Source organism: Myiozetetes cayanensis, unplaced genomic scaffold (genome assembly GCF_022539395.1).
Source record: "Myiozetetes cayanensis isolate MyiCay16 unplaced genomic scaffold, myiCay2020 scf2-11, whole genome shotgun sequence".
NCBI classification, from domain to species: Eukaryota; Metazoa; Chordata; class Aves; order Passeriformes; family Tyrannidae; genus Myiozetetes; species Myiozetetes cayanensis.
In genome coordinates, this window is record NW_026087411.1 from 16,392,796 (window position 1) to 16,460,801 (window position 68,006).

The window sequence follows — 68,006 nt, forward strand, 5'->3', positions numbered from 1 at the left end:
TCTGACAGGATACACAACTCCTTCATCATCTTTGTTTCATGATTCTAGCTCACAGCCTGTGTCTCAGAATCAAATGCTCTCACTTCCCACTAAAAAAGTGACTGATGTCCCAATAGCTTCTCTCTAGAAAAACGATGCTTTATTTGTATTTCATTATAAATCTTATGAACTATTTAGGCTAAATACTTAAATTCGAGAAAGACCACTGAAATTGTGTTGCATATTACATTTTCAATGATTTTAACAGAGTATATAGAAGAATAAATGCTGCTTGAAATATTAGTTGCTATTGTATAGTATGGAAAAAGAATGTATATGATATATGAAATGGAAAGATCTTGCTTTGTTTCACATTCAATTTGCAAGTGGCTTAGTCATTGGCTATAGTGAGTTTTTTTCTGGGATTTGAAGTTCAGTATACTAAATCCATGAGCCAGGTTTGTTCATTCCTGTGGGAGTTAAGGAAACTCAACAGCCAAACATAATTTTATAAAGCTGCAAAGTTAGCTGATCCCTGGAGCTCAGTATTCTTATCAGATATCTCTAGGATCCACATTTAGCCCTGTGCATAAGGGATGAGGCCACTTGAAATTAGGAAATGTAAGGAAACAGAATTTGTCTTATCCCAGGGACTGGGATCTCTTCTGAAACTATACAGTCTTCTTTAGGTCATAGAATCATAGAATCAAATGGGTTGGAAAGGACCACTGAGATCATCAAGTCAAACCTTTGATCCAACACCACCACAGTTAAGTGGCACTTAAGACTATGGCACTAAGTGCCACATCCAGTCTCTTCTTAAAGACCTCCAGGGATAGAGAATCTACCACCTCCCTGGGCAGCCCATTCCAGTGCCTGATTACCCTCTCTGTAAAGAATTTCTTCCTAATATCCAAACTAAATCCCCTATATATCTATGTATACAGTGTATATATCTAGCTATATACACAGTGGCAGCAGGTCCCAGTGCTCATTGGATTAAAGACGGGATTAAAGTGCAAGATGATAAAGCATGATCATACTTTAAATTTCACCATGTGCTGAAAAGGTTTGCTGAATCCTGGTCTAGTACTAATGTGGAAGTTTACTCTATTACTGAACATTTGGTAACACTACTTTTTTTGACAACATGAGAGCATTCTGTTTTGAGAAGTGGCACATTTCCTTCCTATAGTATTACTTTATGTTTTTAACAGTCTGAAACAGTTTCAGCAGGCAGGTGCTGTGAGAATTAGCTGTTGAGGTAGCTGCAAGCAATGCAGGCATTAACCCCTTCAAACCACTCCTACTAGATCCAGGACATCCATTCATATCCCAGGAGGACAGTGTGCTGATCTTTCCTCACCACTTTTTACCACTCAAATAGGAGCTAATATTCCCACAATCAACACACTTTCTGACATCACCTCAGTGCCCGGCAAGGTTATGGAGCAGACCATCCTGAGTGGAGTCACATGGCACCTATAGGATGGACAGGGAATCAGACTCAGCCAACACAGGTTTAGGAAGGGCAGGTCCTGTCTGACCAACTTAATCTTCTTTTACAATCAGGTGACCTGCCTGGTGGATGAGGGGAAGGCTGTGGATGTGTCTATCTGGACTTCAGCAAAGCCTTTGACACCATCTCCCACAGCATTTTCCCTGAAAAGCTGGCAGCCCACGGCTTGGACAGGGGCACTCTGTGCTGGGTTAGGAACTGGCTGGAGGACCAGGCCCAGAGAGTGCTGGTGAACGGGGCTGCATCCAGCTGGTGGCCGGTCACCAGTGGTGTCCCCCAGGGATCAGTGCTGGGCCCAGTCCTGTTTAACATCTTTATCAGTGATCTGGATGAGGGGATAGATTTCATCACTAGTAAATTTGCAGATGACACCAAGCTGGGGGGGAGTGTCGATCAGCTGGAAGGCAGGAGGGCTCTGCAGAGGGACCTGGATAGGCTGGAGAGTTGGGCTGATTCCAATGGGATGAAGTTCAACAAGGCCAAATACCAGGTCCTGCACTTTGGCCACAACAACCCCTGCAGCGCTACAGGCTGGGGACAGAGTGGCTGGAGAGCAGCCAGGTGGAAAGGGACCTGGAAGTTTGGATTGACAGGAAGCTGAACATGAGCCAGCAGTGTGCACAGGTGGCCAAGAAGGCCAATGGATCCTGGCCTGTATCAGGAACAGTGTGTCCAGCAGGTCCAGGGAAGTGATCCTTCCCTGTACTCAGCGCTGGTGAGGCCACACCTGGAGTGCTGTGTCCAGTTCTGGGCCCCTCAGTCCAGGAAAGACATTGAGGTGCTGGAGCGGGTCCAGAGAAGAGCAACGAGGCTGGTGAAGGGACTCGACCACAAGTCCTGTGAGGGAGCTGGGGTTGTTTAGTCTGGAGAAGAGGAGGCTCAGGGGTGACCTCATCACTCTACAACTACCTGAGAGGAGGTTGTAGCCAGGTGGGGGTCGGTCTCTTCTCCCAGGCAACCAGCAGCAGGACAAGAGGGCACGATCCCAAGCTCTGCCAGGGGAGGTTTAGGTTGGATATTAAGATGAAATTTTTTACAGAGAGAGTGATCAGGCATTGGAATGGGCTGCCCAGGGAGGTGATGGATTCATCATCCCTGGAGGTTTCTAAGATGAGACTGGATGTGGCACTTAGTGCCATAGACTAGTAACCACGGCAGTGTTGGATCAAGATTTGGACTTGATGATCTTGAAGGTATTTTCCAACACAGTTGATTCTATGACTCCATGATTCCACACTCTATTTAGAACAGAGCAGGTGGGTCAAAACAACACATCAACTGACTGTGCACCAGAATTGATCAGGGCAGTTCACAGGCAGAGTCAGCACAACTGTGGAAGTGGCAAGCTCTAATGGAGTAGTAATACAGACCTTACCATAACAGCTAGATCCAAAAAGACTTGAGTCATGCCTCAAGGGGGCATATACACCAAGAATGCTAGACAGATACTTTATTTATTTATTAATTTTTAATACAGAACCAGCTATACTACCAATAGACACGCAGAAGTAATTAGTACCTCTAACAGCAATATCTCACATGTCTTCTAAGAATAAACTATTACAGGTCTGAACAGATCTCCCTCCAGCTACACTTCAGGCACCTCTTGTTAATGTCTAAGGTATGGCATTGTTGGGGAGAACAGAGAGGATAACTATGATCCACTCATTTCATTAAATTTAGAGCATAGAAACATGGGAGAGCCAAAAAGAAAGGAAAACTGAAGAATGATCAACCATATCAATTTTCTTGAAGAGAAACAACATTAAAACCTACCTTTTGTTTTGGCACAAGGATTAAAATTGATTAGTCAGAGTCTAAAAGACTATCACTAATTTACTAAGGACTCAACTGACCAAATAATATAAGGAAATAAAGAAATCCAGCTGATGGTCAATCAAAATACTTGATCTTGTCAATTGCTATCAAAAAAATGTGGAGAAAATGCAAAACTGCTTGAAAAACGCATGATTTGTTGGAATCTCCATCTGTATTGTAGATAACCTGGTATATACATGTTAAGATTTAAGCATAAGCATAAATGAAGACATGCACCTGTGACACTGTAATGAAGTGGGACAGGACAATCAAGACATATTAGTGTTATCTCCTGGGTTCATGAGATACCAAATCCTGACCAGAGGGTGGTCACTGCAGCATTGGAACCCCAAAGCTGAGACTTGCAGATTAATTTTTGGTGAAAACTGTTCCATAGTAGTGCTAAGTAAAGCCAACAGTAAATGAGTTCATTGACTTCTTTCAAGAGTGTCTGTAGTATGGCTCTGCATCATGGAGAGACGCTTCAAGCCACAGGAAGTTCAAGATGACATTAGTAAAGTGAAAACTTACTTGAAATAATCAGATATTACTACCCCCTCACCAAAGAGATGGATGATCCATCGAAGTGGATATTTTAAAGGTAAAATTACTTGGTACTTCAGTAGCTTTAAATCAGTTTTCTTGAGTCCCCAATGTACACGGTTTATAGCTTTCAACCTGTTACTCATTAATCATTACTTTTTTCGTCACTAAAAGAACAAAAGATGCTTTAAGAAATGTAGGGTTATTTTATCCGAACTGCCAGACTGTCAGAAACCTGAAAAGGAAAATAAAAGTCTACTCAGGACTAACTCATCCACACTAGATTTGACCATACATGGCTTTCCCTAAAGATGTAAATGGTGACTAAGCCTTTATTTTTTAGTCTGAAATGCTTATAATACTTGAATAAAATATGATTTCTTCAAACACATTAATATGAATAAGTCTGGCTTGGTGAATCAGCTGCAAGTGTCGTATTAAGAAAATGGAATCTCAAGACACATAACAGATAATTAAGTCCTTGCAGGAAACTCATCTGTTTTCCCACTTACACACAGGAGATTTACATGCAAAGCTTCTGCTGAAGCTACTTGTACTTAACATGGAGCACTTTCAAGAATACAGAAAACTGGAATGCTGGGGAAAAAAAGTAGTATTTTCCAGCCATTGAGATATATGTCCTAATTTATATCTGCAGATTTTTATGTTTATAAAAGCTCTGGGTTTATGAAACATGTACAAAGGATGGCTCCTGAGAACTAAGACTTTGAGTACTATCCTATGTTATTCTAGGACAGGTTCAGTGGAAAAATATTCTTCTTTAATGTGAGAATAAAAAATTCCAAGTGCTTCTATGAATCTGGTTGCAATTAATTTGAGAAGCAGTTCCAATTATGTTTGCTGGTTTAAATAGTTGCACGAATCTGATTAATAGATGCAACCAGGAACAGTCTATGTGGCTTTAAAATGAACTTCCAACCTTTCACCTCTTTTTGTTGCATATGGCTGTATTGACACTATGTTCTGTAGATTTATGTAGGGTAATTTCTCTCTGTGTGGGAAATTTGTGTCAAGATAAATAACATTACTGTAAAATTGATTGAAGGATAATATGCTCCTAACCAAATAAAGCAAATAAAATCAAAATGAACATATGCTGACAAATGTACAGTGTCCTAAAGCAAGTAATGTATCTGATTAGGGGATATGAAGTGATGTTTTTAAAAGAATTTTGACTCTAAAACATTGCAAATGTAATCTGAGGGCACTCTGGAATGGTTGGAGAATGTCAAGATGAACCATGGTTCTCCAGTATGACTTATAAGTTCAAATATATTTAAGTTAAAGTCTTTAAATAATGCATTGTGTGTATACAACCAAAATATAACTGGAACACACTTAGAAGCAAAGCTGAGATCCACCTGGATCCTCCATATTTTCACTGGGTTTTTTTGTATTGTAGCCATGTGCATGCATATTTGTAACACATGAAGGTCTCACTGTGTTGGCAATCGCAAAAATGACATTCCTAAATACCTTTGGGCTCATAAGGGTTATGAGCCAGCTACTACAGGGACTAACAGAGCAAAATTTTTACTCACTGTAATAAAATGAAGAAGCCCAAATCCTATGTATTTTTGCAGCAAAACCAGTAACTCCTCTGAAGAAAAAACAGTATTTTACCTTTTTTAGAGTGGTGATGAAGTACCAAAGTGTGGCCCTTAACAGCAAGTGTATGCCTGGCTTCTGAGGCCAAAGCATTTTGACACTCGTGCTCCAGCAACACTCTTCTCTGGTGGAGGAGAGATTTATTGAAGAGGCCTTTGTGAGTGGTGTTTGCAGAGGTATGGGCAATAACAAGAGTATGCTTATTTTCAGGGAAAAAATGAAAGAAGCCAGTGTTTCCCTGTGGCCTCTGAGGCTCTCCTAGCCCAGCCAGCTGAAATGCCCCTTGGGTTTGCTGCATGGCTGTGCCTGTATACCTTGTAAACATGCTGAATCTTCACATGCAACACATGTCAGCTGGGTGTCATGTTCCCTGGCTGGGCCTTTTTCCAACTGGTTCTCTACCTGTCATGAGTGCAGCCTGGTACTGCACACCGAGGTGCTTTCACAGTAATTACAGTGATGCTGATCAGACTGCACTAACCTGGCTGCTTTCATGGATGTGACATACAGATTGCTCCCCAACAGATCCTCTGTCACACAGCAAAATGAAATCCTTCTGCAGAAAAGATTTAAGGCACACAGGTCATGGTCTGCTTGGACCTCTCAAATTTGCAGCACGAGATGCTCTGTAAATTAAACTTTATCTCATCAGCTCCCTGGGAAAGAAAACAGACACAACCAACAAAGACTCCATCCCTTTTGCACGTGAATTCACCACTTAATTCACCGCTTTCTAACTGACAAGTTCTTCAGTTCCTAACTCTCAGCTCAGAATTTGTCACTCACGCACCATTGAGCAAAACAGTTACCTCTCCATAATGGTGAGAGTGCTCATCCTTTCTTCCCCCTCCATCAGGGTGTGGGCATCCCCTGAATTCCAGTGGGATGCACAAAACCTGAGCAGTCTGGCTGCTGCTGGAGCTGTTTCAAAAGCTTTTTGGGTGAGCTGTCACATTTCTACTACCCAGCATAGAAGTCAGTCTCTCCCATTGCCATGAGGTTAGGCAGCTCTGAATAAACTGCCCAAAATCAATGTGCAAGGAGGATGGATGGATGGATGGATGGGTGGATGGATGGATAAATGGAGGGAGGGAGGGAAGGAGGGAGGGAAGGCTGCACGTAGCAGTAGCTGCATAAGGACATTCAGCCTTTCATGGTGTGGTAAATGGTCAGAGTTGTCCTGTCTTGCTCTAAGTCGGAGACGAATTGATGTGGCTGGTTAGGGAAAACTTGATCTGAGCCCCTCACTTGCCTTGCACAGCACTCAAACAAAAGCTAAGGACTGAAGGATGTCTGGAATGAAGCAGAAGTCTCAAAGTCTGATGTTTCAGTTAGGCTCAGAAGAGCACCTGTGCCTCTGTACCAGCCGCTGGCCTCACTCCCCCTTCACTGTATGTAAAAAGCCTCGTTGTAAATCTGGTCCAAAAAGGAGATAAAGATGTGCACAAAGGCTCTTTGGTGAAGGTCAGACAGCCTTTACTGCCACCTCAGTATGTGGAGGAGGATCAAAGTGTTTATTCTACTGTTTGTGTCATCTACAAATTCTGAGAGAAAGTAATTGAGACCCTCAATTACTCACTCATTTACATATTAACTTCCAAACCCTAAGAATGCAAATGAAAAGATGGCATGTAACACACGTATCACCAAAATAAGATGTGATTGTTCCATCCTGTTCGGAAGAGTCAAAATTTACAGTATATTAAGGGGGCCTTTGGGGCAAAAAAGGACAGAGAGGGAAAACACGTCAGCCTGCTCAGGATCAGTTTACAGACTGAGTCTCTCCTCCTCTCCTGAAGAGATGCCTTCAAGTGAACTTTGCACCTCCAACTGCATTGAGGAAGACATGGGAATATTCATTTTTATACATACTACTAATAGATCTCTGTTACTATCTGCCACAACACACATTAACACTCTGTAGCTGGCGTATTTATCACCTTCAATTCTGAACACGCTTTTTTATTGCTTCAATTAACTACACTATTCGTGAATCTGGATTGTGCAAATCCTTATTGAGCACAGTCAGACCTATAGTACTGAATTGCTGCTATTTGCAAATCCGTGCTTGTCAAAGTTTTTCTGGTTAAACTCGACCAAACTTACAGTGCTGAGTTGGCTGTGATCAGAAATTAAGCTGAGGCGCATCCAGCCCACTGATCACTGAGGACCAGCCGGACCATGGTGGGATTGTCTGACAAATTTCTGTACCCTGAACACAACAGGCTCTAAAATGTCCTCTCCATGACATTGGTACTGGTGATTTTATGTCCAGTCTGTAAGATCATGTCATTCATTTAGCCAAAAAATGAACTAAAATACTTTATATACTTACCTCCTTGCCTGGTTAACTTTCAGTCAAATTAGAGAGCTAAGACATCTCACTAGAAACAGAGTACTGATATTCCTAAAAGAATCACTAAAAATACCTTTTAAGAGTATGAGCATCACACTGTGTGATGTTTCATCAGTTCTTAAGTGGCTTTGAAGACAACTCAACTTCGAAACCCACTCAACTTTGAAGCCTTTTTTGTCTTTATCATCATTTTAGAACTAGTATGACACTAAACTTGCATGGATTAAGTGATAATTGCATAATTTACATAACTGTATTGTTGCTGGATGCTAAACTTCTTGTTGTATGTATGAGATACTTGATTTGAATGTTAGAAAATCACAGACATAGCTTAGAAACTGATGCAATTACTGTTGTTAAAATGGGGAAAATATATTTTCTACCAGAAGATGTATTAAGCTTTTATAAAACTCAATCTCAAGAAAAGAGTAAATGTTGGGAACCTGACTGGGGAAAAAGAGGCTACAACCTCGTTCCTTTGCCTTCAGAATGCTTACTGTAGTACAAAAATTGTAAGTACAGCCTTGATTTAAATACAAAGTTATTTGTTCCTAAATGTTTGTAATAAAATATCTACTATTTATTTTGGCTAAACCACAGAATAATTCATTCAAAACAATTAATTAGTGCTTAGTAGCCAGTCTTCTCTCATACTACTATGAAGGATATGAAAGATTTCTACAAAAGTATATCTACCCATTGCCAATTCACGAGATTCTTGCCAGTCAGACTCCAGTCCATAATTTGAAAACTTTCTACTTTACAGTTTTTAATTTTAATCTCTTTTCACACAGGTGTGAACATTCTCTTTGGAGAATTAAACTCTGTTTGCTTACCCTATTGTTGACTTGGTTCTAAGATGCTGTTTTCCTAAAAGATATGGCAGAGGTTCAAGAGGAGGTTTTTTTGGAGTTTGCTGTCAGGTGTTATGGTGACCACCCTCTGGGTATAGCAATTGTAAGCTTGTTCAAAATTAAACAGAAACTGCACTGGTTGACAAAATAAAACATGGTGATTTTTTGCCACCACGGAGGCCATTAGTATTCATACTTTTTGTCTTTGATAATGAAGACTAGGAAATGTTTGCCAAATTCTTTTTGAAAATTATTTCTGTATTTTTTCCTGATTCTTTCAGTAGTTTTCTGCAGGTTATAATTTAGGAGAAATGGAAATAACAGCGGTGCCAAAATGGCTGCATGAAAGACAACTGTATTATAAGCTTATAAAAGAAATTTTAATTTCTTTTCCAATTTTATGCAAGGAAATAAAAAATAAATTGAAATTTAGCCATTGTAGTAATAATTTTTCAATATCTTTATATGATAAAGTACCATCTTATTATTGTGTTAAATCACACAGGCATTTGGGGATTTTAAGAATTACAATATCCAAAGACTACTCAAAATCTTACATCTAAATTATTAAGGACTTAAATATCCTCTTTTCTCTTTTAGTGTTTTTTCTTCCTTCTTCCTTATATAACCTTAGAAAAAGTAAGAATATCTGCAGTGATATCTTCCTATGCATTAAATTTTAGGGGGCAAGTTAATTTTGCCATTTTTTCTCTTTCATGTTACATAGACTGTATGAAATAGTTCACGTTATCTAGAGAGCATTCAAGGAAATTACATAGTGTAAAATCAGAACAAAATATTTAGTGGCAAAATTATCACATTCTTCTGCCTGTCTGTTTTGGAAACATCAGTAAAAACTTGATATCTAAATTTTGACCTCTTCTTTGGAGAAATATACAACATTAATCTCCTACACATTTGTTTCAATATTTTTGCATTAATTTTTAGTGAGAAATGCTTGTTTCTGGTTGAATCTGGTTTGAATCACAGATTTCACACATATTTGAAACTGTGCTTTATGTTTGCCAGTTACACATTCCACATATAAAAATTAACCAAAGAAATTATGGTCTTGTTTCATTATATTGTTCCACAAAGTTCTGGTAACATTTGTGGTCACTGAGTATGTGTGTATAAGTGTCAGTTAGAGAATTAAGGATTGCTGTGATAGGAATGTTTAGAAGACAGATAAGCCAATTTTAAACTTTCAAGCAAAATTTTATTAGACTTTCTTTAACTCTGCACTTGATGCTAATGCTTAGTTCATATCCATCATCAGTCATTGTCACTCCATAGTCAGTTAATCCTTCCCAATCCCTGCCTGAGGTTATGCAGTACCACAGAGCTGACCTGGGGTATAACACAGCTCTTCCCTGCCCTGGTCACTGAGATTCAGCAAGTAAAACTTAAAACCTGTGTATCAAGGGAAGCTGAAGCAATAATGAGCATGTTACGTCACTTCTCTCAGCCCAACCACATTGAGGATCCTGCCTATTTATAAATGCATTGTGTTTGTAATGTTTTTAGGCAGTTGGCCTCTGTCTCTGGGCTACTGTTGCAAAAAACTTGGTGAGTACTTTCCTAAACTGCTGCAGTGCATTGTCCTGGAGTTGGGCTGGGTTTTTATTTGTTTGTTTGTTTCTTTTTTGATTTCCCTTAGTTAGCTGCTGTTTCTTTTCTTAAAGCAGAAGTAATATTTGCCCAGCTTTGGGGGTTGTGTTTTATCACTGCCCAGTAACCGTGAGTTAGGGGTTCTGGGATCATTTGCTTTCATCCTATGGCCATATTTTCAAGGCCTCTACCGTTATCCCATCCTGAACCGACACCTCGACAAGAAACATCTGGTACCAAGGTCCAGTTTACAAAGAAGTTCTTAGATCAAGTTGGTAACAAGCCTAACCAGCCAAATAAGGGGCTTGGTGCAGTTAACATGAGGCAGAGTTAACTTAAAGCACGACTTTGTACTTGGCTTTTTTGAACCTCACAGTGTTCCCATGGGTCCACTTCTTGAGCTTGTCCAGGTCCCTCTGGATGGCCTCCCGTCCTTCAGGTATGTCAACTGCACCAGCCAGCTTGGTGTCATCTGTAAACTTGCTGAGGGTGCAGCACTCAATCTATTTGTCTGCACCATTGATGAGGACATTAAAATATCACCAAATTCAGTAGAGACCCCTGAGGGACACCACTTGTCACTGACATCCATCAGGACACTGAGCTGTTGACCATTACTCTCTGGATGTGACTGTCCAACTAGTCCCTCATCCACCCATCAAACCCACGTCTCTCTGGTTTAAAGTGAAGGATGTTGGGGGCGACCATGTCAGAGGCCTTGCAGAAGCCCAGAGAGATGACATCTGTAGCCTTTTCTTTGTCTGCTGATGTGAGCAGAACTATGACGTGTGTGAGTACAACAGTCCTCTGCCCAAGCTCTACTTCTCATGAACGAGTCAAGATGGATGAAGAGTCGTGGAGGCAATGTTTGGGAGCAGGTTTGGAAAGTGGAAATTGGCTAAACAGATCTTCATCCGTCTCCCAGCAGCCCAAGTGCTGTTAATGAGCAGCTGTGACAGCAGGTGTGACAGTTTGTAAAATTTACATGCATAAATAATTATTTCTGTTACTCCTGGAATGAAAAAATACTTTCTAGTCTGGAAAAGTCGATGTTAGAAGAACCAAGATGAACATGACCAGGTCATTTTAAATGTAGATTTTTTCATGGAAAAGGAGTTAAAGATAACTTGATCTTCTGCTGTACAGTACCAATTTTTTTCTTATTTTCCTTTATAAATCAACAAAGACCATTATACAAATGCCACAGTGCCTGTTGATAACAGCATGGAAGACTTACTCTGATAAAATTTTTATGGTCATGTCATCTTGCTGTGTAGGAGCCTGGAATTTTAATCTGGGCAAACTCAAGCTTTGTTTTGATATTTGTCTAGTGCCAAGCACAGTAGGATTCTGCTTCATGACTTGAGATTTTTTCTATAAATGGGATGAAAATAGTAATTAATACAGCGTTACATTGTAAAATGAGAGTGATTGCACAAAATCCAGGCTGAATATGGGCTGAATGAGAAGATGAAATTCAGTCTACATGTTGAGATGAGTATCAGAATCTCATCAGCTTCATCTATTCATTCTCCTTAGGACCAGCCTTTACTGGCATGTAAATACTATTTGTACTGTGTAGGTTTGATGATGTCAAAGACATTGTTAACTCTTCACAAGAGATTGCTTTCCCCTTTAATGGAAATGTATCCTATAGTTAATAGAGTTCTTATAGTTTCTTAATTAGCCCTAGTGTTAAGAAGAGACTTCTTTCTAGGGGTTTGCCTTGTGCTAAAAGTATATGGGTTAGATCTTTCACTTGTACCTAGGGGCAAAGAACTGGGAAAGGTTGATGGCCTTCTTCTTCCACTTGAATAATACAGTGGAAAAGTCATAAACTATCAGGCAATCCTTTGTCTAATTTTAAAATTTCTGAAATAGGAGAAGTATTTGAGTAAACAGAGTTTTTAATTTCATGAAGTCTGAAAATTGACATTTACAGAATGTATCATTAAAAATAATATATGATGAGTCAGCTTCAGAGTAAAAAAATAATCTTTTCTCTTTGCTTGGCATTAGTCAGAGACATTTTTATTAATTCATACATTAATGCTTAACAGATACATAGCGCTTCCTCTAAAAACAGATTTTTTGTAGGTGGCAGGTTCATCAAAATTCAGTTGGGGCACTTTAAATGACCTGACTGTAGAATATTTTTAGCATGTTCTATCAAAATCAGATCTGTCTTTGGAAATGTTTTAATGTCCTGATATCATATGACCTTTGGTTGTAACCCTTCTGTAAACTAAAAGAAGTCCTGACGCTCTCCACACTTTGGCATTCAAAGAAATTTGTAGGTAAGGTGTTCCTGTAAACAAAGATGGTGAAAGAGCATAGTCACTATAGAGCCCACAAATTTGTTTTGTTGAGTTTTTTGGGTTTGGTTTTATTCCTCAATATGTTGATGCTCACAAAAAATTATAGGACCTTCATATAGGTAAATTAGGGCAGGATATGTTTTCAAAAGGAAATCACAGGACTTCTAACGCTATTTTGACTACACAGCCAGTTCGAGCAACTGACTTTTCCTGAAATTGTTTAGATCTCCATGCATTAAGAAAAGCAAATTTATTTTGTTGGACTTGTTCAAATTTTTTACATTTCCCAAATGTCATGTTGAGGCAAGCTCTTTGAAGTTAATTCATGCAATAAATACATTTTGCTATGCTATTCCTTATTTTAAAGTCATTAACAAGAATACTTCAAACACAGATAATGAAAGACAAACACATTTGAATTGCATGTTGGCTGTTTGCTCTCTTTTCTGTCTTCTATCCAAAGGTGCACACGTGGCTCCACACATGTCACAAACCCAAAAGAAACCTCAGAGTGCCTATGTTTTGGAGCCCAAATAATGGCTTTGTCATTAAAAGCAAGAAGTTGTGGTCTTAGCCCACTTATATGTTTATTCTACCCATTTCAGCACTCCTTTATGGTGTGTATTCCCTCACAGAACTTGAGCTGAATCTTTTGTTAGAAGGAGTATCTGCTGAAGAGACCCCCTCCCTTTGGATACCCCAGTGCTACTGGAGAAAGGTAGGAAGTTCAGTGCTGCTTCTCATCACCTTACCAGTCCTTCCTGCTACTTAGTGTGACATATTTTAATGGTGTTGATATAAAGGAATTCTCTGTAAAGCAGAAGAATTTCTGGTATCATTCCAGCCGTCCTAAATTCTTTCTTTTGGATTACTCATGGTTTCAGGCATTTATGTCATTAAACAATTGGTTATATTAATCCAGACAAAATTGTCTAAGATTTACATAATTTATTTTCGAAGAGTAAAGGGCATTAAGAGGAATCTTACGTAAAGTGAAAAAACCCACAAATATTCTAGGAAAGACCAAACACTTAGCAGCTTTCTGGACTTGCTAGGTTAGAACATAAGACTATGCCTCTTGGAAAAAGTGCTATATTTGATTGTGTAAGGATTTCCACAAGCGTTAGAAACCTGCCCTTCACTTTCTTTTTTTTTTTTTTTAATAAATCCTTAGACAACAAAGGAAATCCAGAATGTCAAAAGCAAAGCAGATGGGTCTTTTAGACATCTCCCTTGATTCCTTTTATATTCAAGGTCCATAAGTCTTCTATAGCCTGACTGATCTGAAGGGTGGCTCATCAAGGACTCATGAGCAGCTGATGGTAAAAGCCACCAGAACATCATTTGGTACCTCAGAGCTCACTTGGCCACTGGCTGCTGCTCTTGAAAATGTGGTGGGAGGAGTTTAAGCCTTGATAATTCCACTGCTGATTAGCTAGAATGCTGCTAGTTTATATACTTGATTTGTCATATACAGTCCATAATTTGTCATGTACAGCCCATAATTTATCACTGTTCCCCTGTAGTACTGCAATCAACCACGATCTGCTCAATCTCAGGACTTACTAGCGAACATCAGTATTTTTTCTTTTTTGATATCAGTACTAAGCTCTATTTTGCTGACCGTGTTTTCCTTCCTTTAGCAAGAGAGAATGGTCTAGAAGGAATGTAATTCAGATGAATAAACATAAGAAAGTTGTTTTCTTTCTGTCAAGCAGTGTCTGATAGCAGTCTGCATACTTGCAAGGCTGCTATAAGAACATCTGCTCTGGAGGTATGGGTTGTGGATAAAATCTTTAACCAATGGATATCCCTCTTACTTCTGGTTAAGGTTGACCAGGTCATCTGTTGATGGGAACTTAACCAGATCACATTACTTTGACAAATCCCCTTCTTCAGATAGAGAAGAAAGCTGCTTTCAGGTTTCAGAAAGAGCTGAAATAGGACAAAGTCCTACAGGTTAAAATAAAAACTCAAATAGTACAAGGAGTTCTTTAGTAAGAAAAACTGCTAATAAGAAAATAATCAGTACAAATGGAAATATCAAATTATTTACTTCCAAACAAGATACAAATGAATCAATTGGGATTCTCCTAACTTCTCACCATAAAAATTTGCATAATATTTGAAGGTGAAATTAAGATTTGTTCCCACAGAGAAAGTTATCTTCTGTCAAAAGTAGTACTGGAAGAAACACTGCATGCAAAACCCAAAACTTTCTGACATTTCTGTTGTTCAGATCTTTCTGACACTATTTTTCTGGAAAGTCAGCAAGGGTGAAAGTAAGCCAAAACTCCTCCATTTTGAAATCATAGGAATATTGCACGCTTTTAAATAGAGTCTAAGACCTCTAACTATTTCTACATAGTCTGAAATAAAAATAACACCAGCTGCAGCCTTAGTAGAAGCAAATCTTTTACCCCTCTAACAAGAACCAGATCAAGGACTTAATACAAGTTTTTTGCAGGTTTTCTCCTTCTCTGTTTACTGCTCCATTATATCACCATATATAACTTCTAACAACTTCAGGGCAGTTAATTCTGTCATTCCAGTTGGCAAATGATATGGATTTTCCTGTGTCACTTCTTTTTTGGGTATAACATTTCAGGAACAGTCATTCAGCTACACTGCCTCCTCCACTTTCATCGTCATTCTTTGTTCTTATTTAGAACTTCCTCTGTCTCAAGTGTAATGGTCTTGGCTATTTTGAATTTCAAAATTAGGATTTTTCTTCCTGGAGTGTTTTTTTTTAAGATGTGTGAATTAGGTATGTGAAATCCCTGCTTACTATGCCATTCTGGAGCAGTTTTCTTTTAACCCCAGTTCCACCCTTACAGTGAAGTATTTAAATTATTTCGAATCCTTTATGTGAACACCCTGATCTTGTGATGCAGCTTTGGCAACAGACCTATGTGCAACCCATGTCAACCACCCTTGTTTTACGGTGACCATTGAAAGGAAGAAAACATGCCTTTTTACATTTTTTGCTGAAGGTTCAGGAGGTACTCACAGTATAGGCACTACCCTAAAGGATGCTCCTGCTCCTGACCAAAACATTAATTTTAGATGGAGAAGATGCACAAAAGTAGAATAGGAAAGCATGTAAGAGAAAAGATCCTTACTGTACAGTAACTGTAATTCCTCAAGAAAATTTTTCAAGAGGCAAGGCTGAAGTTTTTGCTGTGTGAACTTTCTCCATCTGCTTTGAGTAACTCAACAGGAAGCTGTGTCACGATTCTTCACTATGAGGGGTGTAATGAAAAAGGGTGAAAAGTATCTAAAACCATGACCAGATTGAGAACTACTTGTAGGAACAGACTTATTCTACCAAAACAGTGCATGTGTCACAAGATCAAGAAATGTGACTTAGGTGGCGATGGTACTTGAAATATAGAAGGTAATTTCAGGAAGTGCATATTCAAGTCCCATTGTTATATAAAATGAAGGAGCATCTTGTCCTGGAAAGTTAACATTATGATAACAAAACTTTGAGGTAGATTCCAAGAGGTAAGTAATAATGAAAATCTTGAATTTATAGGCAGGCTTTGAAACAGTTTAAAATGACTGCACAGAATAACAAGTATGAAAAAACGTAAGAGAATACATCTGTGTGCTCCTTTTAGCATTTTACTTCTCTGACAACTCTGTTTCTCAGAGCTGCAGTAATTTAGAGCGTGTTTAAGTTATTACTTGAAATTGAGTTGCTTATTCTCTCTCATCTCACATATGACTGTGCACACTTCAAGAACATTGCAATTGCAAGTAGAATATGTTAAGGTAGTCCTTACCCTATAAAAATCCTAACAATTCCCAGTAGACAATTGGCTGCAGTTAAGAGTTAGACATTTTTAATGTACAGAATAAAACCTACAGGATTTTTTTCTTGCAATGTTAAATCTGCAGATGACAACTCTCCTGTCTCTTAGTACTTAAGTGGCACAAGTGGAATCCTTCAACAAACAGTTTCTATTATTATCTTAGCATGGTGCATAATTGCAAACATCAAAATCAACACTACAAAGAGAAATATCTTCAGAAGTTTTCAAGAACCTTCTAGGTAAGTATACAAATGCTCTGCAGTAAGTTGTAGAAATGGCTACTGAAAAGCATATCTGCATGATCAAAGTCAAAATCTTTAACAATCAGAAGACTGCCTTCTGTATTTTGACAACCTTCAATTTGTCTGTGAATAACAAAGTTGAAGAAACTGTTTCACCTCTCTTTAAGTTCAGTGGATTTATAGCTGGATTTATAGACATAAACACTGATGGAGATAAATGAGAATATGTTATGTGATTGTATTTCGTATTTAAAATTCAATGATACTCTGAAATCAAAGGCTGCTTCTTGACAGAATGTCATTCAGCATTTATAATGTCTGCTTGGCACTCTGAACTGCATGCTGTGTAAGGTTCTGTCTCAAAGAGGTGTGTAAGATAGCCTGCATCAAATTCGTCCGGTGAATATGCAAGTGTCTGCTCTGGCAAGGCTTTTTATTGGGATGGCCTGTGACAGGCACACAGATGCTTCACCTTCTTTTTAATAAGACAGAGTCATTCCAGTTTCTTTCAGCTACAGAGTCATGACCTATCATTTCATGTCTATGCTTTTCAAATAATTTACCCACCTGTGACTAAATGCCTTCCTGAAATAGTAGAACATTTCTGAGCCAGCCAGCACAGGTACAGAACTCAACAGAGTGGTCCCACAATTATTTCTGTGAAGGATTCCAGAACCACCTGCCTAGCACAATTGTCTAGAGGCTTACTTTTGGAATCATCCATCATGCAAATGCACGTCACTCGAGGAAATTATGCCCAGTAACTTGTCAACTTTTGAAGTTGATAAGTCTACATTTCCTGCTCTTCTTGTCCTCATGTAACCTCAGAATAACTCTGATATATTTGTGGTTCTGCGTGTGCTAAGACTGAAATGACACTGCATGTTCTCGTGAATTCTGCAAGAGAGGATGGTGTATGGATCCCTGTTCTGCGATGCTTCAGGAGAAATCTCAGGAAGAGTCAGCAATTGCAAGTGATAAAAACACTGCATTCCATTTTTCACTTTCATTATCATCACAAATTCCACGGTATTCCATAAATTTATCTTTCACAGTGCCTCACATTGCCTGTCTTTTCCCGAGATTTCTGTTTGCTTACTTTTTCAGCAGGAAAAATCTTTGGTATGTTTGCATACTAGAGATTTTTAAAAGAAATTAGATGCTGAGCTTGCTTTGCACGTAAGGTTTAGGGATGTTTGCTGCTTATAGTTTAGTTTTAATAGGATGACTTTGCAGAAAACAAAACCAAATTCCTAGTTTATGCAGAATTATTTGAATTTTACACTAAAAAAACAATGCTATAAATACCACAGTGGCATTTCTTTTATGGATAGGTTTCCCATGAATGCATTGGCACATATCAATATAAATCAATTCCATGCCCAATGATGGTTGTGATTGGGAAAGTAGGTTAGATACAAGAGTGAATGGAAAAAGAATGAGCAGTGTGTGACATCTTGAGGAGATCCTGGAAGTGACCTGGTGGACAATCTGCAAGCACTTTCTGGAAGTGAATCAGAAGGGGATTTTGTGTGTGTGTGTGTGTGTGTATATTTATATGTGTATCAATTACAATTTGTTGCAATGTAGAGATTGTGCGTGAAATACTCCTGTAGTGGAATGAGCACAATTTCCCAAGTGAAGTGTTCAGTGTTTGAGTCCTGCATAACCTAATGTTGACTTGTTAACTGGATTAGCTATAGAAATTTTACAGCTTGATCAATTTAAATCTATTTTCAACTTTCATGAGACACATACAAAGTTAATCTAATAAATTAACCTATTGTGTCACCAAAGACCTATTGCATTTCTATTATTTATTAGAATGGAATCAATATTACATCTTCAGAAAGCTGCAGATACTTGTTGTGTTCTAGATTTCTAGGCATGGATGCAGATATTGCAAATATCTAAACATTTGAACAGCTTCTTTCTTACACAAAATGAATTTGGAAATGTTTCTACATTCTTAGGAGGAGTGCTAAGATTGGTTGTAAGATTTTATTTTGTTTTCTTGCTGGATCTCAGTGTTACCTGGTCAGACTTATGAGCTTATTTTAATTGTGGCTCCTGCTAATTTAATTACCAGCCTCTCCAAAGTCGGCTGTGTTTTTGTGACCTTAAAATTCCAGGATCTGTAGTCGTACTCCAGATAACCCTGTTTTGCCTCAGCAGGTGAACTATGACAAAACTTGCAAAAAAAAAAAAAATCCAATAAAAGATTACTGGCTGTACTACTTCTGTCTCAGGGAATTTTCCCAGCCTCAGCTGAGGTCAGGAATGTGAACCCTTGGTTTACCACAGCCATTTTGTCTGGTGTAGAGGACTGGAATGAGAATAATATGAGAACACATAATCATTTGGAAACTTCAGCACTAGGCAGTACTTTCCAGCCTCTTGCTGTGTTCCAGGACACCTCTAGAAAGGATGCAAGACTCGTAGCTAATATCTTATGCGGTGGAAAGAAAGCCTTGAAATGCCTGACCATGAGAAATATGCACATCTGCCATATCTTTTCCTGATGATGACCTGTTGTTATGAGGCCAGTAAGTAATGGGAACCCAAGCAGGGATGTTAGAGCTGTGTTTTACAATCCCCAATTCCTATGCTGATTTTTTGAAAATCAAATTGTTAAAGTAATGCACATGGAGGAAAAAAATGATCAAACTAATATTAAAGAATGCAAACAAACATCTTTTTCCATCTTGCTCATTTGCAAAATGATTCTTTGGCCATGCAGTTTTGAGTGTATGTTGACTTGATATAAATATGCTAGAGCTCACTCAAGCTGTATGGGAAGAGGAAACATTGTCTAGCTATAATTAACAACTCAATTGCAAAGACTAATAGACTCTACTTTGTTATAGTTTTGTTTGTTTTGGGTATTTTTCTATTAAAAGATTTATGTACAGGTCAAAATTAGCAGCCCTAGTCATGTGATATAACCTTTTCCTCCTCCAACAGTTATTTTTCTTTGCCATTTGACAGCCGTAGCCCACAAGGTGATGGAAAATACTTCTGGCAAAACATGTGAAAATTAGATATTCGAAAAAGTTAGACTTTGCAACCAGTTATTCTAAATAACATTTGCATGTTCTGAAGTGGACATAGGGTGCTTAATAGCAAGATGGTTTAGTGGGACCAAGGGGTTTTCGAGTAAAACCTTTCTCAAGTCTCTGCACTATATGGCTGCTGAGCTCCAGCAGCTCTGTCAGTACCTGAGAATACGTTGGAGAGAAGGCTTGCTCCAAACTTGGACTGCCCAGCAGCAAACTGGATAACAGAGCTCTGATATCAAGCCATCCATGCATTGGTCCTTCCTTCACCACTCACAACCATCTGTCGGGAGTTTGCCTGCTGATACGCTCTGGCTTTGAAAATAGTATCCCTCCTCCAGAAGAGGATGATTTTAGCACTTCTTGGGAGCAGAAATCTAGCTGTCATGTAAGCTGTGCACCAAATTTGACAGGTTACCTACTGTAGCTTTGTGCCAAATGACTGGATGGCAGGTATTGGGTCTATGTGAAAATCACTGATTTTCCTTTCCTGTACTTTCCCCTCACTTTTAATTAAGAACTGCAGTGAAGAAAAGGTCACAGTCACCTGAGAACAGCTCAGGCAACCAAATACATTGGGTTTATTTTTCTGATTTCTTAAGTTCAGACTCTCACATTATCGAAAGCTTTTTGTCAGATCTGAATTTAATGTCATGACATTTTGAGGTTATATCATTGAGCTCCAGAGACAGGTCTCCCAGCTTTCTCTTCAGCCTCCCTTTCAGACTGTGATAGATGGTGATTACAGCCTCTTGTGTGCTGGAATTTCATTCCTTCCTAAGTGTATCCAGAGAAACCATCTGGATTTCTGCTCGCCTCAAGTAATCAATATGTCATCCAGGGTCGATGCTGTTATGGGCAAAAGGGTGTCATGGTCTGTGTTTGTATAAAGAGTTCCAAGGCCTTCCTATACTTCACTGTGCCTTTATGGCATTTGGCATCACACATAGAATAAATATATGAAATATAAGAAATAATATTACGCATACTAATACTCAGAGGAGAGAAAGTTATTAGCAACAGCTGGAGTTCTCCAAGATACAGAGTCTTACACTACATCCCTCCTTTCCCATCTCTTTTGCAGGTCAGTGCTACTCTTAAACTTCATGCTCAGAAAACCTTACTCTCTAGAAGTGTGCACCAACCAGCATTCAAATGCCTCAAGATATGGGAAAGAGGCTGGATGGACCCTTTTGTTAATTCCAGGACCAAAAGCCTTTTGGGCCCAAATTCCTGTGTTCTACCATACTCCAAAATTAGAGCACCTCTAAGGAACATGCATGGTAAACTCAGGTTACTGACAAAAACAGGGTTTATGTTTCAAACATCCTGTATTTTATACCTCACTGAATGACTACTGCCATTTGCTCTGGCTGAAAACCCTCGGTCAGGCTGACACCATTGTGACCACAAGAAGCAAGCAAGTACCAGAGCCTGCTCAGGGTCACCACTGCTCATGTGTCATTACTGCAAAATGTCAACCATTTTATCGAATGAACTGACTTGGCTTGTAGCTCATTGCTGCTTCTCCTCCTCTCTCCACAATGATGTAGCCAGAATCTCTAAGCCTACATGCTTAAAATTTACTGAGGTACGGTTGGAAACACCAAGCATCTCACAAACATCTCAAGACCAGCTTCTTTGACTTTTAAATATTAGAAACTTACTCCACAGATAGATGCATACTATTAAATTCTGGAAAATTCTGATTTTCTTCAACTTGGGAGAAATTTAACAAAAGTTGATGGCTGGTTATGAAAATAATAACCTGTTACGAGGAACATGTAACTATATGCTTGGGCCCTACTTTTGAACTACTACTACTACTGTAATCTACAACCCTTGTCCTCAGGTATTTTAGAAACCTTACTTATACAGAAAGCTTACTCATATTTTCTTTAGAAAATAATATCTGTTTGAAATTATAGGTTGATGTGCTTCTACCTGAAGAACAGATCATACAATCTTCCAAGGCCCCTTCCACCTACTACAGTTTTTGAGAATGATTGTGTCCTTCCTGTCAGTGATTATGATGTTAAAATTACTCATTTCCAAGTCTAGGATAGACTTCATTCAGTGATTTAATAGCTTCCTTTTTGTCTTTTTTTTTTTTTCTTAATTCAGATACTGTGTACAAAATTAAGAAACTTTATTTTTAGAACTGCTACAAAACTAACTACTAGTAAAAATAATAAAGTTAGAAGGAAACAAGTGTTTCAGCATATGTGTTAATAGACTTTGCCTGGCTTCTATAGACAATACTGAAGCAAAGCTGAAAAAGTCTGTGACTGAAATATCACATATACTAAACTTAAAGCTTGAATTCTCTTGTCAAGCAAGAAAGTAGCAGAAGGGTTTCATTTGCTTTTTAAAAGCTTTTCCTGACAAGTGTATGTTTAAATTAAAATCCTTAAACTGTTGAAATGCATGTTTTTTCTTTTGACAGAGACAAATATGACATCTTTATTTTACAATGTGTCACATCTCCCTTAGGACATGACATTCAATTAAAAGAAGAATTTCCTGTAAAAGAAGCATTCTAAAGGCATGCTTTTCTCTGAAAACAGAATTATGAAAGCATGTTTTTCAGTACATTCTTTCAGCTATCCAATAGGTGATTGGTAGAAGAATAATTTTTTAGTAACACAGAATGATTTGTATCTGACTTGCAACACCCGTAAGACTCTTACCTTACAGACAGATTCTGCTGCTTGTGACCTCCCTGTGTCTATCCCATGTATTTGTTGTATGTTTTTACATTTTAAACAATAGTTTGTTATTTTAAAGGTAAAGGCAGACAAAACCCTAAGATAGTAAGAGATGCCAAAATTTTAGTTCCAGGTAAACTCATGACTTAATGGGATTTTCAGTGTTTTGTGCTTCCTCTTCAATATTGATGCAGACTATTTTGCTCTGACACATACATGTACCTGTTTTTTTAAATTTAATAATCTCTTTTTCTACTACAATTTTACACTTGAAGATTTCTGTGATCACATTGCTGGGCTGAGCAAAAACTATAACCAAAGTCACAAAGAAGGAAGATAAAAGCTGTCATCCCAGAAGTAGCAGCAGACAACATGAACACCCAAGGACATACATCTGTGTTGCAGTTCTTGTCCTGCTTTTTCTTTACTGTGTAATGATGCAGCAATTTTATTGTTTACTTTATACAAAATACAACCTACAATGCCCTAAGGGACAGTTGAATGTTGTGGCAAAGGGGTAGCATGATTAAAACTAGTCCCCTTCTAGATTTTTCCTCCAATTACTAGTTGAAACTAAGGAGTAAATGTTAATGCAGTGACTTTGAATAACTGGTGTCAAACTGCTTACTTGTGTTTGTTCATGGTCTTCTTGGAATCTTTGACAACATTTTTGGAATCTTTGACAAGCATTTGCTTCAAAGCTTAGCTGTAGGTATTATGTATTTATGCAGACTATAGATATTTTTATATTTATTTGAATTATATTTATATAGAATATAAATATAGTCAAAGTTACAATTAAAAAAACAGTCTTTTTCACTAATAGTATCAAAATAATGAAGGATGGGAACCCTTCATTATTAAAAGTCTATTAAAAGTTCCAAGAATAGTTACACAGACTTAACAGTTTGTTTCAAAGAAGTCTGGAAAAGGACAAAACCTTTTATATAAACACAAAAAAAATATTGCAGACATGTCTTTGCCTTAGAAGGGTAAAAATCTCTGAGGATGGTGTTGGACAGGCTAAGTAAACAGTAAACATGTAAATTCCTTCTAACAGTATTGATCTGGAGTTGCCTTGACATGATCCTTTAGGGAAGTTCCCTGCTGCTGTAGTAAACTTATCACTGAAGGATAGGAGTAATTCATTAATCTTATATCAATGCCATTAAAATAGGTGAAGTGTAATTTCTGTACTGAATTTCTTAACGGTGTGTTCCATGGCAGGCATGGTCCCAGCACTCATCAGAGGAACACCAGACTGGCATTTTGGATACCAGCGTACGAACTCCCTGTTCTGGCTTTTGAGAGAAGCCTCTGATTTTCTACTTTCTAGTTCCAAATTTCCCAAGATACCAAGTTTTATCTCCTTATCTCCCCCGTACTGTGTCCTGAGCTTTCTCAAAGATTACAGGGGTTGCTGCAATGTGCTGAGTATGCAAACTGAAATATTAAATGAAGCAGCTAATTGGCTGTAACTGCTTCCAATTTAAGACTGTAAAGACCTAAATTTTGTCCTATATTAAAGAAGAAATCGGACTTTGATGGATTTCTGTTCCATTCTAGTTTTGCTGACAGCATGCAATGATTTTCTGTGGACACAGACATATTTCTGCTGCTTGGAATTAATTAGCCTTCCAGTTCTTCCACATAGATGGAGGTGTGTGTAACATTTAATATTAGGCAAGAAGCAGTTTTTGCTTCAACACTGTCTGCTCCCCAGTTTGCACTGAAATCATACGAGAAAATATATGCTTCTAATTACAAGATTAATTACCCTTCCCTCAAGAATCCTTACTGCCACTGTCCTGACCTTGGCAACGTGAAGATACACCTTGAGCAGCAGGTTCTGTCCAGAAAACCACAGCAAACAGCTAAAGATGTAACTATTTTCCAGGAAATTCTCAATCAGAAGGCAGCTATACTTTGTGTTTTCACAGAAAGCCATTTTTCCTGTGAGCAAAATAAATGAGCTCTGCAATGTAATTAACAGATGTGTAAAAAAATGTGCTTTTAATTGGTAGTTTTAACCATGACATCTGGTAATTTCAGTTGAGTTAGTCTAGTTTTCATTCAAGATTCACCTTCCAGATAGTTTTGCTATTTAAAGACTACAATAGTCTTGCTATTTAAAGTGTGCTTGGAGATAACAAAGGTGAAGCCCAAATGTAGCTGAAGGACATTCTGTAAGACCCTAAGCCACACATGTAGGCTCAAGAATATCTCTGGAGCTCCTGGATCTCTGCTTATGTTTCCCCATGTATTACAACCTTAAAGATGTTTCAAAATTGGATTCTGTATCTGGAAAAGTGGTCCTGTTTGACCTGAAGACCAATTAATATTGTAACCAGTGGGTTGCTTGTGTCATACGTACGGGACAAATGCCTGACAGAGAAAACAAAGTTATTGACCAGAGAGTTATTTTAGTTGGTGATATCTTTGCACATTCTGCAGTCTGTTCCATCCTGTCTGGTTTTCCATGACAGTGGACACAACCTGGGATGCACCAACTGGAGACAGAAACCAAACTAAAACCACGCAGAAACCCAACAAACAGTATGTGTGATCTTCTGTGGTCACACATGCACATACCCTGGTGGGACCAAACCCGAAAGTCAACCAACAAGAAAAATCTCCACCGCAAACATGTTAAGACCATGTGCTACCTTGTGCATGTGCAGTGCACGTGCAATGTTACTGGGGTAGTTTAGGTTTTTTTTCCCATCTGAAAATGTGGAATAGTTATGCGGGAAGCAGTTTAAATCTAGAACCATGTTTTTCATATTTCATGGATTTTGAATTTCAGTAGCAGGACTGAAAAATTATTTACCCTTTTACTCTTAAGAGAAATTCAATGCTTCACACTCCATCTGGCTTCCAGTAAACAAGGACTATCAAAAAATACCAATGGCTGTATGTTTTTATAAAACTATATGACATTTATTGAAAAATTGTAATGTATGCTAGTTTGTTGCAGTGAAATATTTGAAGATTATAACAATTGCTTTAAATGTTGGCTTAGTTTTTCTTGTTTCATTCATTCAAGGGGGAAAAAAATAAAAAGAAATAATTTCTGGAAAAGTGTCCTGATAAGTTGCAGTCATTATCAGGAAAACTCCATGCATTTACTTTGGCAACTGAGATATTTTGGCATGAGAGGATGAGTATGAAGATGATTCTCTGATTAGCATAAACACCCTGTATGAAGCTCTTGCAAAAAAAAAAAAAAGGAATAACATTTAGTTTCAAAAGATCTCATGCATGACATAATTGAAGGAGAACTACACCTTCATATTTTTCTGTATATGAAACATCCTATGTGTCATCCATCAGTATGGTTGTATTTCTGCTATGTTGTTAAATTTTTTCAAGACCAAAGCCTTCAATTAATATGCATGGTTAGTTCTAAAAGCCTTCTATTTGAATATGATTCTGTACAGTTAAGAAGAAAATCCAATAAGTTATTCTCTCTCTATTTTCAGTGTCAGATCATCTCCCACAAATCATGTCTATCATTATAAAGATTAGACACAGTCATATTCGAATTAATAGTATGATTGAGAAAAGGTAGAGAATTAGGTTATATCAAGCCATGGTTTCTACTTTGATTGATATTTTTTATGACTTGATGAACACCCTTCACAAAGCAGTAGATTATCAAAGCCTAATAACTTCTGCTTCAAGTTGTGCATAACAGCTCCTGCAGTCCAGTGCATCTAAATAAGAAAATACTGGTGCCAGAAGCTGTGAAAAACACTTGGATTTTAAATCTGATTTTCAATGAGAATTGCAGCTACTGCTTTACATTAGCAACTAAACTTTTGTATAAAATCACGGGTTTATCAATTACTTCACTTCTTATAAGTATTTGATTCTTAAATCCGAAAATGATCATATGAGATTATGTTACTAGGTAAGACCAGGTCTTATCTTTATTACAAAATATAAGAGTTTGAACCATCACTAACAGACTGAGCAGCTTCTGCAGAGGTTTAGCATGAAATGCTTTTGTGGCACAGCACCTCAGAAATTTAATTCTGTACCAGGTGTGGCTGTCAAAGGGTTACTGCAATGGCACCATATTTTGAAGTTATTTTAAAGTATGAAGCAGACATCATCTGTATTCTGCTTGTTCCTCATCAGAAGAGGCTGTTCATATTTATTCATATGAGCCCTCAGAGCATCCTGGACACCTGTGTGTTAGAGAAACCCAGGGTTAGCTGGGAGGTTAAGTCGTGTCCTTGTCCTGTCTATCTCTGAGAGATGAAAGAGAGCAAAGGCATGAAGACTATTTCTTTGACCTGACCATGAGACGCAGACAAATCAATGAAGTGTTATGACCTTAAATTCCAAAGGCCACCGAAAGACTCTGCTTGGTCTTCTGCTTTTGTCTGAAGCTAGAGGGAAAATAATCAGCTGAAACAATGGCTTTTTGGGGTTTGTGAATTCTCTATCTCTAATTTTCAGCACAGTTTAAATAAATGGGAGAAATGGGGATGACAGGTTGCCATGAAGCAATTCTTACCAACACACCGAAAAACACAACTGTTGTTCATAGTGGGGGTTGGTATCACAAGAATTTCTCTCTTTCTGGCAGACAGATGATTTTACAGTATCTTTTTCGGTTTTTTTAATTAACAGTAAATCTTAAAAAATGTTGTTTTACAGTCTGTTAAGTTAACATAGGTGACAATGCAAATGGTAGTGTGAGTGATTATTTAAAGTTTCCCTTTTCCTACTTTACTGCAATTTTGATGAGGAACACACTGAAAATGTTTACTGTTAAAAGTAGTAGTAAAAGATCTTGTTGTCAGGGAAACCATAAACAAACTTTGACATCCAGAATTTTTTGCCAGTTCAGTAAATAATAATAGTGGATCTCTGTGGATATAATAAAGTAACAAAGAATGTAAGACCTATGACTTATCAGCTCTATTTTAACTTTCAACTTTGCATGTGGCACAAATGTCAGAATGAAGCTGCCTAAATGGATGTTCTGACAAATGAAATTAGTTACCTTTGGACCTCATAGATCCTTTTTTTTTTTTAATACTAGCTTTTAAGCAAAACATGAATATTTTTGTTAATGGGTTTGAGCATTCAGAATTAGGTTAGAAGTATTCAATTATTTGGAAAAATAGTTTTAAATAAGATTATTTAGTTATTACTGAAAAGTTTTATTATGTCCAAAGGCTTTTCTTTCTTCCCCCACTTAATTTAGAGTTCAGATAATTTTAGATAATATTTTAAAGTTGTTGTCTGATCTTGTCTCAGAAATAAACTTTCTTTTATTCCAGGTGGAGCAAGAAGATTGAAAAGTAGAAAAGTAGAATCTGTAATTGTATTTTGTATTCTAAAATTTGATTTCATTTTGAAATGTTAGCTCAGGTGTTTAATTTTTTTTTGTTGTTTCTTTATCCATAGAAAGCTTATGATGTTTCCTTGTGTGCAGATTGTGTTCCTCTAAGTGATGGAAGAAATAAAATCAGTTACAATTTTCTGTCATATTTTTGCACATTAATTCTCCCTCCTCCTTTTTTACCATCCTTGTAGCAAGTTTTTCCAATAATAGGACAGATATTTTTGAGGAGTCAGCACATCAGATGGATACTTTAAAAAGACTGAATACTCTCTAACTTTTTGAAGGAAAGTTTTTTTCTTTTCATATTGGATTCTGCAGTTGCATGAATTCCTTATACAATAAGGAGGTGGGTCTTATAGATATTAAAAAATCAACTTCAGAGGAGAAAATGCAGGAAGACATTCAAGTATCCACCCAAAACAGACGGAGAGTTTCTCAGTTGTGAGAATGTTTACTGATACAAGGCAGTGATCAAATTGCCCCTCAGCCCTGAGAAAGATTTTAAAGTCTGAAGATAACTTCAATTTTAAAAACTACAAGTTCTTTCATTTCTCTATGAGTGAAACTCAAAAGGTACCTAAAGTTTGAGAATCTGTTGCTCTAAAAAGAGACTGCTTTTATTGGTATTTCTGAACTTGTAACTCCCTAAGTCAAGATGTTGATGGAAAAGGTAGAAATGGCATATACTGAGTGTTATTTAGTTGCTGCAGCTATGCCTGGTCACATACATTTCACTGTGCTCCCAATATTTCTGATAAACTGTATCTTATCTTGAGCCAAAATGTCATCAACCACTACAAGTTACAAAGCCAAAGGCACTACACCACTTAGACTGTCTCCTAGAAGAAATTTAGATGGATCCATTTGATGCCAGATTGGATTTGTGTCCTGACGTTCACAAAATGACCAGTTGCACCAGTGCAGAAAAGTTACAGAGCCCCTCCTGGGCCTGTTAAACACAAAATCATGAGGAACTCAACTGAGAGAACAGGGGCACAAATGAAAAGGGTGAAGAAATGTGCCGAAATCTTGGGTGGTATTTAACTGTGACAAACTGCAGTCACTTTAACCAAGAGTATCTTAATGACCAGCTTTTAGTTACACAACATTCACAAACCATTAGGAAGTTAAAAAAAAACCAAAATCAATTTAATCAAATTGAGATCTGAGAGTCCCAACATTTTAGGCCAACAATTTGCTACACAATGAATAGAAATTTGTGATGATCTTTCAACAACTATTATTTACAACTAGAGGACTTTCAGGACCAAGCTTTTTAATTCAGATGCCACCAGGGGACAGATAAAACTATTTTCCAGAGTCATTGCCTTCTCTAGATCTCTTCCTGCTTCCATGGGAGGAAAGTTTTTTTCAAATTTCTTTGTTTCTCACTAGAAGAAAAAAGAAAAACAAAGCAAACTGGTGACCCTGATCGCTGCTGGGGACAGGATGGTTTTACTCCAGGACTCAGAGACTGATGAGTTCAAGCACCCCTGAGACATTTTGCCAGGTCTTTCTTTGTACATTTAGAACAACTTAAACATCAGAATCTATTTTGTCCTCCTTCTGGAACAAGTGTTGGACACCAGCAGGGTTTAGGAAATTGTTTTTTGTTAGATTGGCTGCTTTATGTTTTGTGTTTACAACCACATCACGTTCTTCTTTATTATTGTTCATGTCTTCCACTGGACTCTCTTAGAACCTGAAAGTATCTTCTACACCTAAAAATACCTTGTCTCTCTTAGATTACAGCTTTTTCACCCTTTTATCTCCTTGTTTGAGGTTGGGACTAGGTGATCTTTTAAGGTCCCTTCCAACCCAAACCATTCTCTGATTCTATGATCAGATTGAAGACGAATCCTTTGTTCTCATGATACATTTCTGAGGAGTTTCACTTGAGTTTTTTTCTAGTCCAGTCCACCAACAAACAAAACTTCAGTCTTCTGGGAAATCCTGTTTACTTAACAGGAAAGTCCTTATACACCTGGCAAAATTTTCCCATCTTCATTATTCTTTCTGAGAGCAATTAAATTTGCTAGAGAAGGAAAACAACAAATCTCTGATAGCTGATTTTCTTTACACTGTTTTTTGTTGGTTTTTTTTTTTTTTCAGGATGAAATAATTCTCAGGACTCTTCCAGGTACCTTGCATGTGTCTGTATTCCAAGTAAGTCACAAAATTAGTTTGTCTCTGATATCTACCAAACCCACAAGAATCCACTGCAGGAGCTTGCTGTCATACACTGAGTATTAGTTGTGCTTTATCTTTTTATACAACAGGACAAAATCCTTTAAAAGCATTCCTTATCTTTGAGATGCTGGGAAGTTCTAAGATTTACATATTTCATTAAAAAAAGAATTTCTCCCTGGCACAATTGTCTTGTGCAAATGTGTTATGAGATCACTAAAAGGGAGCCCTGTGCACCAGTCAGGGCTCATTCAGTAAGATCTCAGGCAAAACCAGGATTTATTCTTTTTTTTTTTTCATGGAGTAAGACTTCATTTGGAACTGCAAAGCAGCCATTTGAAACTCCACCTAATTCTCAAGTGGCATTATGCTCCCACTGAGCTTTAACGAGCCAAACCTGAACTCACAGAAATTCAGGGCTACAGTTTTGCCCATTGCTGGTGGTGCCTGTCTGGATGCTGGCTTATTCTCAGCATTAAACCACTCTGTCTCTCTTTTGTGGTTTAAAATGCTGTATAACACTAGGAAAGAAGCCCAGAAATTAAATGACCACGCAGGGTTTTTTCACAGTGGTCGGGAAGGTTCTTTCCCTTCTTGAGACCTCTTTCAGCAACTTAAAATTGAACATCTCACAGCCACGTCTGCTCAGAACCCGCCTGAAGATGGAACGTGACACTTCTGATCTGACTGCAGTGAGATGCTCTGGGTCTTGCCCAGCCAAGGTAGACTGGTTAAGGATCTGTTCCCAGGAAATTTAAATTCACTTCTTCTAACCAGCATCGGGAAGCCCTTCATTCTTACTTCACTTGCCGGTGTCCTTTCTTGATGCCACCTTTTTCAAAGCAGCAAGAAAAAAACCCAGGCTCGTGTTGCTCATCTGCTCTTTTTACATAAGGTTAGTCCCAGGATGCATCCTCACTGTCACCCTACAGTGGACTGTGAATTTTATCTTAGTCAGGAATTAATTTGCTGGTGCTCTTTTCTGGGTCTTATACCACGGCAGTTCCAGCTTAATTTACTTTCCTCAGTGCCATAAGCACCTAATAACTTTCAGCAGGAACCGTTGCTGCGCTGTTTCCACAAGACATATTTGGATGGACAAGTCTATGTGAACAACACATCTTCATCACCCAGGTACCCACAGCAAATTTCTAGTCTTTTTGTTCATTTTCTGTGAAAAATGGATGAAAATTTTTGTCTTCCACTGTTTATTTTAGATTACAACATCTTGTAGACTTTGCTGTTTCTATTAAATGTATATGCTCCCAGCATGATAAGACCCCGAATTATTACAGTTATGCAAATCCAGTGACAAATAAAGCTAGTCAGGCTGAAGAGAGACCAACCTCAATATGTTTCTCATGAACATAAACCACATTCCTGACCTGTGATGATGCTTACCTGAAGTGGGAGAAAGGCTGCAGGACGCTCCCTAACAGACCATCTGAGAATAAGCCAGTTGCACAAATTAGGTGTGAAGCACAAAGACTTTTTATGAGAAGAGGCAGATTGGGAGAACCAGGCAGATATAAGATTTCAGCATCTATTTCACATGTTCTCTGCCCATTGCTATTTTAATCCATTACTACTTAGAAGCCAGTTTTGTTGATGGGGTTTTTTTAAATGGTGTTTTCTTATTTTCTCACCTAACATTTCACTTAGAAGAAGCTGTGAAGTTATGTATTTCTGTAATAGCATACACAGGCACAACACATGACTAATTTGATGGAAGAAATTTTAAGCAAGCATATTCATGGAGGAGCTTATGTATCCCTCATCTAATATTCTGTAACTTCTCAAAATAGAAATGTATAATGGAGAGACTGATGCAGTCTCAAGCATAGTATTGAAAATGTTACACTATTGTAATTCAATGTCATGTTATCTATATTACTATTACCATTTCAACATTAAGGATGAGTATTCATGATGTCATGAGGAAATACCTATTTTTGCTTCATTTAGTTCCATTTTTTAAATGGCATAAAATGCTAGGTACATTTAATAAAACGAAGGTTGCATTTTCACATTACTTTTTTATAATTACACCTCTGAATACAGACATATGTTATCATAAATGTTAACAAATGTAATAGAGTATGCACTTTACATGTGTATAAGCAATTGGAGTCATGCAGATACATGGGGAGTCAATGCATTATGGTTGTATATAGTTGACAATTTCAGAGGGTGTATGCTTGGTTATCATATTTTTACAGCTCAAATAATGGGTCATTATAGGCAAAAGTAGCTGTAAATTGTCTGGACCATGAAACACCAATTGGGGAAGCACCGCAGCCAAAACATGTAGGACTTCATATGGTACAGTTAATGTAGCTCAAATTATATAACCAAGCTCTTACTTCAAAAGTTAATGAGGTTTGTAGTAAACTACAGTTTAGATTGCTGGTGAAAATTAAGAGGACACTGAGCTATTTCTTTTGTTTGCTAGTGCTCTATAACATACCAACTGCATCAAAGGAAGAAAACACATACAAATATGAGGTTAAGCAGGGAGGTAAAAGGGTGAGATTGGAAATTTGTGGGTTTGCTACTAAAATAACAAAGAAAATTACAATTTTTGTTTTGGTTTAATGAAGATAATTAAGAAAAAATATCTACATTTCTTTAGGCAAATGTGGGAACATACCTTTATAAGGTTCAGAGATGCAAGGATAGGTGAACATTTTTGTCCATAGCTGCATTGAGCACTATGTGCCACAATAGGCTCCCAGCACTAGCTGAGTGCTATCACACATTTACAGATGTGCTGCATCACTGTACACATTCAAGAGCAATGTGGGAATATTTTGGATTGTGTGCAGACTAAAGAGGAAAAAACAGAACTCAATATTTTTCCTTTCACAATTGTCAAGGCTGTTCAAAATGTGTTACTGAATGCAAAAAGAAAACGGAGGATAGGAAGGTTGCAGATGTAAGCTCCTGGCCTGCCGAGGTTCCAGTGAGCATATGGGGTAATGGGAATAACCTTTCCTATTGCCATAAGTGTTCTAGCTCAGAGACCTGGCAAAGAAATGCTCCTGGTTCCCAGTTTGTAGGGAAGTGTGAAAGGACTTGAGCCAATAATGTCCTTGCCTGTGGTGGAGAGGGGTTGGAATGAGGTGACCTTTAAGGTCCCTTCCATCCCAAACGATTCTATGATGATTTAATTTCAACCTCAATCAGAAGGTACCACAGCTGGAGCTTTTGCTTCCTGGTCAAGTCCAACTTGTATCTAAGAAATCACAAACACATAATAAACCTGTTCTCATATGATGGGCCTAATGCACAAGCCTTTTATCAGCATGTGGTTTACGTGACTGTATATTAGCAGGTTCAGTTGTATCTAACTTTTATTTTCACAGAGTTAAGGGCAAAAGTGGAATATAGTGAGACTATAACATCACCAGTGATATCGTAATTATAAAGGGGAAAATAATTCACAGTTTCTTCACATGAAAGAACAGAAAGGCATCAGTCGACATATCTATCAAAAGAGCTATATTGTTATTTAGAGGTAATTTTTCCAGGCTTTTTAACATGAATAATTGGATGCTGCTTAAGCAAATCCTGTGCTTAAGAAAAGTGTGTCATCCCATCCCACTCCACTCTACTTTTGAACCCACAGACAGGTGCACTGATTGACTTCCAAGGTATGTGCAGCTGAACCCAGGTACAGGCCCCAGACCTCCATGGACATACCCTGGGGATTTAAAAACCACAGGCTGGTGTCACTTGCCACGTTACACAAGGAAGCACTGACTGAAGAAAGTAGCTTGGGTTGAGGAGCAGCAGCTCCAGCTGTGATTTCTAGGTTTGCTGGAAGCTGCCTTTGAATAAAGTTTAACATATCAGAGCCCTCTGCAGGACAGGTAGAAACAAATGGGCAACACTACCTTGGGGCCCACATTTAAACAGGGGAGTCCTCACTATACAAAATAAAGACACTATGATTTTGTTGATGCTTTAACAGAATAACATCTCATCTTTCCTGTCAGGGAATGAGTGATAGTAACATGGTACTGTATCCAAATGACAGTTCATCCTTATGAGTAGGACTTTTTGCACATCTTGAATATTTCGTTCAATGTGACTTAACTTCATAATGCTAAAGGCTTTATCAGGAGTCAAAGTAATCCCCAGAAATCCCCATCAGGCAAAAATGCTTGTCAAGTTTAGCTGAGGTTGAGGCTGGACAATGTTGCTTCATGAAAAATGAAGTAATTTTTTGGAGGGAAAGAATCATCAGAAAATTCCTTGGCGTGTCTGAGTTCTTTGTCTTTCATTGGATGTGGTGTTTTCAATCATTGCTTGGCTTTTCTTTTTATGTTTGTTGCAGAAATGTGGGGTTTGTGTCTCTGGTAGTTCGGGCGTACTGTGAGACTTCCCTAAGTCTGTGTCATGCAGTCAGTGACCCATCAAAAAAACCTCACCTAATTTTTGGATCGTGTTGAATTTGGGATACAGACCTTTGGGAGACCTAAAAGCTGCTGGGTTGGTTGTTGCCCCACGTCCCACAGTGAGGACAGCTTTCTAGTATGTCCAAGGACCCTGAAGTGTTCTCTGCAGAGCCAGTGTGGTTGTCCTCATACCAGATCTAGATGCTTGCCATTGTCGCTAAGGAATGGCATGGAATGATGAATGTTCACTGTCCTATCTTTCTCCCTTAAATGGGATTAATAGACTCCCCAGTTCTGCCCTGGAACACTTTTACACCAGCAAGAGCTTTTCATTGGCATTCAAGACTCTGTTTAATTTACCACTTTTTGTTAGTGTTTCTTTATTAGCAATTTACAGAATCAGTTGCTCCTGTGCTCTGACTATGCATTGTTTACCTCATCAAAGAGAAAACCTGGACATGTGAAATGCTAGGGAAGTCTTTCTCTTATAGCACCATTTAAACCTGCAGCCCTGATGCAAGTATCAATCTAATCCACCGTTTTTCCTTGAAACCTGCCTGCACATGTATCCCAACCCTGTGTGGCAGGGAGGAGCCGTCTGAAGTTTACAGCAGACAGCTATGGAATATCAGTACCTCCATAGTCACAAGTTCAACGTCCATTTGTTTCTTAAAGCACCTAAATCCCCACCTTTTATTTAATCAATGCTTCAGCTCTGCATTCAGGGTTATCCCCAAATGATACTAAAAACAGGCAAAGTGAATTTGTCAGGTAGAAAGAGGCAAGTCTGTGTCAACTGTGAATTTTAACTCCCTATAACTGAAGGAGTGTAGGGACACACAACTATTTCTGGCTCTGACTTCCTGCAGTAGGTGGACACCCTCAATTACGTTTGCAGGCCGTGCTGCCCATGTGCAGCTGGTCAGGACATTCTCTGAGATGATGGAGAGGAAGTTTTGCCAATTTTCTGCTGTCACAGAATCTCAGCTTTCATCCCACCAACAGATGTCATTCAGGATTAAAGCTGGGCAAAACAGTGAGATGAATCTGAGCTGTTACTTCTAATAAAAAAAAAGTTATTTCTAATATAATATATATAATAATATAAATATATATTATATATTTTTATATAAATAAATATTTAAAATATGTTCTTTCTAATAGCAAAAAAAAAATAAATAAAAAGACTGCAACTGTGAAACTCACATTCCAACTTTATTTTACTTTTCATGATGGTTTAGCCAAACATAGAAGTAAGACCTTCTGTGGTAGAAACGCAGGGTGCATGTCCTTGGTCTTCAAATAGAAAAAAAAATCAATAGCAGTTCAAAATATAATGTTGGTTTTATTCAGTATCTTTCCATAACTTTTGCATAATTTCACTTCCAAGTCTAATTCCTATACATAACTTGCTCTTAAAAATTAAAATTAAAACCCTCTTTTTTCCCCCCATCACTTCATGTTTAAAGAACCACGAGCATATACAAGCCTCTATATTTGTTCAGTCCTCTCAGTTTGATCTGACAAGAACTCTCTCCATATCTGTGTGTGTGTGTGCACACCATGCAAGGGGTTCAATCACAGTGAAATCCAGCAACAGTCCTTGATGGCTCATTTCAGACATGTCAGTCCCTGGTAATTCTGTCATATTTTCCTGGCCAGAAAGTGTTTTCTTACCAATAAGATTTTTTCTTGCAGCGAGAGACAGAAGACATTGTGGAAGCTGCAGAGAGACTCAGTATCTATGAAAAAATTTGGACACTTGTTAAATTAGATGAAGAAATCACACCTGTACAAACAAGGATTGCTGAAGGTATAATGTCCTGCTTGATCCTTTTCAGATTTGCAATTCCACAGACGCAATCTCAGATTCTTAATCACTTCTCCTTTACAGTCACGGCATTGCTCAGGATCAGCAATTAAAGCAGACACACAACATCAAAAGCTATCCTTCCTCTTGGACCTGCCTTAATTCCAGCACCTTGGGGATTGAAAGCTGGCACGGCAGGCGTGCCAGAGACATTCCCACAACTTGGCTGCTGTGCACCAAGGGGACCATCTTCAGTCCCTATGGACACGTCCAGAGTCAACAGCTTGTGATCCTGGGCAGGCCCCCAAAGGGAGAAGAGAAGGGCAGGGATGCAGGCACAGCCTTTGCCCCCAGCCCAGGGGAGCAGCTGCTCAAACGCAGCCCAGCAGGACTGTCTGTGCTGCTGGGCCCATGGAGGGGAGTTGAGGCACACAGCAGTCAACCTGGATCACCTCCCAGAAATACACTTGTCAGGAACCTCAGTGCCAGTGGGCCCAGGAGCTGGGCCTGGAAATCACCCATCCAGGACATGGAAAGCTTTGAACAACTGTGGCTATCCTGGAATAAACTGTGCCACGTGCCTCCGTTTCTCTTAACAACCCTTGTCCTCCAGAAAGGAGGGTTTGTCCTAGGCAAGACTTTTCCTGGGGAAAAAGCACCAGGGAGTGCTTAAGAGGGAGGAAAACTTCACCTAGCACAGGGAACCAGCTGCACAACAGTTGTTGAATGGCATGCTTTAGGAATGGTACTCCCCAATTCAGTGTTCCCACTGAAACTCCTAACCATGCACTGCTTGCTCCCTCCCCCACTTTCCCCCTGACCCTCCCTGCTGCAGCAGATTGGAGAGGAGAATTGGAGGCACAAAAGGCAAAGGTCATGGGCTGAAAGAAGAAAAATTTACCAGAAACAGCAATGAGGTAACAGCAGGAACAGCAACAATAGTAATGTCAGACAGTAGAAGAAAAGAAACCATTCACAGGGTGAAAAGCCCCAATAACAGACAATACTGGAGCCCTCCCTCTGCCACGTTTTCTTGTCTGGAAGGAACCCTTTAGGCTGTAAAAGAGCCCCTTTCCCCTGCCTCCAGCGAGGATGTGAGGTGCTACAGAATATCCTCCATATCCTAGCCTCCTTACAGCTCCTGCAAATAATTAATCCTGTCCTGGCCAGAACCAGGACATCTAATTTTTCTTGGTTTCATTGGTTTAAGGAAGGACGGAGGTGGAGGGGGGAACAGGTGCCATGACCCATGGGTAGGGCTGTGAGGTCTGTCACCAATTCTCCTCAGGCTGAGCAAAGACACCAGATCAGGGGTCAGGGAACTTGGGCTTTATTGTGGAGTTGCCGTAACTCCAGCAATCAGCCCACTAGTGGGACTCCAAAGGTGTTGGCTGACATGAAATTTGTACAACAGACACCCACAAGTGGTGGTTAACAAGACCATAATTTTGTACAGTACAATTGTACACTACAGCTTCTTTAAGCTCTCAACTCCTCACAAGCAACTTCTCAAAGGTTTATTTTGGTGGAAACTGAGAATTTTTAGCCTGGTAAATTTCCATTCCCCGCAGGCTGCGATAAGCAGATATAAACACATGCAGAAATTTCTGCATGACTCCAACGTCCACCTTTTGTCTACAGTATCAGTTTGCTTTCTGAGTCTTGACAGGATTATAAAAACACAAGTAGAAAAGAGCATGAAATAGTTCTGCTTTGGCTCTTTACATCATCATTCTATTTGAACAGCTTTACATGAGCATCATGTCTCTTGCCAGGCTTTTCTACTGATAGTTATAGTGTTTCTTTAAAGCTGTGTTGCCTAAAGCAAATGGTTTTGAATTTTTATGTGGCTTTGAGTTCAACTATTTTCCCTCTCTCTGCATGTTAATTTCCACTTACATCACTAGGGATCTACCACGGATTACAGTATTTTTCACAGGAATTCACTTCATCTAATTTTAAGCTTTAGGTGCATCTTCTTTCTGGTCAGTTCATCAATACTTACAAATTTCTGCAGTTCGAAATACAGGAGCAAGGTCCTTAGCGGGGCTGACTAAACCTACTGATACATGGCTCCAACAGGGAATACAAGCAGCATAAAGAAGATCCCTGGGAAGCTTCTAGGAAGGGCAGAAATGTGTATGCAGTCCAAACCTCAGGGTTGTGTAGAGGGAGCGAGGCACTGTGTGTATCTCTCCCTTTGCATGTCAGAGCATGTTTCCACTGAGCAGTCGTGTTTCTCACCCTTAGGATCACGGTTAAATATTTCTCCTGAGCATCTGCAAAGAGATTTTGCAGGGGTCTTGTGTGGACCGAGAGAAATTTTCTCAGCATCTGCATCTCCCACATGAAGTATTTTACAGGGGAAATATTACTGCCTCAAAATTCCCCTCCAAATATTTTGCCTTCCAACATTTTCAATTGCAAGTCATCTCCATTTGCGTTTCACAGGTCCCCAGGCTGGGCTTATGGTCCAGCAGCTGTTCTTTATGGCACTACTGCTGCACGAGCAGCTTTCCTCCTTTGGCAGACGGGGAGGAGGGAACTGAAGAGGACGGGGACTCATGGAAGCATTGCCCTCCTACAATCCTTTACACAGAGAACAAGCAGAGAAACCAATGGTTGCAGTGGAAAAAAAATCTGCTCTTCCAGCAGCAAGGCAGATGCTGTTAGTTGTGAACACACAGCGTGCAGCAATAAGCAACAAGTAAATAGCCTGCTCCACCAAGCGTCTGCAATTTGATACGCCACTCTGGGAAAGACATGAAAAGGTTTTGCTGAAATCCATCTGCCTGGGACTGCAAACGGATCATCATTCCCCATCCCTGTTCAGATGGCAGGGGAACAAACTGCCTCGAGGTACAACAGGAAAATTACTTGAAACATTTGGCTGCAGCCCAGGGCAGCGTTCTGAGGAGAAAGAGGGATGGTAATGCTGACATGCTGGGAATACAACACTTTCCCCCAAAAAAAAGCAGCTGGAGTACCACTTCAGTTTGGCAACTTCAGTTTTTTCTTCAAAAGGCTTTTCCACTCCCATGATAGGGCACAAAATACTTTTCTCATGATATTCCATAACATCATTATTGCTTCCATTTTTATATACAAAAAGGTAGAACAGATGTTTTAAAAAAACAAAAAGTCAATTTTTTAAGTTAAGATTTTCTTAAAAATATTTAAAGTGCAAAAGCTCTATCAAAGTATTTTCTTCTAATTTTAGGGAACATCCCCAGCAGAAGACAGTTCTGTACAGACAGTGCAATATGTTCTCCATCCACACACCAGAGAGGCTTTACACCCACTGCCCAAAACAGCTTTCACTCCACAGGAGGCAAGAACTGTGCTTCTGGTAAGGTTTTAATGTGCTATGATAAATGTAATTTAGGTAAACATTTTTATTACCTATGGTAAGTAACTTTCTGTAAGCAAAACTATCATTCCTATTCCTTTAGTCATGTATCTTATTTCCACTACAGGCTTATTCACATTAGGTCAAACTAACACAACATTTCATTCCTGTGCACCAACCCTTAGTCCATATCCCACAATTACATTAAACTGTTGCTTGGTTTTGACTTCTAATAGAAGCTGTGGGGAAATACAACATAACATAGGGAAATCAAGTGTTAATTCTGTATTTTTACAGCTGAAATTAATTTTATTTTTGAGTAGCAGAAGGGGGAACAAAAAGTGGTGATGCATTAGCTCTGCCCATCTCGCTGGACAGATGAGAAAGGAGCTGTTCTAAGACAGGGCTGATTCAAAGGACAAACGTGCTCCCAGGCTGAGGGTGGGTCTGTCAGCTTTTGCAGAAGGAAAAGCAGAAGAAAAAGGAGAAATAGAGAGACCTTCTTTCCTTGAATTCTTAGACGGCCTAAGGGAAGCACCAGACATGAGCTTCTAACACTCAGCTCACAACCACAGATACAGAAGAAACTTCAGCAAACTTGCACCTCTACTTAATAAGATAAATCAATGTCATTATGTCATTTTTATCAGACATGAATATCAACTGGGGAAAAAAAAAAGGCACTACTTAATTTTAAGCAAAACCTTTATTTTAGTTCAAAGGCTTGTTTGTATTAAAAAGTTACTTCAAAATCAAATTCACATAAAATTCAGCATGTAAATAAACTGATGTTGTCATTGGTCAAGATCCATTTCTGAAAGACAAGAGCTCCAAATGACATTTTAACAACCTTGCATGGCAACAGATAAAACTGGGACAGCAGGAGCATCTCTGAGTTCACAGACTGAGGAGTTAAACCGCCCTCATCCCCTTCAGTACGTTTTAAAACACCACCTGCAAACCAGTGCCACTTAATGATTTCTTTACTTCCCATAAATTCACTCAGCAATGATTGAAAAAATCATCCCAGTTTAATCTGTTACTTTACAGGAGTAAATTCTCTTGAGTCTTGTTACAGGCACTGCTATTTTCTGCCAGCAATCAAAGTACTTGTCTTAAAACATTTTCCATACAACACCAACAATCAAGCTACGTTATATACAATTCAATTGTACAATTATCTTTAAAAAATGCCCTTGTACAAAATAGAGGGTTATTTTATTTTTAAAAGAAATCACATGCTAGATTTCAATTACATCAACATTTTAGAAGAATTGAAAAAAAAATTGATAAATAACATTCCAATTCATTAGGAACAATCCTGCAAGCAAGTGCAGAGGTACCTGCACTATATTTAATATTCTCATATGCTTTTTAGGGCAATTTGTGCTATAAACCTCATGTGCGAAGTATGTGAAAAGCTCTTACTTGTGACAACAGAACAGAAGCTACTTAATTAATGCAAGAGTATTTCAGTAAAGTTATTCTACTTATGAAGTAAATACCACAAGGGCATCTCATTTACAGCCAGTTAGACAAAGAACACAACTAGTGACCAGAACACATACATTAGTCAAAAAGTCAAATATATACAAAAATATATTAGAAAGTGGTTGAGTTTAACCACAGGCTCATGTAAAAAATGTTGTTTTAAATAGCAATAGCAAAAAAATAGCTATTTCTCTATCTGCAACAGTACAAAAGGCAACACCTACATATGAGGTAGCAATGCCAAATTAAAAAAAAAACCAACAACTTTGGATTGAGGAGCAATTCCTATATTTTCATAGCATATCTGTCAATACAAATATTTAAATGAACATTTCAATTGTTTGAAGAACTACTACATTAATTTACAAAAACCTTTTTTCAATGAGCATTTTTTTTTAAATTACTGGAAATTGGTTTAGTTACTGATTTCTCCTGTTTCTAAAAAAGCTGTTGCATTTTCAAACCCAAACACTGTACAGAAAAAAAACGTGGAGGCTTTATTATACACACTTGGTAAACGCTATGGTACATTAAGACATAATTTACAAAGATCAGAATAAGCTGACTGTGGTCATTTGATCCTTTTCTATCTAATGTGCATTCACTGCACACTTTTGCTGCTCCTTGTTCAATGCTACAGGCAGCATGAGGGCTCACTGCTCACTTCCACAGCTCTGCCCACAGCCAAAGCAAGTGTTTGTATCATCTACCTTCAGGAATCTGAGCCAGAAGATGGTTACCATCCAGGGCCACCGGATGGGGCACTGCCAGGCAGCAGCTTCAGAGCTCCCCTTGCTCTGTGCTGAAACTGCCTCAAGAATGGGATGGGAGGATGGGACAGCTGTGCCCTTTCGCTTCTCCCAGTTCTATCCCTTAGCCCTCCTGCAGCTGCAGGGCAGGAGTGACCATGTGAGCCTCCCTGACCAAAAAAAATCCCATTAACAAAAAGCCAGGAGGGGAACAACCACCTAGCTGAGCTGTGCCAGCTCCATGCCTGGGGCTGCAGGCTCCTCACATGGGTCAAATCCTCTGCTGCCAGCTCACTGACAAAAAAAGACCCTGCTGCTCCTCCAATTCAGGCAACTACATTGGACATCTGAAGTCAGATGGTACAAGTAACACCAAAAATTGAACTGGATGGAATTTCAGCATTTATTGTATTAAGAAAATAATATATTTTACATCACAGTGCTTAATTAAAAGCAATAAAAAAAAAATGTAAACTCAGAATTCTAGATAAAATTTAGCTTGAAAACTTGGGGCTCCAAGAGTTTTTTAAATTCACAATTTTTTAAGAATTGAAGTCACAGCCAGTCAGTTCACATAACTCACGTATTTAAGTTTACTTGTAAATACCTTTGATGCACTCCAATGTTTGGCCTTTTTTTTTTTTTCTTTTTTCAAAAAAAGCCTAAATGACAAATGACCAAGTGCAAAGGTAAGAGGTATATTTTTATCTGCCAAGAAACTAACTTTAGAAGTAACTTTCCAATCAATCAGGAATCTGGAGTGCTCTAGTAGATGTAAGGAAATATGCGGTATGGTACACGCTGGCAATACCTTTCCCATGCCAAGCCATATTTTTGCTTACAATGATGCTCATCACGTGCTTCTCGATGAACAAGCAAGCAGATGAAATATATCACGTAGAAATACGGTAAAATGTGGTCAAAACCTGTAAAGTAAAGTGAGAAATTCAATTTAGATACAGCAAAAAAAAAATCCAGAGATGTTAGCTGTTAGCAGCATGTATTAAGCCGGTGACACACACTTGTTAAAGACTGGAGCGACATGTTTATGTGCAGATAGGAAAAGACCAAAAATTCCACAAAAAGTCATCCTTAAAATTCAAAGTCACAAAAATCTGCCAACTTCACTCCCAGTGCATGTAAAGCTGGCACATATTTTAGGTTCTTGAATATCAAACCCACACTTTTTCTAGTTTGATCTCTTTTAGCTTTTTCTAGTTAAACCTCTGCAGCACTGAACTGCCTCACACAAGGTTTTCTCTCTTTTGGCTGTGGATGTGAGTCCAGCCTTGCTTGGAGCACAGGAATTGACTTGTAGGTGGAAAAAAACGTAAGTGACCCAGAAATGTGTGACTGCAGCCCAGGAAGCCAAATATTCTGAGCTGCAGCAAGAGAAGTATGGCCAGCAGGTCAAGGGAGCTGATTCTGCCCCACTGCTCTGCTCCCCTGAGACCCCACCTGCAGTGCTGTGCCAGCTCTGGAGTCCCCAGTAGAAGGAAGAGTCACTCATTAACCAAAACTGAGACAGAATTTCACTCCTTTGTGTTTCATGACTTTTTTTTTTTATTGTATTTTGCTTAAAGTCATCCTTGCATGTGGTAGCCCCTGGTGTACAAGCAAACTCTCACTTTTGAGGAACTTCATTTGAGAACACTATGGCACACCCACCAGCCTAAAAAACTTATGGAACAACTAATTAGGAAGGAAGTCCCATAGTTATTGAATGATAAAATGTCAGAAAGATGAGTAAAGTCTATAGTATGTCAAATATACAGCAAGATAGAAAAGGTAAGATGAAAGAGAAAATAGGTGTTGCATTAAATCTATGACAGAAAAATTGGCCATTCAGTGTGTTATAGGGTTTAGTATCCCAAATAATTATCACTTTACATATCAAATCCAGCCAGATGCCAAAACATAAAAGCATTTTTTATAAAATCCACTTCAGTTTCAGAAACTCACCACAGGGTAGGGACCATGCTAGAGCCATGATGATGTCACCGAGATAATTAGGGTGACGAACAAAACCCCACCAACCCGTGACAAGAAGTCCTTTTCCAGTTGCAGTGGGTATAAATTTCAGATCTGTGAATAGGGTATTGTAGTCAATACAACGATGGAAATATATATTTAAATACCACAAAGACACATTGTATAGCAACTGAATAAGAAATGTACTTACTGGCCAATTTGGGATCTGAGGGATTCCTTCGGAAATTATTTTTCTGAGAATTTGCACTACGGAATATGTAATACCCAATACCTGAAAATAAATGAGATTTATTTTGCATTTTCAGTACTTTCCAGTTTTCTTTGCTTCAGTAAAAGCACTAACTCTTATCACTTCACCCTTTTCCTCAGAGATGCAACTGATACTTTCTGGTTTACAGAATTCTAACAAGACAGAAGCAACATCAGAAACCTGCACTCCATATGCTCTTACACCTTACTGACTATCTTTAAGATTTTGGAGAAGCTTCATTTTCACATCTATTTTTTACATTTGTATCTGACATAGTTTATTCATGTAACACTGAGTGTGAAATTCACATAAAGGTGATATGCTGCACTTTGTAAAACAACAGCTCTATTAGCAGCCCTGTATTTTGCTTCAGTGCCTACTCCATAAACTGAACAACTATTTACAAGCTCACAGCAAAAAGAGAACCAGACAATGAACTATCTAACTTTGAAATTAATTTCCCCCATCATTTTCACACAGCAGCTTAAATTTGCTTTTACCAAGACTGTACTGAGGAAAGATGATCACAATATATTTCAAATACAGATGTTCTTTAAGAAGTAAATCCCAAGAAAAACATTAACTGAAGATGAAAAAGTGTTGTTGTATTTCTCAGTATTGCACATGTTAAGTTGTATGCCTTTTTATTTTTTTCCAAGTGTTTAAATTCTTTGTCATGTCTACAAAAAACAGGTGGGTTTTTCAGGTTTACTGTTCAGGTAAAAGGGACAAACTATAAGGCTGTGTTAGTGCAAACTTAAGGTCATCTAAAGAGGAGACATAAGATCCTTTCTCAAAGGACTCAGCTAGAAAAAAATGTTTTCCTTTGATATGCGTCTTTAACTTGGGCATCAGGGAAGGAGATGCAAACACTGAACCTAGGGAAAAAGTAAAGCACAGCCAACAAGGTACTGACTTCTTTTTTGAGTCGCTCACAGTCATCCAGATTAACAGATATGTTTTAAAGTCAAATTCAAAACATTTCAAGTCACTTAACTCCAGAGAGCATCCACTTAAAGATGCCTCTCAACAGAACAATTAGGTGTTCAGAGTCTCATCTACCCTTCATTTAATAAATATATTCTTTGCATTAAACAGCAGCCAGGCACATGCTTCCACCAGCTCTAATACAGAAAATAAGAGCACTGCATTTGAGCTAAAGCTCCACCTCACATCTCAAAGAAACAAAATCAGTACTAGGTTGTAACTAACAGTAACAGTAACACTTATTGTAACTTACAGTTCACAATAGTAATTGCGGCAGCAACAGGCCAAGAAATCACCATAGGATGTCCCACTAAATAGAAGGCCTGCAGACTGTAGACAAATGGAACCCACACCAAATCTCCAAATGCCAGCATGAATCCAAACCCATCATGGGTAATATCCATTGTAGTCAAAACGGCTTCCTAGAAACAAGGAGGAAGGAATTTAGAATTTAAAAAGCCTCCTTCCTTTGACACTGCACTCAGAAATGCTAACACAGTTTAACAAGATTGTCATTTACCTCGTTCCAAAGAGCATCCACCACATACAGAAGCTGAAAGCTGTTCACAAGTATCATTGACAGGGATGGCATACTTAGATTGTGTATCTTCATCTCAGCCAAGAGCATTGCCAAGTTTATAACAACCTAGTTTAGAAAATATTTTATTTAAAAATTTCCTTGTTCAAGTGGTCTTTTCAGTTACACTGTAGAACACTTTAACACGGATATTTTTAACAATAGATTTAAAAAAAATAAAAAGCCACCATTTCCAACTAACCACACTTCCAAAGCCATATAACCTCAACATAGGAATACTTAAAGAAAGGTTTTCATTTCCCACAAAGCAAAGAAGCTAGAAATTTCCCTAAAGTGAATAAAACTGGTCATTAAAAATCTGGTAATGTGGAAATGTTTTTCAGTACTTCCCCCCCCATTTATAAATATACATAAAATCCTTCATATCAACTATATATATAAAAACCCACGATCTCGGTGTAATATTTAAGCAAATAAAATAACTAGGATTACTGACTCACCCAGCCAATTAATCCTGGACGCAACTCACAGAAGTATTTAAGGTCAAAATTGCCAATACGAGGGTTTAATTCATGTCCAGTAAAAAAATCATAAATAAAATACCCTGCAGATAAGACACAGCCTCCGTTAGCAATACTATTAACTTTTATCTGCCACTACACTCAGTCCCATAAATAAGATCCTACTTTCCACTAACGCTCTCTCATTACCAATTTTTAAAAGTTTTTATACTGGGGAAAAAAAAATTGAAGAGTATATGCAAAATACAAAGCAAAATCCATCCACTTTGTATTTTAAGACGCCCAAATATTTTATTTATTAAGAGGATTAAACACTTTAGAAGTTACTATTGGCTTATTTCTCCTTGACACCTGTTCCTTATTTTCAGCCTCATCCTGAAGCTCACATCACAGTCTCCAAGAACATCATCTTATGCCATTAATTAATTCTATTTTCCCTCCTATTTCATTGGTTTTTTTCTGGGAGAAAGAATTCCTTTAGCAATGATTATCTGTCCATTAAAAGAGACGAAGAAGTAAAATGCCTGGACTTCAAGATAGCCTGGACTGAGTTTGCAAAAAACAAGCACTTTGCAGAAAACTTACAGAATGCTACTATGGTACTTGCAGAGACTAGAACTGCACTTTTGAAGAAAATAAAACTATGATTATTTCCCTTCACACACATAACATGCACTGACCACAAAACTAAGGGTATTTGAATACTTCATTGTAATACACTGAGTGTTCTGCCCATAAACATCCTTTCTCAGTCACCCTTAGTCATTGATAAAGGCAGTTCGATATTCAGTGCTAACAGACTTTTCAATCTATCCTTTGTCCTACAAAAACATATGCATATAATTGATACTTTCTAGGCAGGTAGTCTCATGGCTGAATCAAAATCTCTTTTGAAAACTTCACTCAGCTAAACAGAATTTCAAAGCAAATGGCAAAATAAAAGTTTAGAAACACACTGCAGTTTCAGGTTCTGTACCTGACTTCCCAATTTACATTTTTCAGGGTTTTTTTTGCATTCTCAGCTGTTTCAAGAAAAGGCAGGGGCACTATGAAGCAAACTACACAGGCTTCTCAAACAAAAAAATCCTGAAAACTGAAAAGAAGGAACTGTCCTCTCATCACAGGGGACTAGATATTATTCCATAGAAAATCCAACTAAAATTTTAAGCATTTTACAGTATCCAAGTGAGAACAAAAATTTGCCAGTTAATTTTTAATATTATCTTTACGTTTGTAGAAGCTGAAAGTCAAAGTATTATATTAACAAGCTCTAAATCCTAGCCTTTAATTCATAAAAATGAAACTGTAGCAGACAGTTGGAAAGAAGTTATCCGAAATATTTTATAACTCACCAGAATTTCCACTTGGTGCTAGTTCTTCCTCAGGTGCTTTCAGGGACCGAACATACAGATAAATGCTCAATGCCAAAGAAAAAGCTGCAGCTGACACTGCAAACTGCATGAAGTGATCATACAAATAATGAAGTTCAAACTGAAAGTATAATAAAATTCCAATAGCTGCAGCAGTGAAAATAAAAGCATAAAACCCTAAAGGATGTAAAAGAAAGACATATTAGCCAAAATAAAAAAAAAAACCTTTCTAGTAGAACCTCCCCAAGCTATCTGCATTTTCCTTTTTTTCCAAGATTTGCCCATATTCCAATAACGCCTTACACATCCCAAGCTCTCAGTCCAAACTTCTGAGGACAAGAGGCAGGAACACTCTGAGCACTCTTACATTTTTCATAACTCAGGATCTAATTTCGGGTTGTAGTGGAAAAATGGACACCGACACTACTAACTGATAATAGCAAGTCACGTGACAGCTCAGATAACCACGTTTTCATCTTCAAGTTTTCATATATAACTTGATACAGATAGCAGTTGCTAAACTATTAAGTAACTATCAAGTCAAAACTTGAACACAAAACTTTGTACCCTTTGAGAGTATCAAACCATGTGGAATGGATTAATACCCTAATATGAGCAGGCAATTCCATACTGCTCTCATCAAGGGACCTTCTATAAACTTGTTCACAGGGTCACAGTGGTTGAGGTTAGAAGGGACCTCCACAGATTATCTAGTCTGGTACCTCCTGATGTTCAGATGGAACCTCTGGTGTTTCAGTTTGTACCCACTGCCTGGCACTGGCCATGTACCATCAAAGGTATGAGATAACCTCAGTATGACTCACTTCTGCAGGATATAATTCCCCCTGTTTCTGTGATTTACAGCCCTATTCTGACTTTAAAATGGTGCATCTTACCAGACTATGTTAAACCTTAACTATTTAATTTAATGTTTGGATACCACTACTACCAGACAATGCCCTTGAACTGACTATAAATCAAATAGGAAGTCTGGAATACCTGCAAAAGCATCAAAGTTCACGTTCCTATTAAGGCCAGAAAAAGCAGGACTGCTGAAGTATGTTAAACCATACTCTTGAACTAGATGAGAAACTTGTCTTATTCATAGGAATCGAAATCAGTTCTAATTAAGGGCTCTGAACTGTACTGTGACAGGCAGGAATAAGAACATCTTAAATCACAACATACTTCTCTAATTAGTCTGTAAATCACAGACATCCACGATGATCTAGACACAGGGGATGGGATGTCTTCAGATCACTCCTCCTGAACAACAGTCTTTGTCACATGAGCATCATTAACACTTCCTGACAGACAACTCCCCATTTAGCAAGGAATATGATAGGAGTCACAACTGAATGCAGACCAGGTGCCCTGCATAGTGTAATGTCCTGCTCTTGGGGCAGTTAGTTCCTGATGATTACTGACCATCTCCTTCCACGAAAAGGTTCACCCTACTTCATAAAATATCGACAACACATACAGTTTAACCACAGAATGTATCTTTCATAATTTGTATTTTATGGTGCTGAGCACTGCAAATCACATATTGGAATCAATCTCAGAATAAGCAACTGCAACATGCTTACCATTTATCCGGTACTGTAGTTTCTTTCCATTTGAAAGAGGCAGGCCTTCTACAACCTAGGAAGAATAAAATACTAGTGTTCAACAAAGTACTTTTCGGGAGCACTGGTGGGGGGAGGAAACCAAGTACTCCGCCAGAAAGACATTCACATCAAGGTAACCAGTTGGACACAATCAAATCTGAGGATTGTGCTAAAAAAATGTACCTTAGATATCAAAAGGTTAACCGTTTCAATTAAAAAATTTTTTAAAAATAAATCTCTTCCTAACCAGCCTCAAGAAAGCAGAGCTGCTCCAATTATTGTAAACTACTTCAGTGTTCCTTCAGAATCTGTCAGTAGCCCTAATGTCACAAAAGAAGGCAAAAGAGCCCAATATACATATGGCTAGAATGGTTTACAGCTTTGTGTAAGTGAAGATTATATTGTAAAATGTTGGATATCCGTAAGAAACTGAGTATCAAACAGTTTGTGAATTTAAAAGTCAGATACCTGAAATTCTAGAATTCTATCAAGTTTTATCCATGCTTTGATCTGAATGCCTATATAATGCTTTCTGCCTCTTCTGCTGAAAGACTCTGAAATGCACGAATTCTTAAAAAAACTGTGCTGTTTTAAGCTTACAGAAATCTGCAGTAGCCATATCCTGCCTTATTATGGAAAATTAATTATTTGCTTTCAAATTTGCTGCATTAAGAACACACCCCACTCTCCAGCCCAACGCACAGATCAGTTGCCCATAAAGCCCCAGTTGCTACCAAACAGCCTACCTTTCCAATCGGCAGCAAGTAAAACAGAGCTTGAAGGAAAAACCACAGGACAAAAATACCAAACACCCTCGTCTCCCAAAGACTTTCAAGTGCTGGGAGAGGAGGGAAGTTCACAAGACTGGGGTCATCTTGTTTACACATCAACAGCAAGTAGAATACAGTAGCAGGCAGGAGAAATATCAGCATGAAGGTCCCTGTAAACAGACATCATGGAATATTAGAAGATAAACATAAAAAAACCCCAAACAGTTTCAATCCCACTAAAAAAAAAATCTCAATATTTACTTCACTAAGAAAGAAAAGGTTGTCTGTCTATTCCTGAAGCAAGACAGCAGCAATCTCTTGTCTCATAATGGGACAGACATTTTTCTCACTTCCATACAAGGTCATCTACTGAAGGATCACATTCACTGCATACCCTTAAAACTGGTCGAAAAACTGTATGATGAATACTTTACTGTCAAGTTCAAAGCACCTAAGTTTCGAAAATCTAAAACCTTTGCTAGTTACTTCTTAAATTTAATTCAGAAATACTTAGATCTCACTGTGCAAGAGATCGTACAAGATCTTCACTGTATTCCACATGAGAACCAAGGTAATAATGGTTCTTTGACTGCCATCATACCAAGTGAGGCACTATCATACCACTCTGAACTCTGCAAACCAGGGTCCAAAACCCTGGGAAAACTGTTCTCGACATGACAGTACAGTCAGTAAGCAAAAAACCCCACAGAACAGTACTAATTTTCAACTATTAAAAGACAGTTTGCACACATACCAATTCTTCCCCCAAACTCCAGCTCCTTTGTTTTCGATGGCACTTTCTCAATTGTTTTTACTGTCGTAAAAATCTTTTTCTCTGAATATATCTCATCTTTCTTCTTTTCATCTTTCCTTGAACGCAGGCTGTACTGTTCAAAATGCTTTATTTCCAGGTCTGGTTTTAACTTTTGCTGTTAATGAACAAAAATAAGTTACTACAATGATTCCCAGTGATTTCAGCTTATTTTACTCCAGTATTTTATATTTCAGAAGACATTACTCACTATAAAACACTAATGTACAATGTCTTCTATACAGTACTTAAGTTTATGCATTCACATGAAGGGACTGCTAAAAACAGTCATTGTGATCACCTATGCTGTGATTTACATCTCAGCAGCAGTTCCAGTACAGGTCATGCATTCCCGCCCTCCTCCTTTCCCTTCTGCAATAACCCTGTGCATTAACTGACAGTCAGGACTAAAGAGTTGATTTGGCTGAATTTAAAACACTTTCTACAGTCAAATATTCACACTGTAAAAGCATCAGAATGAATATAAGAGATGGTTCGACGGAAAAAAGAAAACAAACCAAGAAAAATGAATGTTATGCAGCTCTAGTATTTTTTCCTTCCCAATTTCATCTCCCTCTTGCCTGAAATTGGTTTGCTGGACAGCAAATTTACTTGACCTCAAAGTTTTATGTTGCATTCTATTTTTGCTTGATTACTGTAGTGCCTTTGTCTATGAATTTCTGAGATAGCTAAGTCAGAATGCAAGATAAAACTAAGAGTAAATACAGTGTTCATACCTCCAAGATTATGCAGGATGTGTCATTTTTCTCCGTGTTTTCAGGTTCACCGTTGTACCTTTTGGTGTTATTCTCACTCGGCTTCTGGTTAAAAGGAGAAATATAATTTTAGCTTTCTGAAAATAAAAGCTGCATTAAGTGTGAGTATATTATGAATAATTAAGAACACTGTCTAGTTTTGTTTTTTTTTGGCAACTGCAACTGCTCTGGTTTTCTCCACTGGAAAACAAGTGGGTTCAATATCCAAAGTACACAGTTTCAGTTCACAAACAAGTAAAGGAAAAGGTTGGGGTTTTTTTTAATAAACTATGAAATCAAGAGAGAATACAGCTTCTGAGTTACTTTAACTTATCATTAGGAACTGCCAAGCACAAAATACATGTCTATTTCATAATGCTAGTGGCAAGCAGAGGAAATTTCAGTGTCCTGTACATTGCACTGCTCTGCAGGACTGCGAATTGATTTTCCATTAAATATCTTTGAAGAAATAAATTGTCTTACAAAAATTCTTTTAATGAGCCTAGCTTACAAAACTCTGGGAAGACACAACTCATGTGTTCTGTTTCATTTCACCCTAAGCTCAGTTGAACAGGACCAGGTTAACCCAGTTGTACAACAACCAATAGATCAAACCTACTCCTCAATTAGAAGCCATGAGAAAAAGACAAAAGATATTTTAACCTTTTTGTCCCAAAAGGTTTAAGAAGCACAAAAAACAAAGTGTAGCTGCTGGGTACAAACTACTTAAAATGAGCAGATGGTCCACAGGCCATGCACTGGGTCACACAGCTCAAAGCAGTTCACCAAAAAAACAAAAACCACAGCAACTTCAGTGCCAAAGAGTGCTTTCAATAGTAGCAATTTACTGAACTTATCTATTTAGTTTAGATTGATCTAGTTTAGTTTAGCTGAAACCCAACTAAAACCTGTCTATTTTTAACAGGTCAGTAGAAGAGACCTCCAGTTCAAGGGACTGTGTCTCGGACAAGTGAGAAGCTATCTCAAGGGCTCAAGAGGCAGAAGAAATGCTGTTTGTTTCTTAATAAAGAAACATCACCTCTACTGTTCTTCACTTACAGATCACCAGAATAATTTTTAACACTCATTCTAATCTTTGCAAAAATGCCAAGAACAAACCCAATAAATTTCAGTTAAATACCAGATATTTGATAAACTTTGAAATCCTTACAGGTCATTTTCATAACGAAAACGGTTCTGCAACAGTATCAATCAGCAAGGCCATATTTAAATATTCCACATTTGAATTCTGCAACAGTTCTCACAGACTCTTCATTACTATTGTAATCAACTGTATATGATAATAGAACTCATTTTATTTAAACTTCTAATACCTACCTGCTATGTATTGATCAAAACATCTTAAAAACAGGTTGGCTAACTTCCTTTGGCCCATTTCACAAGTGGAAGCACATGGTTAACAATGATTTAATATTAAAAGATAAAAAGAATTTGTGTGTGTTTGGATTCTAAGAACTTCACAGCATCAGCAAATTCAAATGGAACTTGATAACGTAAGTTTACATTTCACTAACTTCCTCAAACTCTGAAAGCCAGAAACCCTATTTTCAAAGAAAAAAAAAAAGGCAGTTCTCAGATACACTTTTGCAGCTAATTATGTTGTTCAAGGAACATGACCTACAGGTGGCTTGATAACCCAGTAAGAATGAAACCAATCTTTCACAAACAGCAAAAATGTCGGTTTAGAAAAAAATCTGGCAAACCCACACACAAAGAACAAACAAAATTAATACCGCTGGTAGAGCTATGCTGGTTTCCTGAATGGTTTTCTTTTTGTCGTCTTTGTGTTCTCTGCTTTGGGAAGAAGAACGACGTCTCCCTCTCCCTGGCCGACCAGGGGACCTGGATCGAGATCTGCTGGTGCTTCTTCTGGAGGGAGAACTTGAAGATGACTGGCTCTTCCTGTGCTTGAACGACGACTGAGACTGAAGGAAAGCAGAGGAGAAGGCAAAATCTTATCTATATTCCAAAGAATAATTTTAGAAACAAGGTGGGTTTTTTGTAACAAGGACCCTGGCATACAGTTCTGTAGATTTATCTCTAATTTTCTTTACTGATGCTGTACAAAGGCTGTTAAAGAGCAACTGCAACATACTCATTTTGCTGGTAACTCCCAAACAATCCTGTCCCAGGTCCAACTGCTGCTGACAATTCCTATCAGAGCAACAGAAATCAGGATATGGATGTAAGCTACCAATGTGAGCACCAAGCTCTTAGGCCTCTCAATCCTTTTCATAAGGAAATGAATTGATAGTTGTCTCTTAAGCCCTAAGAGACTGCTCTCTCCTTTCCATATTTCCATTACTCAGCTTTATTAATGCATTTGACATAGCAAGATGTCATCATCTAAGGCAACACAGATCAAATCAACCTTAAAAAAATCCAAGTCAGCTAAATCATTTACTTAGATGCAATAATTAACTTTATACACAGTTTTCCACAGAAGTATTGTTTGATTTTTCTGTTTCCCATGTAACATTTCTACAATGCAACTTTTATAATGCGCAAATGTTTCATGGCAACGAAAGGCTTTTCCTCAGCTTGAGTTTGCTAACCTGCAAGCAGGAAGCAACAACAAATTAGGAAGTCCTGAAGCAGTGAACACAGTTGATCACCTCAAGGTAGAAACATTTCGGTTCCAAAATAAAAGGCCAGTAACTGGGCATGCACAATGCCACCAAGAAGTGAAACTACAGTTCACATAAAGACACACAAGTCGGCTTTGAACTTATGCAGGTTTCAGAACAGGCCACAAAAATCAACTGCAGTGAACATACAAACAGGGTTTTTTTCCTCATCCATGATTACATTTTAAACTGAAGTGAAAACTGAAATTTGCTGTTTTAAAGGCCTTTATTAGTCATAAAAATAAAATAATAAAGATATGTAAAAAGAAAGGAATGTGCTCACATGCATATGACATGAACCTTTCTCAAGAGTCTTTAAATGTCACAAATACAGTAAAATACCTTGTGGAGCCTTTGAGGACCTCAAGCAGTGCAAGCTATTAGCAGATGTTTAAAGTAAGTGCTTAAAGGGCACACACTATTTATATTTACAATGATCCTTAACTACAGGTTTTCATCTGTTTCTAAATTTTCTTATTTAGAGGTGGAAAAACGTCAAATTAGCATCAGCCCTCTGATTACTGCCTTTATAAGGTACCCCAAATGGATTTTTCATGAAGAATCATTGCTAGAGAGTTCCCAAAAGATCAGATTTGGTTTTCCCCAAACACAGCACTTTTTTTTTTTCAACATAAAGCAAACAATCACACTTCTTTAAAGATGGGGTTTCCGAAGTTAACTACCTGAGATGTCACACAGGAAACAGCTAATATTTAGCACCAAATCCTTGAAGACACAGTTAACAAAAACCTGTAAAATGACTATCCAATCCAAAGTTGCACTTTTAGCTACATCACAAAGTCAGTGTAATCTTCCACTAGAAACACTGATACTTACATACACGAGTACTCACCCTTATATCACTTTCTTTCAATGCAAGTTCAGTTCCATCTTTGTACTTGACAGTATAAAGATGAGCAACATCATCATAACTGGTCACTTGTACTTCATAGTACAGGACACTTCCTGGCCAACGGCCCATCACCACCTCGCCATCAGCATACTTCCGGCTTGGCATTTTCCAAAGAGAATCCCTAGAAAATAAATAAGTCAGTGCATACGACAGCTAAACATTTGGCTTAATTTCCCCCTACTCTCTTTCTGTATCATTCAGGCTGGAAAAAAACAACTCTCTACTTTAAACAGAGAAAAAGTTGTGTGATAAGAAAACAGCAATGATCTATTTTCCAAATAGAATGAAGACTGAAGATACATGTTCTGGAAAAGTGTTCAAATGTATTAGACCAGTACTCAACTATGATATACACCCTCCACCACCAGGCAGAGCAAATATTTAACCAAAATTACATAATGTAGCTCATCTTATCTAGAGGACAAAATGCAAATTAGATGGTACTTATGAGTCCTCTAACCCGCTTTCCCTGTGGTTCTACAGACATTACAGACATGATGATTTCTAAACATTAAACATTTCCAATCTTTTCAAAACTTACAGCCACATTACCTATTTTTTTCAACTTATTATGCCAAACATTTGAAAGTTAGGAAACTTCAGAATTTAGGTTCCTGTCTGGGTAGAGTTATTTTCTCTTTTCCATCTATTTAGCACAAGGCTTGTAAAGCCTTTTGCAGGGGCCCATAGGAAAACAAAGTACAGTATCAGAGCCATCACACAGTAATCTGAAAAACTAAATTCTATCCCCCTTTCAGCATCTTAAGGTTTTTACTTGATGTTAGCAAAACATGGTGCAAGTGACTACTACCATTGGTTCACCACACCAAGTGTTGGAAAAACCCCACAACTACAACTTAGAGAAAGTTGGTTTTAAATGTTAAGTCCTGTATGACTGTTTGTAAAATGCCTTATATTGTGTCATTGCCTTCTGAAAATAAATATCCAAAGCAGAACATACGTTTAACCTGAACTTCATAGTCTCAGATCTCACATATCAAGTAAGGCTACCTTAAAAGTCTAAGATAAAACATATACCAATGTATATATTACCATCATCTGTACAGTGAACACAGAAACTTAGAATGGATGGGGGCAGAGGGACAGGACACAAACAAACCAACAAACGTTTTTGTGTCAAAGCATTTTAACTTGTTTGCTATAAATAAGATGTGATGCCACATAAACTGAGGTGAAAGCAAATATTTAACTAGATACTCATTCATTACACATTAACTAACCTGCAGGGAAAAGTCAGATTCTTGGGGGATGGGGCTCAGTGAGGTTTTTTAATCAACATCTGTTCTGGCATTTTCTGAAGCTGCTGCTGTTAAGATTTTACACCTGTGTAGCTCTCCAAGTCAAAGAAACAAAAAACTCAGCGAAACTCCCTCATATGGATTTTACTGCTAATATTCCTAACTGCTTCAGAACAGAAACATCTGGCCATCTCCTCTGCTGTAAAACATTTGAAGGAGAAAAAAAGAGTTTTAAAATTTGATTTCACTAACACTTGCCAGTTGGAAAAATTATCAGAGTTCTAGTCTATGCTTGTAGGCACATGCTCTTCCAGCTCCTCTGTCTTCTAACAAGTGTTTCTCGTCCCAGTTTCCTGTTAATAATGTCTTATTCTTTCTGAATTCCCACTCCTTTGTTTTATCCCAGTCAGCTTAACCCACTCAAATTCATAGCCTTGTTTCTGATGACTCCATGAAATACAACTTCCATATCTTCATTTCAAATTCGTCATTCTCTCCTTATCCCTCCCGCTCTTTGATTCTTTCAGGATTTCCTGTCTTTTCTGCCCTTGTTCACCCAAACATTTCCAGTTCCTCTTTGCCACCTCTGGGCTCGAGCCTGATCTCAATCCTCATCTCTGCCTCCTTGGCCAATTTTCTCACCCAAAAGACACTTCTTCAGCAGATCCATGTCTACTACTGCTCTTTCCCCAGCCTCCCACAGTTACAGCTTCTTCCTCCTCTTCCATAAATAGTCTAAACACCGATCCTCCAGCTTTCACCAGATGTCATAACCTCACACATGACTTCATTTCCTCTCTGGTGTTGTACTTCCTGCACTCCAGTCAACTGTTTCTTCTCTTGACCTGGAGCACCTCAGCCATCATCTGTAAATTTAGAGCCTGACCAGGACAAAGCTGGTAGATCCTCGGACAAAGGTGGGAAATATAAAATCTTCGGAGGGTAAGTCCTTTTTGCAAAAGGGAAACATTTTTTCAAAAGCTGTTATCAAGGACATGTACACTGATTTTTACAATTTTTAACAACCACTTCAAAATTTAGATAAAATTTCACAGGGATAATGAAATGCAACTCTCTGCTAGACTTCAACAGTTTTGTATGCAAATATAAAGACAGACAAAAGAAAAGGTAACCTGATGATTTAATTCTTGTGAAAGGCAGGAAGACTTTCCCCTCCTCCAAAGGGGTTCTAAAAAGGAGCTGGTTAGTTTGAAGCAATTGAAAAATGTGGCTGAAGAACCTGTAGCTAAATCGATTCACCCGATGTAGATGTGACTGATATGAAATTCCTGAATAATAAATTTAAGCAAGCGCAAATACTATGTTCTGACTCAAAAGTAATGAACAATCTTATTAATGGGAAAACCTAAGTATTTTTCAATTCTTTTCCTTAATTATTAAAGCTTAATAATAAGCTCAATCATTAAATACTAAAAGAAGTAAATATAAATTCTTACCATAGCAAAAGTAACCACCATGTTCTGCACCCCAGTACCTCCTGTGAAGGAGGTGTACAATCCTCATTCCTGCTATCCCACTTCAAAAAGCTACACCTTTTAAAGTCAGCCTTCATCTGTTCAGATAACAGACAAGATTACTGACATCAAGAAAAATAAAGACAGGAAGTCTTTAAAAAAAAAACACACCTAAGAGATTACATTTTGAATTTACTGCTCTTTCAAGATCTACACACACCCCTGATAATTTTCAGAGTATCAGCTGGCGTCAGCCTAATGTTCACAATAGTCCTACACAAGACTTTCAATTCACAGGGCTTCAAATTATGTATCCAAGGAAAATTATTTCATATGATGAACCCTGTGCTGTACAGACATCAGATTGCAACTATAGTTACTTATGAGATGAAGTTTGTGTTTTCTGCACCATTATCATTTTCCTTTAGAAACCCAGACTCAAAGGGAAATGGAAAAAAGAGATTTTATATCCTATACCAAGCAAGATAATTAACACGAAACTCCCTGGAGGTTAAAAGTTGGCCAAGAAGAAAAGTTACTGCTGACTCAACCAAGAATGAAATAAGTAAAGAGAAACATGGCTGAGAAACATATTAACCCACGCATCCATTTCTGGTCTATCTTAGTGGCTCTCTCTCTAGAGATGTGGAAAGATATTTCACTGTGGAGAAATAAGACTACCAGCTTGTAGCCACTTGAAGATCATATCCCATCATCAGACGTTGGGTACACAGTTTTAAGAGTAAATAAATAAACACTAAACAAGCTTTCCCTCTTCAAAGATCAAAGTTCATACATAGTCAGTGGTACCACTTACTAATTCCGACACCTCACCAGTGGTAGATAATGTTCTTTATCTCAGAGGAAGGAGCCATTTGAACGCAAGAAGAAATGCAAGAGAATAAAGAGAGCACTGACAGTCGAGGCTAATGAGACACAGCCTACACGGAAAGTTGCTACTGACTTCACCAAAACAGACTGAGCTGTGCACGACCCTTCCAGCATCTCCACTACACTCTCCACATTTCCAGCTCTTCACCTCCAGACGGCGGAGACACCTAGCCCTGTCCGAGCCAAATCAGCGCCACCACTACAAACAAGCACACATCAGCCTCAACGCAAAAATAACAACCCATCAACCCTGGGGCTGAGAAACGAGGGATCTCCCCTTTAAAGAGGCTCTCCAGCGGCAGCACGGCGGGGACCCGCTCTCCCCGCACAGGAGGCTGCGGGGCGGCGTTGACAGGAAGGGACCCACGTGCCGGGCCAGGCCCGGCCCCCCGGCCCCGCCCCGACCGCGCTCCCGGCCCGGGCCTGGCGCGGGGCCTCCGCCGCGGGGGAAGGGAGGGAGGGGCCGCACCGCCCCTCGGCGGCCTATCCCGGCGCAGGGCCCGGCGCGGCGGCGCCGAACAAAGCGGGGGCGCCCGGCCCCGGCACCCCCGAGCCAGCGGCCCGCGCCGCTCCGCCTCCAGAGAGGCCCGAGCGCGGCCACGGCGGCGGCGATCGGCGGGAGCGCTTCCCCGCCGCGGGGAAGGCCGCGGAGGGAGAGCCATTGGGAAGGGGTTGGGGGAGGGGGGGGGCTGTTATCCCGGCCCGCGCGCGGCGCCATGGCCGTTACCTGGATGCGGCCCGCGCGGGGCCGGGCCGGGCCGTGCCGGAGGCGGATCCGCGGAGCGGCGGGAGCGGGGCGGCAGCGGGGCCCGAGCGCGCGCCGCGCTGCGCCGACGGAACAACCGCCCCGCCGAGCGACGGTTACGGCCGCGCGCACGGCCCCGCCCCCTCGCCCGCCCGCCAACCGCGCCCATTGGCCGGGACGCGCCGTTTGAATCGCGGGGTGGCCGCACGCCATTGGCCGCGCGCGCCATGGCGCGGTCCGGCCCCCCTCCCACCCTCCCCCCCGCGCCGCCTCGGGGCGCGCGCACGGCCCCGCCCCACCGTGAGGGTGGCGATGGGCGAGTTGAAACCTCTCCTCGCCCCCACCTTCCCCTCACGGCGACCGGGGGAGGATGGCGAGGAGGGAAGGTTGCTGTCGCTGTGGCCGTGGCGGTGAGGGCAGGCTCAAGCCGCCTGCGCCACGCAGGTCGCGCTGCGGGGTAGTAAACAAAACCCCCGTTTTGTTTATAGAGCACTCGCTGTCCAGCCGCCTCAAGAGCCGCCTCCGGCACCGCGAGTGCTCCTGCGCTGGCCGAACAGCTCCCTCCAGCATTCAACAACGCCAAAATGTAGTAAAAAGGCAGTAAACGTACTTCTCTCTCAAAAAAAAAAAAAAAAAAGGGGAGGGGGGGCAAAGCGGAGGCGGCGAGACCGCGAGTGTTCTTACACTGACCGAACAACAGGCTGTGCTCCCTCCAGCACTGCACTTCCAGCATTCAGTAAAGGCAGAATGCGGTAAAAATGCGGTATAAAGACACTGAAAACACCCCCTATCTCTCTCCAGAGAAGAAAAAGGGGAAAAAAAGCGGAGGCGGCTTTTGAGGCGGCGAGACCGCGAGTGCTCCCACACTGACAGAAGAACAGGCTGTGCTCCCTTGCACCTCCAGCACCCAACAAACCCAAAATGTGGTAAAAAGGCAGTAAAAACAGCCCCTCTCTCTCCGAAAGAGAAATAAAAAGCAGCAGCGTGTGTTTACCCTTGTCTTTTTGAGGCAACTTTTCCAGAAAGGCCATTCGAGTTCCTGACCAGATTTTGAAATCAGGAAGTCTAAGCAATATTTGAGATGAAAAATGGGTTGTGAAAAAGTTAACACATCGTCCTTAACAGTGAGGTTTATTGTTCAAATAAGTAGTTTCCAGTGTTGGGATCTTAAAAGTGATTAAGTGCTAATACAGCCGTGTTTGTGTTTGCATAATCTTTATGGACCTCCCAAATTGTCTCAATTTGGATGCGGGCTGACAAGTGATATTCTGTTCTAATAAAGCTTTCTAAATGAAGGAAAATTCCCTAAAGACAAGATCACCACTGTCCCATATAGAAAACTGCCAGGGCCACGCAGACTCACAAAAATCCCAGATAAAAAAACCCAAAACAACAACACAACAAAACCAACCAACCAACAACAGTTTGTTGTTGTTTGTTTGTTTGTTTGTTTTGGTGTTTAAGTTTGTAGCTATAATGTTTGAATGAAGAGTATGGCAAGCTTTTTTTTCCCTAAGTGATTGCAGGAAATGGGCATTCATGTGTGAATTATTTAAAAATATCTATTTTTTACTATTTATTCTGCCTATTTTGGCCTTGAAATTTTTAATTTTCACAAGGAAAATTTTTTAAATTTTATTTTGTATCTTTCCTATTTTTATACCAAAAAGGTCCAGTTGTATTTTCTCATACATTCATTTTATTTTTTACTACATGATGCAATAAGAGACATCTAAATGAGATTAAAAGTTACTCAGTCAAACAGGAATCACATGTAAACACAGATTTTAATAAATGCAGTCAGTTAAGGCAATCAGCTTTATCTAAGAGACATTTGATAATTTACTATGCAAAAGAATGCAAGTGAACCTTCATTTCTGGTTTCAGATAATGAATATTTTGGTTCCAGCTAAGATTTTTGCTATATTACTATTGTACAGTTTACAACTATAATGTTAAGAACTGTTTTCAGTAGTTGTCTAAATTACAGCAACTATTCCTTGGAATGAGCCTGCTTAATTTTGTTGGCAGAAGAAGCCTACAGTTAATATGCTTAAACATGAAGGTTTTCAGTTGAAATCTCATTTAGAGAATAAACTTGCCTTCAGAGAAATGGTTTTGGTTTGGAATTGCTTACTGAACCTGGATTAGAAACCTACTGGGCCATTAAGAACTGTTTATTGCAGTTCTGCCAGTGATAATTGGTATACACTTGAGAGATTATTTTGGAAATATCTGTGGGGCCATCACAGGACAACTAATAAATGGGACAAATATGAAATCCAGTCGGGACCATGACCATCAAAATGATATTACCTGTGCTCTGCTGCAAGTTAGGTTTCCAGTGTTTGAAATTTGCCAATATGTACATAAAGCATCTCAATCTCACAACACAAAACTGAGAAAATAATTCTCTAGGCTTTCATTTTAATGAGGATCACAGAATCATCAGGGTTGGACAAGGCCTTGAAGATCATCTAGTCCAACTATCACCCCAGCACCACAATAGTTGCCCCTAAATTGTATACCAAAATGCCACATCCAGAGATAGTTTCAGAGACAGTGACTCTTCTGGAGGAGAAAAACACATTTCCTTCTCTGATTCCTGTCTCCAAAATGCTCTTCAGATGGAGGCAGAGAAAGGGGCAGGGGTTTGGGAAGAAGCAATTTGAAAAGCAATGGAAAGTGAGTGTTAGCTGTGACAAGACTCAGGAGAATGGTGGAAAACAACACAATAACCAAAAACGGGATTATTTCACTCTTCTCCAGAAACGGCCAGGAAAAAATGCATCAAGTATAAACTACAGTTCTGAAGTCTCCTCAGGACACACACTTAGCAGTAAAAATTGCTTAGCTTAAGGGAAAATATAAATAGTTGGTAATGTAAAATTTTGACATGAATAATATTATCTGCACTCTGTAAAATCTGAATATATCCAAGGAGAATCTGGGTTTTTCTCTAGGACTGATGTCTCAAGTAGCTCTAAGTGACAGCTGGGGATAGTCCTACAGTTTATGCTTGCTTGTGTGGTGTTAAGCAGTCCTGGGAAGTTCAGTTGTGCTGTCTGGCCTGGGCAGAACAGGTTGACTCTACAGAGGAACTCTCTCCAAACAATGAACCCCTCTGGAGGTTCTGAATTTCTGCCTCTGGGAGCACTGAATTTAGTAGCTCAAGATATTAAGTTATTTTGAATGTAATAAAATATATTTATTTAATATCCCAAGATTTACAGTTCAGAATTGGTGACCATTTGAGTCCTCTGCATTGTTATTAACCAGCTGCTTATTAACAGTTGGTGCCTGTGCTATTACAAATTGCTGGCATTATTATGTGTACTGATATCTAAGGTAATTCATCTGGAGACTCATAACTGTATGCTTTCTCAACACCATATAAAACCAGATGTCACAGTAGTCCTCAGATAAGTCAAGTCTATGGAATTAAATTCAGGTTATAGCTAGTCTCTTTTTTTAGTTAATGATCTGTAGATACTTCCTAAAACATTAAATTTTACTCTAAATCCTTTTACCTTTATTTTGCATAGTTACATAATAATATTTGCATAATCAATATCTAGCTTGTATTTTTTGTCCTTTTTTTTTATTTTACCTGAAAATGTTTGTGCCTCACAAATAAAATCGTCTCAGAAGTGTTCTCATTCCAGTAGCGTTTAGAGACCAAATAATGAACTAAACTTCCACTGATTAGGCAAATAAAATTCTTACAGTCGTTTTCACACTGTTTCTGTCCATCTCTTATTTATTCTGATGTAATAAGGTGGAGATTTTTAATTTTTTAAAATATAAATATTAAAAGACAAGTCTGATACCAGTACCTATCTTTCATTGAATGTAACTCACTTTAAATTTACTAAATCAATATTCAGGACATACAACCTTAACACACTGCACAGTGCTGGCCATGAACTCCCCTAAATTTGTTTTGCTCTGGAACACTTACAACATTTCTGGTCAAAGTTAATCTTTTTCTGTCCCGCAGCCAGATCTCACAGCCCATGGCTGTCCAGGGAACTCCATGTGTCCCTACCATACCTGTGCTTAAGACAAGTATTGTTGTTACTTTGTTATTACACCATTTTTTAATAGGTTTTGTAAAAAGGTTGCAAAAACAAGTCCCATAAAGCTGCCAGCTCCAGAAGGTTGAGAAACATTGTGATAAATGGCTTTAGCAGGGGCTATGGAGGTGGGTGGGGTAATTCAGCTCCTGTTTCCTCTCCTGATTAGCCCTTTGCTTCTGTGGAAGAAAACACCCATAAGACTCATAGTAACGTGGTGTTTTTTATAGGCTGTTAAGCAACCCATTTATTCATAGATGTGTGTATATGTATGTATATATATATATATATGTATGTGTATATACTATATAGACTATAGTGTGTATATATATATGCACACACCATATGCTTTCTCTTTCTCCTTCTCTCTAGTATTATATTTGATCACAACACTCTACCCTGTCCAGTGAAAATACATCCACTGTTTGCATGAAAGGAAGAAAATTCCGGGCTGGCAGCTGTCATCATGACACATGGAGCCGAGCAAATTACCTGCTGCATCCAAGAAGGTGGTGATGAACCTGTGTGTTGTCTGTCACATCACACAGCACAACCTGGAAAAAAAGGGAGACTGAATTCTGCATGCTGACAAAAACCATCTCCTCTCTGCCTCTCAAACTGACATTGAGAAACTAGCAACAATCCAAGTCTAAAAGCTGTTGTGAGTGTGCTCAGGCAGTTTGGGGATTGTTTTGATTAGGACATATAATTTTGTTCATATTTTTTCAGTGATAGAATGGTTCTTAATAAAGGAGTGGGATGTTTGGGAATAGCCTCTGAATATTATTGAACTAAATCAATAGAAGTTTTATTCCTTCAGACAGTGAGGCAGGGATTCCACCCTCGACCATAGAAAAAAGTTTCTCATTGTATATTAATTTATGATACATCTAATTGGAACTTAAAACCCCCTATAAACAAACCCCTGCCAACAAACAGTACAGCTCTGGACAAATTAAGTTCAGCACTTGCATTCTGGGAATTTTTGCAAAATGTTTATCTTTAGAAACAGCTTTAAAAAAATACCCAAGGCTATCAACTGTGCTGGGCTCAGCAATAAGAAGAAGGACACAGATACATACAAACTGACTTTAGTTCTCTAAACAGGAGAAGGAGGAAAAAACCCAAGTTGAATCTTTGATCTCCACAACAGTGCAACAAGCTTCCTTTCTGTATTGTACGTGAATTTATAAATAAAAGACTCACTATTGACTAAGGGAAGTTGATGCAATTCTCTGAGCAGGGGGTCCTGAGATAAGAGTTTTGGCTACTGTATCTTCTGCTGGGCTGCTTACCTTGCCATTTTTGCAGCACGGCTGTTAAATTATAAATTACTACAGAGGTAAACGCTTGGAACGGTTGGTTTTCTGAAGGCTTATGGAAAACACAGGCTACAATATTTCCAAGGATTTCTAACACAGACGCATTTGTATGTGGCAGAGGTATGTGCTTGAAAGGGTTGTAAATGTTTAAACAGAAAGTAGCTTTAATTTAGAGAAAGATAGAAAACTTAACACTTTAAATGTATTACTTTAAACATAAAGAAAATCCACTTGCACCCTCTGGGTACTCGCTGACTCACAGGCAGTTTCCCAGAAGGCTTCTGGCTGTTCAACCTGTATCCTCTGGTCTTCAGGAAGAGGTAACAGAACAGAGAGTGACTTCAGCTGACACAGCAGCCGTGTGGGATCCCCACGGGATGGGAGAGACAGAACATACCTTCTCCTGATTCCTGTGTGACAGTCTGCCCTGGATGAAGGGAGAAGCTTGGCCTCAATTCCCACATATAGCACATTGAAAACGTTACATCCCCAAATCATTAAAGCACTCTGGTACCTCGGAAAAAAATGGCAACAAAACCCTTGGCAAATGCAAACCAGACAGAACCCCGAGGCTTTGAAGTGTCAACACAAACAAGTATGCATGTGTATGTGTGTGTGTGCACGCGTGTGTATATAAAATATACATACATAAATGTATATATATATATAAAGAGCGAACAAAAATGTTAACTCTTCAACCTTATTTTTGCAACCAGTGCATGATTTTTACGCCCGTGGCTGGCAGATTGCACAACTCCCTGCAGTAGATGAAACTAATATTGAAGTGGCTTTTTAAAATGAGCTGAAGAGGGCCACGGGCTGCTGGTCTGGAGGGAACAAGCGTCAGAGCCGCTGGTGGGGAGCCAGGCAGGGATCAGCAGTGAGGCTGCTGACTGGGCCAGGCCAGTGGCATGCGAGGCCCTGCATCAAGGCAGAACATTGCACCCACATCCAGTTTTCTAAATTCTATTAAAAATTCACTGCAATGTTTTCAATTGAATTTTAAAAAGAAGGAAAGCACTGTACTCCTGGGGGGAATATTTAAGGAAGATAATTTGGGTAAATTTGGACAAATATTTGTAACAAATAATTCCAATGCTGGGAAATGTAGAATAGATGATAAATTTCTTAGGTGAGCACAGACAACAAAGAAATAATTTTATTTAATGTGGCACTCATTTTCTCTTGTGTTTGTTGCTACTGCTATCCTCAAACCTCTCATCTTCTTGTTCTAGGAAAAAAAAATGTAATTACTCAAAACATTTAGGCCTAAACCAGAAGTGATAAATGAAGAAATCAGCTTGATGCATCTAGCAAAAGATGAGCTCACATATTTTGGCTTTAGGAGCTGCTATCGCTGTATATCTACTTTCAATTAAGTTGACTTCTTCTCTTTTATTAAACCTGTTCAACTAGTCTTGTTTATTGTTTTTCAAAATATAGTAATTTAAATATTAATTAACTCTTTGAACCTCAACTTCTATATTACTAATAACATATTAAAATATATACACATACCTAATTTTTCCACTGTGGTTTATGAAGACAGAGGGTGTAAACTGATTCAGATGTGGCATTTACTCTTTAGAAAAGATTTCTAAAAAACAAACCAGCATATATGCATCAAGTTAAGCATTTTCAGAAATATAAATAATAAGTACTGGAGAAGAGCTTCAGTGTATGTGTGATCCTTCCGAGGCATTGTTCATTGCTTAACATCTGAAATTCTTGTTTCAAACAATATCTACATAAAGTTAATTTTGTTAGGAGCAATTTTACTACATGAATCAAAACACTCCAGGGCAGAATTTGCACATACAAGACTACACCTCCCTCATCTCCACAAATCTCTCCTACCTTTCTTCCCCACATTTAAAGTCTGTCTGTGTATACTCTGGCCATGGCTTTATATGTGGACCATTTATAAGACTGCAAGAAATTTGCCTCTAAATTCTTGGTTAAGCAGTGAGCAGCTAATAGGTGGAACAGAAGACACTGTTATTGTGGAAAGTTTCACTGAGCCAGTACCTGGAGACAGATAAGTGGCAAAGATAGTTACATACTTCAGTCTTCTCTTTGTCTCTCTCCCCCCTTTCTCTCCCTGTTCTCCCATTTCCCAGGCAGGAGAAGCTCAATCCAAAACACGAGTTATGGGAAGCGGAGGCTAATGGCACACTTCTTATTTAATTAAAGGAGAAACGATAATTAGGATGATTTCTAGCCTAAACTATATTAAAAAACATATTCATAATGAATTCTAGCACTAGGCAGACTGACAGTTTTGAGACACTTCTGCCCTTATTTTTAACTGCAGAACCATCCCTGGTATTATTGCAATAGTCATCTATTCCTGCCATGGACACCCCTGCAGTTTTTGAGTTTCATAAAGCAGACATGGGCATTCCCTAGTAGTAAACAAGTCAGTGTTCTGAAAAAAAAAGCAACTTGGATATTTAAAAAAAAAAAAAAGTATTCCTGTAGAGACCAATTCCCACACACTATTTGTTTGTTCAGCGCACAAAAGGAAACGGCACTTTGTTCTCCAAGAAAGCCAGCGCTGCCACAGACATCCTTACATCGGCTGGGGTCCCAGTAGGGCAATTCTGATGGCTCACAGATATTTTTCCCAGCCTGTGCAGAGCTGACCAGTCCCGGGAGCTCTGATGAGGTTTTTAAGATTTTTAGGATTGAGACCACTGTGCCCACAACACATCTGGCATTTCCATGAGCAGTAGGTGGCAGGATTCTGGTTTCAGATTCAGTGTTGTTAAATACAAAAAGCAAAGACTTGGGTATCTGACACTGAACTGCATGAAATTGCTTCCCCTTGCCAGGCAGGATGGTCTTGCTGCTGGAGCAAGCCCTTATTTCGGTGGCCAGAAATGCACCTCAGTGATAACCTGACCTGAAGCACATTCCCCTGCACAAAAACAAAGACACTTCCTGCTCCTAAATGTTTTGCATTTATGCCAACAGGCAGCATGACTCACCCCACTTATTTTTAAAGTTTGCTTTCCCTTCAAAATGACTCTGTCTGACCTGGTCTAGACAGATCTCTCCTGCTACAAGGGGCCAGACCCATGGTGGTGTCCAAGCTCATGTGCTGGAGAACCCACAAATCTTAGCAGTGCACGAAATTATGCTCTACTGGACTTGTTTATCCTTTTTCTTACTTTGTTTCTTGAAGATGAAACTGCTGTTTTGTGGTTCAGAGGTTATTCCTGTAAAGTATCAGCATTACTTTTCTTCCACACCGCAGATGAAGGCACAGGGC

At 38.9% G+C, this 68,006-nt stretch overlaps 1 protein-coding gene across 1 annotated transcript; it reads right to left on the reverse strand.

The window, feature by feature from the left end:
* Positions 1 to 42,426: 42,426 nt before the first annotated feature.
* On the reverse strand, positions 42,427 to 58,606 carry LBR (lamin B receptor). Its single transcript, XM_050315506.1, has 14 exons — positions 57,681 to 58,606; positions 54,905 to 55,085; positions 53,158 to 53,349; positions 51,386 to 51,469; positions 50,592 to 50,766; positions 49,814 to 50,007; positions 49,047 to 49,101; positions 47,440 to 47,634; positions 46,067 to 46,170; positions 45,549 to 45,674; positions 45,282 to 45,450; positions 43,982 to 44,062; positions 43,762 to 43,884; positions 42,427 to 42,725 (listed from the first exon to the last, which is right to left on the reverse strand). The coding sequence occupies exons 1-14, from the start codon at positions 57,794 to 57,796 to the stop codon at positions 42,565 to 42,567; spliced, it is 1,956 nt and encodes a 651-aa protein (XP_050171463.1). The 5' UTR covers positions 57,797 to 58,606; the 3' UTR covers positions 42,427 to 42,564.
* Positions 58,607 to 68,006: the final 9,400 nt, after the last annotated feature.

Bases quoted from the DNA above. Each gene is read 5' to 3' on its own strand.
- LBR (XM_050315506.1), bottom strand. From the start codon at position 57,796: ATGAAGGCTGACTTTAAAAGGTGTAGCTTTTTGAAGTGGGATAGCAGG. The intron at 44,063-45,281 runs GTAAGTTACAAT...ATTTATTTTCAG, and splicing joins CGCAATTACTATTGTGAACT to GTATTGGGTATTACATATTC. The intron at 42,726-43,761 runs GTGAGTTTCTGA...TTTACTTTACAG, and splicing joins AGCATGGTCCCTACCCTGTG to GTTTTGACCACATTTTACCG.